Below are 72,089 nucleotides of genomic sequence, written 5' to 3' on the forward strand. Positions count from 1 at the left end.
GAAAATGATATCCCAATTTGGTTGGCGAAGGGGTGGCTTCCTACTAATCACATCTTTTAAGAACTGAAAATTCTGCTCACATTCTAGGGTTCAGATAAACTTATCTCCTTTTTGAGCCAATTCATACAAAGGAAGAGATTTTGCTGCAAACATATGAATAAATTGTCTGTAGAAGTTGATATACCCTAGAAAAGAGCTCAGTTCAAACACTATTGTTGTTGTCCTGGCTTGCTGAACACCTTAACCTTATCATTGACCATTTCAATACCATTTCTGAAGATAATATGTCCCAAAAGCTGTCATTTCCATACCATGAACACTTATTTGAAAGGGTTTAGGCATATTCTTTTCTCCTTGCACCTTTCAAAAACCATCTCCAAGAACAGTAGATGCATATCCTTCGTGGAGAAGATGGTGATTTTCTACAAATATGGCCAAAAATTTGTGTAAAAACTCACCGAATATCTCCATTATACATCTTTGAAAAATAGCTCGGTCTTTGCGTGCAATCTTAAGTTGATTGTAGCCAATGTATCCATCCATAAAGATGTACATTTCATGGCATGCCTGTAAAGTGTAGTGGAAAAAGGTCTTTGATGGTCTGAGCATTTTACTTCCTATAATCCACACATACCCTTAGCTTTCCATTCTTCTTGGGAACTACCACTATTGGAAATAACCAATCACTGCTTGCAACCTTTGTTATGAGCCCAGTCTTGAGAAGATTTGCGATCTTCTCTTTGACCTTCTTGGCATAGTTGGGGTTCATCCTGTATCTCTGTAGCCTCACTAGTAGTCTGGCATCTGGTTTTAATGATATTCTATGTTGTCAAACCTCTGGATCTACTCCTTTCATATCAGTATGTTCTCACGCAAATACATCCTTGTATTCTGGAATAGTGTCTTTGTTTTTTTTTTAACTTCAAATGTTTATTAATGTTGATCATTCGGGGGTTCACCTCTGAGACAAGATTCCATTCTTCCACTTCTTGATCATCTAGAAGCAACCAACTTGGGCCTCCTCCCTTTCGCTTGGCCATTGATTTTGCCTCTTTTTCAATCCTAATGCCAGCAACGTAATCATTAAAGAGATTTCTCAAGTACAGTAATTCATTCTCTATTTCCGTTTGATCAATTGCTAAGTTCCCTTGATCGAGTATTCTTGATTGGTTTCCTATGTTGGTATGAAGTCTCTTATCTTGTGATTGTTGTTCTGGTGGTAGTCCATCTAGCTAAATTGATCTTTCCACAGGATTTAGCTTAGTGAACTGATTTGGGTATTGTCTTCTTTGTCTCTCAACCTGGTCCTTGTCCATTAGAGAAACACTCAAATCTATCTCTATTAGTGGAAAAATGTTCATTGAAGCCAGCATTTTCTCAATCTTCTTAGTATTGTACTTTTGCATAGCTCCTTTGGTCTAAGGGATTTCTTCCAACTTATGATATTATCGCATGTTGGATACAGTTCCACTCATCTGATTCCCTTGTCTGGTCGTCACTGGCTAACCTTGTGATGGACCCTTTGGATGGTCCTTCATCAGCTCAGTGCATCTAGCTTCGATCAAGTTTGATCTGACTTGCCGTGATTCTTCAACCAGACTCTAAATTGCAGCTATCATGAATTCGTTCAATCCAAATATTGCATTGGCCCCTATTTGTTGTGTAAGAGCTCTTCATAAATTCTTGAAGGTTGAGGCTGTAAATTCTGAATTATCCTGGCATCCTAATACTCAGCCTGGTCGATCATTTTCTTTGTTAGATTCCCTATAACCTTGGTTGCCAGCTCTTAATGTTCATCAACTACCTTCCCTTTGCCTTTAGTCTTCCATACAGCTCATTGTTGTTCTCACTTCTTAATTTCAGCAGTTTGCTTCTTCTTAGGTTCATCTAGAATTTCTTCAATTATATCACCTTTACTTCTGGTCACAACTCTGACTAGCACTAATACTGGTGCCTTCTATTTAGGTCCCTCTAGTTTGGCAGCATCGGAGCACTAAGCTACAAAGTGACCATATTTTCCACAAGTGTAACCATTTAAGCTTCTTTTTTGAAAGTCACCTTTGTCTCTACCTATGCCAGTACCCCCTTGGTATTTGCCTCGGCCATCACCAATACTTGTGTTGGTTTCAGTGTCCCTGGAACCATTAGCTCCATCTACTTTTACTGCCTCAAGATTTGTCAGTGCAATCATTGATAAATATTTTCCCTTCTTGAAATGATAAATCGTAATGCCACTATTATTACATACATTCCCATGGGTCTTGTAATACGTGCATTGTGAGCATACATTAGACATGTGGTCTCTTGATCTATAAAGGCCTTGTCTTAGCTAATTAGCAATTTGCTTCGACATCTCTTTCAGTTTTTTGGTCCACGATCCCTTCTTGGCTTGCCTTTTTCATCTGAGGCACTCTAAGATGAACTGGAAGTAGTGCTTGACCTTGACCATTCAGTCACTGGATTGTCTTTTCTTGCGGCCCTTCTCTTTTTTGGCTTGCTGCTCCAATTTTAGTGCTCTTTGAACCAGATCATTAAATTTCTTTGTGGGTGTTAGAACCTCCTGTTCCGTTAACTTTTTGCTTCTAAACTCGTCCTCTTGTTTCATGGAGGCTCCTGCAATTGTCTTCTTAGCTCCTTAATTTTCTCTACATAACTTCTGATTCATAACTTGCCTTGCTTTATTTTATCCAACTTGCACAGTATGTCCTCATCATCCCTATTATCTAAATACTCCAAGTGGCAGGCTTTAATCATCTTGTTGTAGGATCTGAGGTAGCGATCTGGATAATGGTAGTACCATTTTCGAACTGCCTCTTTCAGTGTTCGAGAAAAATATTCCCCCATTCGTCCTCATCTATGTCCTTGAGTTCCAACATATTTTTCAAAGGATTGGATGTGTACATCGGGGTCATTTTTATTTCTTTCTTTGAAGATTGGAAATGAGATTTTCAAGTCAGTAGATCGTTCGTGGTTATAGGTTCTGGTTCTATGAGATGGTTTCCTGTCTTTGGATCTTCTTTTGTTGTAATGGTCTGTATCAACTTCCCAATCATTGTCTTCTTTAGTCTCACTCACTGTGTCTTCTGCCATCTTCTTTGTTGGTTTATGTCTTGTTCAATGATTTCGCTTGCTTCCCTCACTTTCCTTGTTTTTTGCTATGTTGAGATCCATGAGATCGAGTCCGTCTTTCTGCTCTCTCTACGCTTCTTCGCCTGGAATGGGTTGAATGTTGAAAATCCCTTGATTCATTAGTTGTTCTTGATCTTGGAGGAACATCTCTCGTTCCCAGGTTCTCTCTCACTGCCAGAGCCTCGCTCCGACTCTTCCTGGATTGGATTGACACAGTCCGCATCATCCATGAATCTTGTAGTTGGCCTTCTGCCAATTGCAACTCGTCTAGACAGCATGATTGAGGTCTGATAACTATAACACCAACTAGGAGATAGTTCATCTGTCAAGAGCAACTTAGCCGAAGCCACCATGGTCGCCAAAACGAAATGAGTTGAACACTTATGACAACTATTCCAGGTTGGTCAATTATAGTTAGTTCATACTAAGTTACTTCAAATCAGAACTGGAACTGAAATTTGAACTGAACTTGGAAACCGAAACTGGAGACTGAAACTCGATAATATTTAGATTAATGTATGCCAGTACAACAATGTGAGCAAAGTCTGCTATGGACTTAATTAGGGTTACAAGATACAAGAGCATAAAGAGCTCTAAGATACAAACATTAGTCCTAGAGAGATCAAAGATATCCCGTAAAATGATTAGTGAGCCCTATATATAGCCGCCGAACTGGACCTCTCACTGACTATCCATTGTACCGGTTGCCGTAGTAACTGCCTTCGGGAATTTCTAGCCTAGGCTTAACTTGGAACTATTCATGCCGTCTACAAGCCATGACCTAAATGTTGGTACCTCGTCAAGGATAAACCTGGGTGAACTTGGGCACATTAATACACCCCTAGTTCACTCTCAATCTACCCTTGGTTCCCCAACCCGATGCAACAGTTGAGATTGTCCTTGACCCCACTAACATACCTTGACCATAGATCCCACCTCATCACACAAATTATAGAAAAGGATGAGCTTGATGCGCGGTTTGATGTTGATGTCAATGCAAAGAGAGTTGCATCTAGGTAATAGTCAGGCGGCTTGAAGCCTGCCCAATTTTCTTACTAGAAAAACTTTCTTTTTTTTTCTATATTCAAATTTTGGAAAGGTTGTATTAAACGCCAAGGTGAATGTACACTCCTTTATCACTGTTCTCATTCGCTGTAGATAAATTTCTTGTTGCATAGCTTCAAGCCTTATTTTTCTTGGAGGTATAATTGAAATTCGAAAGATGCCCCAACATAACGAACCTGGGTCCTTATGCACCCACACATTCCTTTTAACCACTAGGCCATGATCCCATCGCCTCTATCTTCGAATTTTGCAACATATAGTGTAATGGAAAAGTGTCATTAACAAAAGTTCACAGCCTTATCTACCAATATTGACTTGCCACAATCATAAGTCCAAAAACATAGGGCCCTAGAATTACCAATGACTTGCCAGAAGCTAGACTCAAACTCCTTTAGGCTTCTTCTAGGCACTTGCAGTGAGGCAAGCATGCACAAGCTGTGCACTTGTGTATTTCAACAGAGGAACTGAGTTAATGTGACTATACATGCAATGTTTCCATGGTGGAATCACTTTTCTACGTTGTAAAAAATAGACATGTGCTAGTACATAGCGAAATTGGCTATGAAGAACTAAGTGGAAGGAGGGTAAAAAAGAGACATGTTACAATCTTAAGTAGTGGAAGGATGCTACCTGTGGCACAACCTAGACAGTGGTGGGGGATAGCCTTCCCAAGTACTTTGTCAACTTCTAAGTGCTTCAAACAATTTTTACAAAACTGAAATCATCTTGCTATCACTCAAGGCACCTTCTCCCTGCATGTGATGTGAAGCTTCCAAGGCTATTAAATTGTGCAGGTGTGTCCTTGAATGCTTTTGAGTGCACATGTATCCGATTGTCGCTGATATGAAGTGAGCCTATGTTTACGTAAAAATGGCAACACCGAGCATCTAGCCACCTTTCAGACCAGCTGATTAATTACGAATGCAAATCACTAAATCATCCTCTTTCCAATATCGGAAGAAATAAATGATGCCAAGCTCGAAATTAGTGCTTTGCAAGCTATATCCCAAACCCATATGGTCACACAAAACGGTAGTATTGAGTTCTCAGTGTATCGTGTAAATAGCTACGAGATAAGGAGGGTTCTAGGCTAAACAGCCACTCCCTACCTAGATCTATCAGCATATACAGCTCATTTAAAAGGATAGAATAGAACTGCTTGTCACTAACAGAGACCTGTCTCCTTCTTTGCGCTCTTTGCACAAACAATATTCCCTCCAATGCTGATAAAGGTTATTTTATCAAGGCCACAGCCACCGTAAGGAGAACATGAAAACAATTACATGACAAGAGGACAACCAGAATTGCAAACTACATACACAGCTTCAAATTACCTTTCTTTACTGCTGATGAAACTGTGCAATTGATGTCAAGGCCAGAAATTACAATTCATAAATTGTTCACCATGTCTTGTCAAGATGACAAGAAAGAATAGCACACAAATCAGCCTCCACATGAACCGGGACCTGCTTCTTGAAAACTGATATATTGCCATTATACACTTTGCAGGGCGCAAAACACACTTTGGATATACAGAAAATGGAGAGTGTTTCTCTCACCGAAGATCAACCACTTGAAACTTTAAATCTGTGCTCAATAATACATGTGCACAAGGCTCATATATCTGACTTCCATCCAAGGGAGGGTCATGGGCATGAAATCCCCGTAATTGACATTTCTGAATGGTTTTAACACCCCCTGGATCAGATAATCGGAAAATGCCATACTTTCTGCACAAGAGCTTAGGATCAGTTGATCATCGTGATCTCAAATAGCAAATAGCCCTAAACGAAAACGAAAGCTACCTTCTACAATCTGTTGGAGCCATGACAATAGCAATGGCTTCCGGCAACATCACCTATGATAAACAATCAAAATCAATATCAGCAGATGGGAGTATACTTTGGACTCAAAGCTGTACACTACCTAACCTGGTACGAATAATGAGTGTGGAGGTCTACTGAGGACATGAAACATGACTGTGTCGGATGTGTCTGCAAAAGAATCAGGATGCTAGTTTTAAGAAGCACCGACTATGCATTTCATTGTAATCAGCACATTATAAAAAGCTTACATGAATCCATCCTAGTTGGAAGAGTCCCTCCTTGTCCTGCCATTCAAAGATCTCCTCTTCATTTTCTGTGTGACACTGAAAACGAACAACATCTATTAAAAAAGCAACATTAAATTTCACAATCGGCTCACTCTGGGAAAATTGAATAGCAAACAGGAAGGGCTGAGTTGAAAGTACTTTTTTGAAAAACAACAAAAATTAAGATAGCCGAATATGGTGTTTTTCAACTGTTACTTACAGTATTTGCAGTTGCCTGTTGCTTTGGAATGATAAGAGCCGTTACATTAAAAGTTGCATTTTTCTGAAATTGGAGTTGTCAGGTAGTCATAATACCATCAGTTGCCAATCAGCATAAAAATTATTTAAACAGAAACTTACAAAAGATCCAGCAAGAACGGCACAGGTCTCAATATTGTTTCTGGTGTTCTGCCCAGCAAGCCTCATAAACTCATCCATCATCTTTATTGACTGCAAGGAAGGTATCAAAGCAGAATTGCTATCAGAAGACAAAAATAAAGTTTTTTTCCTTTTAAGTGTGTTTTGAGTGTAAAGTAACCGTTTCAACCTCTCCCCTCACAGCTCACACTCTGCATATGCAAACAATTAGCCTCCTTTCTTGTAATGTTTTGAGGTTCCACAAGGAATTCCATGTAAAGTAACAGTTTGAACCTCTCCCATCACGGCTCACACTTCGGATATGCAAACAATTAGTCTTCTCCTTTCTTGTAATGTTTCGAAAGAAGTGAGACTCACAATGTGTAATTGCTTGGGCCCATCACTTGTTTCCAAATCCTTTGTCAGTGCTGCTGATATAGGAAGGGGACATGGATCAACTGCATCTACTGAGGATGGCAAAGGGTCCTCTGGTTTGTAAAGCTGCATAAGCTCGGCCATAACTGATAGATCTTGTACAGGTGCTGCAACAGGTGGAGGGGGAGGTTGCTTTATTAAGTTAGGTTGTGAATGCTTCACCAAGGCAACAGCCTCCATTTCTTTCTGGCTAGTGGGTTCCGCTTCCAAGACTGTAACACTTGTAGCATCTGAAGCTGCTTCATTTGACAGCATCTTGCTCCAGTTCTGATCCAAACTGTACGTAATAAATGAGCATGAGCTTTAGTGTGTGTAAAAAGGTATTATTAAAGTGTCAGAAGCCATCACTGATAGAAAATACATCCTGAGATCACACCTTGCTGCATCTGAAGAGACATCAGAGTAGTTAGGGTATTCTACCTGCACCAACCAACGGCTTATTGCGATTATTGTGAGAAAGTTAAAGATCTGTTATATTAAGTAGAGCAAGAAATTACCCTGGCGTGTGCCACAAGAGGCTTCCAGTGGGCACGCAGCCCATCTGGGCCCAGAAACGAATGTCTTGACAGAGTATCCTTGTTGGGTGGAGGAAATTTAAGGGAGCTACACTTTACACGCCAAATTTATAGACTATATCAGTATCTATGTGGCATTCACACACACAGAAAGGTGGCTGAACTGCATGCACTGTGCATTGGTGCACACATTTGAGCCTTTTTAACACTTTCACTATGAATAGCATAAAGCAACTATGTTAAAGTACTTAAATAGCATTTAACGGCCTTTCATGAACCGCATTCTAAGGTAGCCATCCACATAAGGCACGTAAGACGGAAGAAACCAGCCACAAGTTTGTCAATATTCTTTTCTTCACCAGCATTCATCCATTTTGTTAGAGTCACATTAATTCTTTCGACCCCAACATAGACGTGTGAATCATGTCAACCGAATTGGCTTTCAAGCATTTCAATAGCTTCACGAGACCGCCATTTCAGGATACAGAAACGTACCAAATCATGCCTTTAAAAATATGTGGACCTTTATGAGCTACAAGAAATGTTCTAACAACCAAGACTAACACCTTGCAGTGTATTTCGGTTTGAAATAACAGATCAATGACTTTAACATGGGCTTTACAACTGCCAAATTTTAAGGTCTGAACGCAAGCCCTCCAGCTTATGCTCAAAGATGTCTAAAGATGCCACAAGCAAATGAGTGTGCTGCAGTTTATCCATGCAAACAATGGTTCACAAGAAAAGAACTCACATTTGGCAAATAGTTGAGCGTTGGGCCTTAGTGCACAGGTTTTTCATCTGATGGTCAACCCCAGAGCCCTTATTGGATTACAGTGAGCTCAATGTTAAATTGCAGCAATTCATCTCTAGAGGCAGAATTGTGGGACAATGGTATGCACATGTTTAAACAGGTCCTTTGGACCATAAAAGGTCTAGAAACCTCCCAAGGATTGCATTATTTAGCCTCATGTGAAAAATATATCCTGAATATCGATTGACCGGGCTTTTGTATTTGGAACTAATGTGCACAAAATACTATCTCCAACATCTTCATAAATATAGATCCATTGACTTTCAAAACCTCATATGCCCTCAGAAATTACAATCCCTAAACCATCATACAAATTGAAGACATCGATCGTGGAATGTGGGTTATCTTCCAAATAGGACATTTGTGTTCTCTTTGAATAGGGTCGTAAAAATATTTATGCAAGCTCTGAAAAGATACAAAATAACACCTCTTAGAGATAATAATACACACGCTGACTCGGAAAAGAAGTATCTATCGCCTCAAAATCACTCATGAAAGAAAAATGTTCCTCAATAGGAACAATGTCGTCAAAGTCATGACATTTATAGAGCACATAATTTCGCAAGTTCCGCATAAAATTTACTGTTCAAAGCCATGCACTTTAACAAGAATTCTATTAGATTTGTGCAACTTTGTGAGTGATGCATGCCTTATGTGTCTTGGTCCATTCTTATTTTTATGTGGCTACTAATGTTACTAGAGCACCGTAGACTTCGGCGTGAATCCTAAAAATGATCTTACAAGAGATGGGTCAGCTTGCCCCTTGGATAGTCACTCCAGTTACATGTGTACATCTCCAAAATGGACGCATTTATTTGGATTTCCGTCTTTTGAGAGAGCCTTACTTGTGGCTCTGCCTGGCCAGAAAAAGGGGCTCATTCTAGGGGATACTCCCTATTTCCTTTGCTGTGTGGACTTTGTATTTCACTCAACCCAGGGCCCATGAGCCCTCTTATAAGAACCCCACGTTCTTCATTTTTTCATTTATGTATGCTTCATGGGCTTGCATTCTTGCATAAAGACGTGATTCTTCATAGCCTTGCTCACTGGGTTGTCCACACTCGGGGCCATCAGAAGCATCATTGCTTCAATGATTATATCACGTCTTCGTTCTTGTGCCATTGTCTTCATGATATTCATTGTACTTCATCAACTCTAGAGACTAGAAACCTCTTAGCTAGATTTAGCTTGTCTGTCTCATCAAAAAGATTCAGCTTGTGACTCATCTCATCAACAAAAAATCATGATATGCAAATAAAGGTCACCAGAGAAAACATCTATATTGTTTCAAGCCTTGAAGCTTTGACGGAGTAGAGAAAGAGTAAGCCAAATTTCCTTATCAATTAATCCCTTCCGAGCAGGCACATCAATGTTCCTGAGAGCTTCAGTTTCTAGTGCAAAACTAATTATTCCAGCTATTCTTCAAGCTAACAACAAATTATTTAGCTGTTCTCATAGTCAATGGATTCCTTTGAAGAAAGAAATTCTTCAAGCCACTTACAAATTATTTAGCTGTTCTGCAATATTTGACGAGCTGTTTTGGAATTTGTGAGGCACCAACTCGTTCTACGTTAGCATAAACAAAAGGCAAAACCATCAGAGCTTCACCCCAAATCCGTGCTTCCCTTTTCTCGAATTTTTCTTTAGGTAAAAGAAACAGCAAAAAAATTACCCTTTCACGACCACCATTAGCATATGATGGGTCTCGAGAGATAGGCGGCCATTCGATGCCATGTTCCTGCTTGGTGGTGTCAGCATCAGCAATCTGCTTGTTCAATATGTCAACATGCCTTTGAACCTCTGGTTTCAGATTTTCAAGCTCCAACAAGACATGGGTGAACTTCTGCATTCAATAACCATACACATGAAGCAACTTATAACACATCCATGTGAAGTTTACGATGTGCAGCTTTGCAGACCTGAGTGTATACGGCTTTTCCAGGAAAGAGTTTGTAGTCCCGATGCTGCGGAATAGTTTCTCCAACAAGACTGGCAGAAGAATCTCTCTCTCTCTCTCTCTCTCTCTCTCTCTCTCTCTCTCTCTCTCTCTCTCTCTCTCTCTCTCTCTCTCTCTCTCTCTATATATATATATATATATATATATATATATATATATATATATATATATATATATATATATATATATATATCTATCTATCTATCTATCTCTATATCTATATATATCGAGGTGGTAAAGCCGTCATCCAGAAGTTAAGAAGTCCCAAACCACCCCCGGCCTCACCTGAGCCTTCTTAGGTTTCATCTTGCTTTTTCTTTTTCATTATCCTCTTGATGGACCCTCAGTCCTTAACTGATATGTATCTACACTTCACTTGAAAGCAAGCATTGTAATGTTTTGTTTTTCGGTCCCATAGGTCATATCTGACCTCTGTGGACGATAATTCTCTCTCTCTCTCTCTCTCTCTCTCTCTCTCTCTCTCTCTCTCTCTCTCTCTCTCTCTCTCTGCCTTCTGAAGTCTGCTGACGCGCTGAAGTCTACTGACGCGCTTCTGCCTGCTGATGCGCTGCTGCCTGCTTCACTGCTCGCGCTGCTGCTGCTGCCCCTCGCGCTGCTGCATCCTGCTGCCACTGCTCCCGCTGCTGCTGCCTGCATTGCCCACGCTGCCTTGTTCACCCCCAACATCCTCTCGCACAGCCAGCCCCACCACACCCAACCCCCCCAGCAGGTACAGTGTTTTGTCCGTCAGAAATTACCCCCCCCCCCCCCCCCCCCCCCAGGCAGAAAATCAGAATTACAGGGAAAACAAAAAACAAGAAATTCCCAAAAATTTCAGTTTGGAGATTTTTGAAAGAAATTGCAAGGACCTGCAGGTTTACAAAAGGCAGAAATTGCAAGGATGTTTTTGGGCAGAAATTGCTAAGACCTGCAGATTTACAAACACAGAACAGCTCTGACAAAAACTAGCAGAAAATCAGAAAAGCAAATATCAAGAATGTATGATTGATTTGGGCAAAACCTATGTATACATTATGCGGGACAGGGATGTATGTGTGATGTGGACATAGTGGGTTGGCTTGGCAGAAGTGCAGATTGTGTTTTTGATGGAGGTCATAAGTGCATCCCCAGTGTGTAAGCCCCATCCGAAGGCAACCTTTGTGCTTACAAACAAGCGGATTACACAAATGGAGAGGGAGATGAAAGACTGGAAAGCAGATATGGAGGATTGGTGGAAAGAGAAGGCCAACCTTCTTCAAATGTTTCTCAACGAAGGTGCGCAATGGAAGAAAGAGAAAGAGGACCTGCATGCAGAGCTACAAGCACTTAAGGCGGACTCCAAAGCACTTAAAGAAGAGGTCTCAGCTCTCAAGCGAGAACTTGCTGATAGAGCAAGCAGAGGACTAGAGGAAGGGGAATTCCAGCCTTCGGTAATAGAGGAAATCAAGGTCATCAAGGAGCAGGTACGGATGATCAAAGAGGAGGAGAAACAAAAGGTGGTAAAGACGTCTTCGTGGATGGATGTGATCACGAAGACGCAAAAGAAGGCGGATGAGGCCGAGAAATGGATAGAAGTCGCTAAGAAAGGGAAAGGGAAAGAAACCACATCTGTCCCCACTCCTATAATCATCAACATGACTCTAGAAGAAGAACAGCGAAGGAAAACTAGAGCTTTGCATATAAGAGCAACCGGTCTAAAAGACTGAGATGATGTGGAAGGGGAAGTTGAAGAACTTCTCCGCATGATGGGTAGTGAGGCTACTCATACAAAGGCATGGAGGGTATAACAGACTTGGACACTCCAAGTCAAGAATCAACCGCGACAGCACCAAATAACCACTTCAAAACAATTCACAGATCACAATAGATTTGCACTGGCCCGGCGGAGTTCCGTGCCTAGAGATATTGGCCCCAAAGACTGGCGCCCCTTTCGGTATTTCTTTTTATATTAATCAATCATCAAAGTACAAGAGAGCGGTTAGGGTTTCACTCTCAGACTCTGCGTCCAGATGCCCTGAGAAGTGAGGCCCTCACCACTAATTTAAAGGTTACAAGGGATGCCCAAAAGCAGAGCCCCAAAAGCTTTTAAAATCAAAAGCATCAGTTCTCTCTCTCTCTTAGAGTCTTTTCTCTTTTTTTTTTACAAAAAAAAGCAAAAGCAAAATTCGCGTCGCTCATTATTTTCCTTTTTTTTTTTTTTTTAATAATCCGCCTCCGCGATTTCCGGAAAGTAGGGTTTCTGGCAAAAATTTTTAAAAAAAATTGAAAAATGATGAGCGACGCGAATTTTGCTTTTGCTTTTTTTTTGTTAAAAAAAAAGAGAAAAGACTCTCTAAGAGAGAGAGAGAGAACTGATGCTTTTGATTTTAAAAGCTTTTGGGGCTCTGCTTTTGGGCATCCCTTATAACCTTTAAATTAGTGGTGAGAGCCTCACTTCTCATAGCATCTGGACGCAAAGTCTGAGAGTGAAACCCTAACCGCTCTCTTGTACTTTGATGATTGATTAATATAAAAAGAAATACCGAAAGGGGCACCAGTCTTTGGGGCCAATATCTCTAAGCACGGAACTCCGCCGGGCCAGTGCAAATCTATTGTGATCTGTGAATTGTTTTGAAGTGGTTATTTGGTGCTGTCACGGTTGATTCTTGACTTGGAGTGTCCAAGTCTGTTACAGTGGTATCAGAGCACGGCCGATTTCTCTTCTACGGGAAATCCGATCCCCGAATTTTTTTTCCGCGGCACTTATGGCTTCAAGCAATGATCAGTCGACTCCCTCTGCATCTGGAGATGCGGGCTGGGATCACAACGAAGATTCAGACAGAGAGTATGGCCCGCCTCGGCCTACTCAGGCGGAGCAAAGAGAGATGGAGCGTCGTCAATTGATTGGCGATGCAACAAAGATGATGCTCAATTTTGCCAAGGACCCGAAGGCAAAATATATGAACCAGACCTCTTTGGAAGAGGTACAGATGGAGTGGCAGAGAACCACAACACCACTCCCGAAACCCGCTCTCAAGAAACCTTCTGCCTCCAAGAAATATACGGAGAAGGAACTGGAGAACGTGGTTGATGCACGAATTGCTTAGCTTTTTGACACGCAAAAGAAAGCCAAAAAAGCACGGCAAAAAGTAGAAGAAAGGCACTGACTTCCCGGGATATTTGGGCCGTCGGTCGACATTTGACAAGGCAAAGAAATTGAAGAAGCGCGTCAAGTTTGAAGACCTACCCAGTTCTTTTTCTTCTTCTTCTGACTGTTCTTCTAGCAGCTCAGATTCGAGCGAAGAAGACAGAAAAGGTAAAAAGTGAAGCAAGAAGCAACGCTTTGGAAAGGGCAAGAGAAAGGCAAAGAAAGCTAAATCTCGCCCAGAGACTGACAGTTCTACTGAGGACTCGTCTACAGACAGCTCAGATTCCGATGACGGAAAGTTTTATGCGAACAAGAAGAATTTTTACAAAGCCAACCAGTATGACTTTCTCGAAGAAAAAAGCAAGAAAGTCCGAGAGTTTAAGGAAGGTGGCCACTCGATCAAGTTTGATACTTTTTCAAGATACTCGGATGCTTCGAAGGCTGTGTCTTTTTTTCAGCAGTTTGACATCACTTTCGCGAGAGCACGCTATTCAGAGCACTCCAAGATTCGGAGAGCTGCCTCTTACTTTAAGGGGAATGCTCGTACTTGGTGGTCCACGCTTCTATTAAGCAAGATTGTGCCAGTTACATGGCTGAAATTCAAGAGGCATTTTATTTCTTCTTGGTTGACTCGAGAGTTTGAGCGAGATATACGACCTGCTTGGAACCATCTCCGGATGACCAAGAGCGATACAGTGAATTCTTATTGTGAAAGATTCTGGAGCTCTTTTCTACCCGCCTCTTCATTCAAGAAGATCTCGTTCAGAGAACAGATTGAGCGGTTTACCTTGGGTCTACCTACAGAGATCCGAGATCACTGCTTGGAACAGAAGTCAGCTTCTATTTAGGAGTTGATGAGTCATGCGAAGCGGGGCTTTGCCATTCACTCTGGCAGTCTGACCTACCCCACAGATGAGGCCATGACACAACGAGCCGAACAGACTTCTGGGAATGAAAGAAGAATGAAAAAGAGCAACCCAGAGAAAAAAAAAGGGATGCACGACCCAAGCTTACTCCTGAGGAGAGAGCTCGCTTCATCAGAGAGGGGAAGTGCTTTGGATGCGGGGAACATGGACATATCTCCGCAAAGTGCCCTGATAAGGCACAGAAAGAACAGAATGATAAAGACGACGACAAGCCTAAGAGTTTGAGAGCAGCTGAGGAATGTGGCAAAAAAGGCAGATAGAAAAGTAGAACTGGTACCACATGGCGTGGGACTTGCACCGAATAAAATGAATGAAAGTACAAACTTTGCCGCTTTTTTTTGGGGCAAAGTGAAGGATCAGGAAGCTCTTTTGAAGGAGCCAAGGCCAACTTCTTTTCAATTGGAATTGGCGGCTCGATTTGGAACTACGCCCGACAGACTGACGCCACAGGCAGAGGTAGTTCGACTAGCACCCGGATGGGATGTTGCCATTACACCAAGCATTGGCAAACTTCGTTTGCAATGACAGGGGTGTTCAGGGCACGCGAGTGACGTTCTACTCGGGATCCCTTGGTACCACAAGAACTACGCCGTGGTTGACTACCGGGCCGAGAAAGCGACTTTGATAAATGAAGGGCTTAGAGATTGTACTTGATGAACTTCAGTTTTCTTACTCATTCTTTTGGGAGAACTGAATGATGGATAAAAGTTGAATATGTTTTGGCCTGAAGAAAAGAACGCCAAGATTTTTTTCTCCACGCTCATGTCGATTGCTTTTGAGAGGGCCTGAAGATCATACCATTGATCTGATATCTGGAAGCACGCCACCGAATCGGCCACCTTATCGTGTGAGACGAGTACAGAATGAAAAGATTATGAACCCAGTGAAAGACCTCTTGGAAAAGGGTCTTGTCCAACCTAGTACTTGACCGTATTGCTCTCCAGTGTTGTTGGTTTTGAAGAAAGACGGATCTTGGAGAATGTGCATCGATTATAGCACTCTCAACGAAATCACCATCAAGAACAGATTTCTGATTCCTAGGATCGATGATATACTCGACAAGTTACAGGGATCCTCGTGCTTCAGCAGGATTGACTTGAAGAGTGGATATCATCAGATCAGGATAGCGCCTTTTGGCTTAACCAATGCTCCTGCGACATTTAACCGGATGATGGATAGGATTTTTCGAGAGTACAGGCTATTTGTTGGCACTTTCTTTGACGACATCATTGTTTTCTCCAAGAATGAGGCAGAACACAGAGATCATCTGCTTCAAGTCTTTCAGGCATTACGAGATCACACATTAGTGATTAATGCTAAGAAAAGTGAATTTTTCCTACCAGAGATACACTTTTTGGGACACATTGTGTCAGCAGCACAGCAGGAGTGCAAATGGACCCAGCCAAGATAGAGACTATCCGTGATTGGCCCGATTTGAGGAATGTCCATGAAGTTAGAAGCTTCTTGGGACTGTGTTCGTACTACAGGCGGTTCATACGAAAGTTTGCAGAGGTTGCTTTCCCTTTGCATACCTTGACACAAAAAGGAGTACCTTTTTCGTGGGGACCCACAGAGGTGACTGCCTTTCGGACATTGAAAGAGAAATTCACTACAGGACCAGATTTGATGTGGGGGAGAAGGAGAGAGAGCCCACTTGCTATCCTATGCAATGAGAGTGAAGGAGAAGAGGAGAGTGGCGCAGAAGAAGCTCACGCAGAGAGAAACGTGAGAGAGAGAGAGAGAGAACGCTCGTAGAAGTTTTGGGAAAAAGCCACTATAAATTTTGGGCTTGACCTTTGAGTATATGAGTAAGTGACTAGGGGGCCATTCACACTTGGGCCCCCTCACTTATAAGTCTTTTAACTTATAAGTTAATAAGTACAAGGCACTTAGGCCTTTATTCCCTAACAACCTCCCACCTAAAGGCAATGTACCTTGGGAGATCAAAGAATCAGCTAACTATGATACATCAGCTGATCATGCACTTACTCATCCAACACCCATCATCTGACGGCAATATGCAAACCGCTCTGCTGGAAGACTCTTGGTCAAAAGATCTGCAGGATTGTCATCTGTGTGCACCTTGACAAGTGTAATGCTCTTGTCATCAAGCACACTCCTGATAAAATGATACTTCACCTCTATGTGCTTTGTCTTGGCATGAAAAACAGGATTCCTTGCAAGCATAATAGCACTCTGACTATCACAGTGTAGCACAGGAACCGGTGACTTAATGCCAAGCTCTTCTACCAAACGCATGAGCCACAAAGCTTCTTTGCATGCCTCAGTGGCAGCCACATACTCAGCCTCAGTGGTAGACAAAGCAACACATTTTTGCAGTCTAGAAATCCAAGAAACTGCACCTCCTGTGAATGTAAACACATATCCAGAGGTAGACTTCCTGCAATCTGGATGTCCAGCAAAATCTGCATCTGCAAAGCCATGCACAGATGTCTCACTCTTCCCAAAACAAATGCACAAGTCTTTAGTGCCTTTCAAGTATCTCAAGATACACTTCACTGCTTCCCAATGCTTTTTGCCAGGATTGCTCATGTACCTGCTTACCACTCCCACCGCAAATGCAATGTCCGGACGTGTAGCAACCATAGCATACATCAAACTACCAACGGCTGATGCATAAGGAATCTTGGCCATTTCAGCCCGCATATCATCTGTGTTTGGGCAGTCATGTGCAGTCAATTTTACATATGGAGGCAGCGGAGTACCAAGTGCCTTTCCCCCATCCATATGAAAACGATGTAGCACCTTATTAACATAATCTCGTTGAGATAGATACAGACGCCTGTTGGGTCTATCTCGAGAGATACGCATGCCCAAAATATAATTAGCATCACCAAGATCCTTCATGTCAAAGCGATTCTTTAAGCTTTGCTGTAATGCATCCAACTCCGTGACATTTTTACCCGCAATAAGCATGTCATCAACATACAAAATCAGCAATAGAAGAGATCCATCACTTGCCGTTTTGATATACAAACAGTGATCAGAATTACTTCTTTTGTATCCTTGAGACCTCATGAATGTATCAAACTTGTGATACCATGCACGGGGAGACTATTTCAAACCATACAAGCTCTTCAAGAGTCTACATACTTTCTTCTCTTGCCCCTTTGACACAAAACCTTCTGGCTGCATCATATAGATCATCTCAAGCAAATCGCCATGCAAAAACGCTGTTTTGACATCCATTTGCTTTAACTCCATATCTTCAGAAGCAACCATGCCTAAAACAAGACGTAATGTGGCAAGCTTTACAACAGGAGAAAAAATTTCATCAAAATCCACACCATGCTTTTGCTTGTACCCTTTAGCAACCAAACGTGCCTTGTACTTAGAAGAAGCATCAGATGTGACCTTGGTCTTGTAAACCCATTTACATGGCAGAGCCTTATGCCCTTTAGGCAAATCAACCAAGTCCCATGTATGGTTTTTCTCCAAAGACTGCATTTCCGAAACCATTGCTTTGAACCATTTCTTACTGTCTTCCCGTTGCATAGCCTCTTTATAGCAAGACGGCTCACCACAATCAGTAAGCATGACATAGTCCAAAGACGGTTCATATCTATCGGGGGGCCTTGTCACCCGAGTAGACCTACGCACCCAATGATCCATAACAGGTGGATTTTCAGCCTGTAAACCATCAAAAACAGCAGGCTGTTCAGCCGGTTGCATCACAACAACGGGCGGTCTAGGAGCATCAACCTGTTCCCCTACCTGTGGTGCATCAATGGCAACTTGTTGGGGCTGATTTTCAACAGCTAATGGCTGATTTTCAGCACCATTTTCAGCATGTAAAGGCTGCTGAACATTGGGCCTTCTTGGCTGTCCATATGTAACATCTTCACGAAAAACAACCCGGCGCACTTCCTCGACCTTTGTGGGCTGTTTGTGCATGCAATTCTCATTGAAGATGACATCATTGCTGCGTATGATTTTCCGTAATGCGGGATCCCATAATCTATACCCCATTTCACCATCCTCACCATATCCTAGGAAAATGCATTTATGAGACTTTGGTTCTAGTTTGGTGCGCAGTTCACTCCGGATATGAACATAGGCCTCACAACCAAACACTCTTAAATGTGCATATGAGGGTGGCTTGCCAGACCACACCTCCTCAGGCACCTTTCCACCCAAAGCCTTGCTAGGTGAGCGATTAATCAAGTGAATAGCTGTTTGCACAGCTTCTGCCCAAAAACCATGAGGTAATGCAGCATGTGACAGCATACTCCGAACTTTCTCTTGGATAGTCCGGTTCAACCTCTCTGCAACTCCATTCTGAGAGGGATTAAAAGGAGCCGTGAGCTCTCTTTTAATACCTTTAGTAGCACAAAAGTCAATAAATGCTTTTGATACATACTCCCCCCCATTGTCTGAGCGCAAAGACCTAAGCTTCTTGTCAGTTTGATTCTCAACAAACGCAAGAAACTTCTTGAAAGTATCCAAAACATCGCTTTTAGCACGTATTGGATACACCCACACCTTACGTGTAGCATCATCGATAAACGAGACAAAATATTTCTTTCCCCCTAAGGACAACTGTGGCATTTCACATACATCGGAATGCACTAAGTCTAACCTGTCAGACTTCAAAGAAAGAGACCTTTTGTGCGGTGTTTGACTGTGCTTACCATAAATACAGTGCTCACAATGAGAAAAATCAGCATACCTCAAACACGGCAAATAACCACAACGAGACAGAGTTTCCATTCCTCTTTTACTCGTGTCCCAACCGGCCATGCCACAAAGAAACACTTGGCTGCTCGGTTACGGCGACAACATGGTCACGCACACTAGATACATGCAAAGGATACAAAGTGTCCGATTTACAACCCTTGCTACAATCCGGGCCCCTTTACAAATTTTCCACTTGCTATCACCAAAAGTGGTGTGATAGCCTGCATCATCTAGCTGCCCTGTACTAATCAAACTCTTCTTGAGTTGTGGCACATGGCGCACTTTGTGCAAAACAAAAGTCATACCATCAGCAAAGGAAAACTGGACACTGCCAATACCTGCAATGTCACATGCATAGTTATCTCCCAAATAAACAGTGCCCTGCACCTCACCTGAGTACTGTGTAAACCAATCCCTATGAGGTGTTACATGAAAGGAGGCACCTGAATCAAGAATCCAAGTATGCATGTCCACATCAGAACCCATAGCAAGGGTATGTGCATCCACAGAAGAGGCATTGAGTACATCAGTGCTGCTGTCACTGTCACAACTACTAGCAACATTGATTTCCTCAATCAACACAGTGCTCTTCTTGGCATTTCCCTTGTCCTTTGCATCAGTTTCAGCACCCTTGTTCTTCTCTTTCTTCCACTCATAGCATTCCCGTTTATAATGCCCTTTCTTTCCACAATGATGACACACAACATCTTTCCTACGAGATTTGCTGCGTGCGCTGTCCTTACTGTCAGATTTCTCCCTCTGTTGAGACCTGCCTCTCAAGTGCAAAGCATTAGAAGACCCACCTGTGGTGTTCTTCCTGTTCATCTCTTCCATCAAGAGAGAACTCTCTACATCTGCATACTTAAGTGACGCACTTGAGTTACTAAGAGCTGTCCGGAATACATCCCAACTCTCGGGCAATGTGCATAGCAGAAAAGTAGCTTTGAACTCCTCATCAATCGTGAATTTCAGCTCTGTCAGTTGGCTGAAAATAGAATTGAATTCATTGAGGTGCACTGACATGTGCGTGCCCTCCTTCATGCGGAGATCCATAAGCTTCTTAAGCCAATACACTTTACTGGCAGCACTCTGCTGTGCATACAACTCGTCTAAACGCTTCCACATGCCTCATGCTGTCTGCTCATTCTCTACATTGAAGAGTAAATTGTCAGACACCGAAAGCATGATCGTGGAGCGAGCCAACTCGTCCACTTCTTCCCATTCTTCAACCTCCATATCAACCGGTTTCACACCCTGTAACTTAATAGGTTTCGCCTGTTTCTTCTGCAACATCACATTATAACATTGCTTCTTCCATATAGCAAAGTTATGGGCCCCTTCAAGCTTGCGAATGTGCAACAAATTGCCACTTTCACTGCTAGAAGCCATTCTGAGTGATTGCAAACACTGAAACCCTGTTTTGCCGACCTAAACACGCCCAAATGTGCGCAATCGGGCAAAAAACAGCTTGCTGTTACAGAAAAACAGCGAGCAAATTTCACGCGAAATCACCCCAAAACGGCGTACATTCATTGCCAAACCCTTACCAAAGGTTTCCACAAGGTGTATACATCATTTGCTTGCTGAAATTCCCTGTTTTAGGGCAAAAATCAGACCTGTAAACACCTGTTTTGCTGAATTTTCAGAACCTCGTTGGTGGAAACACCTGTAAGATTGACCTGTGAGACTTGCCCTAATGAAATTGCATCAAATTGACCCCGAAATTGGTCAATTTCAGCAGAAATAGGCTGCTGTTCGCCAGTTTTTGAAACCCTAATTTTGGGGAAACTGTCACCGGAGGTCGATTCTACACGGTGAGAGGATCCCTTCGCGACAGAGTTGATCGAAAACGGTTGAATATCCTTCCCGCAGCGAGCAAGAACAGAATTCTGATCTGTGTTGCGAAAAATGGCTCTCTTGGAAACCCTAAAGCTCTGATACCATGTGTGGGGGAGCAGGAGAGAGAGCCCACTTGCTATCCTATGCAATGAGAGTGAAGGAGAAGAGGAGAGTGGCGCAGAAGAAGCTCACGCAGAGAGAAACGAGAGAGAGAGAGAGAGAGAGAGAGAGAGAGAGAGAGAGAGAGAGAGAGAGAACACTCGTAGAAGTTTTGGGAAAAAGCCACTATAAATTTTGGGCTTGACCTTTGAGTATATGAGTAAGTGACTAGGGGGCCATTCACACTTGGGCCCCCTCACTTATAAGTCTTTTAACTTATAAGTTAATAAGTACAAGGCACTTAGGCCTTTATTCCCTAACATTTGACTTTGCCGGACTTGCAGAAGTCATTTGAAGTATTTTGTGATGCTTGTGGTCGTAGTCTGGGTGCGGTCTTGATGCAAGAAGGCCATGTCATAGCTTACGAGAGTCGTTTGTTCTCTAGGCCGGAGATGACAGCACAGATCTATGGGAAAGAGCTTTTGGCGGTTATCCACGATCTTACTCAGTGGCGGCATTACCTACTCGGAGCGGATTTTACTGTCTTTACAGACCATCAGAGTTTGCGCTACTTCTTGTCACAGAAGCAGCTTTCGGAAAAAGCAGATGCGGTGGGTGAACATCTTGTCACAGTTCCACTTCCAGATTGTCCATGTGCAGGGACAGAAGAATGTGGTGACAGATGCTTTGTCTCGAAAACCGTTGGTTCTGGCTATTTCCGCGATACATCATAGGAGCTTCGAGGATATGGTCGATCAGTGTTCCACAGATATAGATTTTGCAGATATTTTCACACGGATACGGGATGGGGAGACAGTAGCTGGATACTCCCTTCGGGAAGGCTACTTGATGAAAAAGACTATGTTGTGCGTTACACAGCCGTTGAGGGAAAAGGTTATGACTGATTGCCACTGTCCACCTTTTACGGGTCACCGCAGTATTGCTACCACCATGAAAGGGGTAGAGAGAGATTTCTTTTGGCAGAGACTGAAGAAGGATGTGGAAGAGTTTGTGCGCAGTTGCTTGGTATGCCAGAAGGTCAAGTTTGACAGGCATAAGGCACAGGGATTGTTACAGCCTTTACCCATACCCACCTGCCCCTGGGAAAGTATTGAAATGGATTTCATTTTTTTTTATCTCCCTAGAATACAGAATGATCACGATGATTTTCCGATTACATGGCACGCCTGAGACGATTGTCTCCGACAAAGACCCCAGATTTATGAGTTTGTTTTGGAAGGCAATTTGGGAGAACATTGGCACGCGGTTGCAGTTCTCGTCATCGTTCCACTTGCAGACTGACGGGCAATTTGAGATTGCCAATTCAATGATTTTAGATTTATTGAAGTCTTGTATCTCGGATCAGAAGACTCTATGGGAAAAGAACCTATCTTTGGTGGAATTTGCCTACAATAACACGATACACTCTTCGACGGGGAAGACGCCATGTGAGATTGTTGAAACTGCTGCGAAGGTTCCATCCTTCCTGAGCACGAAAGATTAGAAATTTGAAGCGGATGAATATTCGCGAGACTTAGATACGACTTTTGCCAAGGTTCGCGAGACTTTGCAGAAGTCTCAAGAACGACAGAAAAAGGCAGCGGATCGCCATCGTCGCGACTGGAAACTGAAGGAGGATGATTGGGTGCTCTTACTTTTGAGAAGGCACGCCTAAGAAAGAAAAAGGGAAAGGAGAGGCTTTTTCCAAAGCTTAGTATGTGATACTACGGACCTTTCCAGATTACTGACAAGATAAATGATGTCTCCTTCCGATTGGAACTGCCAGATACTTGGAGGATTCACAATGCATTGCATGTGAGTCTCTTGAAACCTGTTAAGGGTGATGTGCCTGATGATGGGGAGCCTGATAAGCAACCCAAAGTGGAAGAAAACGAGGAGATCCTTGTTCCTGAACAGATTTTGGCACATAATAATACGAAGAAAGGTAAAGTCCGAAGGCGGTTCTTGGTTAAGTTCAAGAACTTTCCTGCATTTGATGCGAAGTGGATGGAGGAGGAGGACCTAGCAGATACTCCTCGGATTGTGAAACTTTACCTCGATGTTTTGGTTTAGCATAGTCTACTCCAAACGGAACCCAGAAACTCAACTTGGCCGAAGATCTGGTGCAGTGGGATGCACAAGAGGGGAGTTACTCCGCTCCTTTGTCAATAGATGCCTCGATTTTAATACTAAAGTCACTGATGTCTCTTTGAGCTTCAGGGATACTGAGAGCTGACAGTATTCTGCTGGATGACTTTATGAAATGGAATTCTTAATTATGATACTGATTTGTTCTTGACTTCTTGTGAGTGCAGGAACTGATAGCCGAAATGACTGCAGCATTTTGGTCCGATTGATCTCGAATAGACATGGTTGCAATAGGGGTTAGTCAATCGGACATCGATAAGGTCCCGATTGGACCTAGATGTGATTGCTAGCTACATTGCCGATAAATCATGGTCTAAGATCCAAATGAATGTTGAATGTCATGTGATGTCTTGTGATGTCTGGTGATGTCCTGTGATGTCGTGTGATGCGAATGTCGATTTTGTACATGTGCTAGATGTGTGTTCCTAGTACGTAGGTAGTAACAGTCAGTGTCTGCTAAGACGGTTTATGGCTTTTGTCGGTTTTGCAGGCGTAATCGCGATCGATTACAATGCTTTCAAGAGGGGGGTATGTCACAAAGTGATGACGTGGCGAACAGCAGAAACCCTAATTTCTGCCAAAAACCCTAATTTTTGCCAGAAACCCTAATTTCCGAAAATCGCAGAGGAGGATTTTTTATTTTTTTTTTAAATGGAAAATGATGAGCGACGCGAATTTTGCTTTTGCTTTTTTTTGTAAAAAAATAAGAGAAAAGACTCTCTAAGAGAGAGAGAGAACTGATTCTTTTGATTTTAAAAGCTTTTGGGGCTCTGCTTTTGGGCATCCCTTGTAACCTTTAAATTAGTGGTGAGGGTCTCACTTCTCAGGGCATCTGGACGCAGAGTCTGAGAGTGAAACCCTAACCGCTCTCTTGTACTTTGATGATTGATTAATATAAAAAGAAATACCGAAAGGGGCGCCAGTCTTTGGGGCCAATATCTCTAGGCACGGAACTCCGCCGGGCCAGTGCAAATCTATTGTGATCTGTGAATTGTTTTAAAGTGGTTATTTGGTGCTGTCGCGGTTGATTCTTGACTTGGAGTGTCCAAGTCTGTTACAGAGGGTGGGGAAGAAGACACAAGGCAATGGGGAGACTTCAAAAGGGAGAGCTTTAATCATCCATTTCCCATCCATGGAGGCAAAGAAGGACTTCTTGAAGAAGCGTCCTATACTAAAGAAAATGGGCATATTCCTTGGAGACGACCTCACTTTCACACAGCTTGCGCATATGAGAGAGGCAATGCCAGAGATTCAAGCGGCAAGGGAGAAGGGAAAGACTGCCTTCTACAGAGATGGCCGGGTTGTCATTGTAGAGCGGCGCTCCACATGACGGCGCGAGACCCATGGGACCACCATGCCAGTTGGAATTGTAATGGATCTATGCGACTTGATGTGGGCGCCTTTGAGGATAGTTTCACGGGAAGAGACATCGTCTTCTACTCTGAGACACATCAAGCCCCTGGGCAGTCTATGCCTCACATTAGTGGATATAGATGGGAGACTGCCAATAGACAGTAGACACGATCAGAGCACAGAGGGCGGGGATCAAGAGGAGTGGCAGTGTTATTCAGGGAGGAGTTGCAGCCATTGATACATATAGCCCACAGAGATGAGCAAGCTAGGTACATGTGGGTGAGATTGAGAGCAGAGACAGAAAGATATCTTTACATTGCTATTTGCTACTTTCCCCCAAGCACGTCAGTGTATGCACCACCCAGAGGACACTCCCCCTTCTCTATTTTGGATGATGACATATGGGAGTTCTCTAGAGATGGTGACATCATCATTCTAGGGGATTTCAATGCTAGGACTGCCCATCATCAGACAGTATTTTATGATACTTCAGAGGAGATGCTGAGAGAGCTGGATGCTCCAGAGACAAGCCTATCCAGACTATCACAAGATGGAGAACACACTGAGTACGGACGACACTTGATAGACATGGGGACTGCACATGGATTGGCCATCTTGAATGGCCTCCAGAGATTTCCCGCTTCGGGGGGTTTTACATGCTTTCCACACAGACATGGAGCCAGCATAGTGGATTATGTCATGGCACAGCCGAGCCTCATCTCTAGTATCCAGGATCTCACAGTTGGACCCAGACCTGTTGGTGCGGCAGTGGATCATGCTCTTGTGTCGATGACCATCTCTTTTCAGTTTAGTGTAGCACACAGGCTATGGACAACAGCCCCTACTCGCTACACCTTCACACGAGAGACGGACTCTGTATACATAGATGGGATCTACAAACGCCTATGCACAGAGGAGCCAGGCCGACCTCTTGAGGAGCTTACTACTATATTAACACAGACACTACATGATACAGCAGCAGAGGCATACCCAGCCTGAGCAGAGACGCCGCTCGGGGAGCATGCCCTAGAACAGTTGGTATAATGAGAATGTCGGGACACTAGAGCTAGACTTCAGAGGGAGGTGCTTTTGGGGGACATCACTCACAGAAAGTCACAGATTGACTTCCGACGAGGGCATTTTTGGCTCGCCTAGAGCAGGATCTATATCAGCTATTCTTGAGTCGGGACTCACGTGAGGCATGGCGGCTCTTTCAGGAGCACTCCCCCCCCCCCATCACTTCTACAGAGGATTGGGGCCAGTACGCATCATCTCTGTACACAGTTCCTGAGCAGCCCCCCCTTCCTGACCCTCTCGATCCATGCCCACACACATGTGCTTTTTTCACCGCAGAGATGGTGAGGAAGGCCATTGACAGCGTGAGGATTGGGAGAGCATACGATCATGATGATTTAGTGGCTGAGCATTTCACACATGCAGAGATCTACTAGCAGAGCTTCTAGCAGTGATGTTTAATCGTGCCATGTGTGAGGGCTTGCCTAATACTTGAAGCCTATCTACTATTGTACCTATCTTCAAAGGAGACCCTATGGAGCCTTGGAATTATCGCACTATCATGATTGGACACACATTGGCACGGTTGTACGCATCTATTCTTGAGCAACAGCTAAGTAGATGGGCAGAGAGGGAGGGGATATGCGCAGCCGGGCAGGCAGGGTTCAGGAGGGGTTTTTCTACTCTTGCCCATATCTTGACACTCAGAGCCATCATTGAGGAGGGTAGATCGCGTGGGAGACGGACCTATTGTAGCTTTGTGGATTTCCGCAAAGCATTTGACACAGTGCCCAGAGCTAGATTGATGCGCAGATTACAGCAGATGGGAGTACCCACAGAGCTCATTTGGGGGGTCATGGCATTATACAGGTCAGTAGTGGGGCAGGTACGCACCCTCAGAGGGTCTATCCACATGGATTCACTCCACTATTGGGGTGAAGCAGGGCTGCCCGCTCTCTCCTACTCTATTTGGTATGTATGTGGATGAGGTTTTTGACTACGTTGAGAGAGATGGTGATAGAGGTGCACAGCTGGCAGGGACATGGATTCCACTATTGTTATATACTAATGATATTGTGTTGATCTCCGACTCTCCGGAGGGGATGCAACGTCACTTGGATGCTTTGAATAGGTTTGCTCAGGAAAGTGGTTTGTCCGTCAACCTTGGTAAAACCAAGGTCATGGTATTTAATACCACCCCACAGTGCATCAGGAGGTCAGCGCCAGCATTCACATACGGCAAGGAGACAGTGGAGTATACAAATGCATACACTTACCTCGGAGTGGTTTTTAGTGGGCCAGCATTTTCATTGAGGAGGGCAGCAGAGACTAGACTGACCAGAGCCCATGCAGCATTGGGTAGATTGGAAAGGATATGGTCACAGGTTTAGTTTCAGGAGCCTCGGACGAAGCTCTGGCTCTTTGACACTCTGGTGGCTTCTGCATTGCTTTATGCCAGTTTATGGAGCTGAGATTTGGGGACCTTCATTGGATCATCACGGGAGGACAGGCCGCAGTGATGGATGGGGGGGCATGGAGAAGCCTCTAGTCTCTATGATCTCGCGGCTCATTAGAGCCAAGGCTTCAGTACCACATGCTATTGTCCGAGAAGAGCTAGCTGCCTCCCCACTAGTGGTTGAGGCGCTCACCAGATCTGTCTCCTTCAACTTCCCAGAGACAGATATGCTCGCCTTGCACTTGAGTCCTCTCAACAGTGACCCATGCAGGGAGATACAGCATGCTGGTATGGTGAGATGACATCATGGTTTCAGGCACATCGGTTCAGCATAGACAGATTGCCTCCCTTCCAATACTCACTGGATGCACCCTCTCTAACTCTTTACACAGTCCGAGATCACCAGGCTCATCCGCCAGGACTCGACTCAGCTAGACACCAGGAGGACATGGATACAACCAGCATAGGAGCTGGGCACGAAGATGGCTTTCTACAGAGAGCATCTCCTCCAGCTTACGGTTGATGGTTTTGTGACGAGGCCCAGATACATGGACACCCACCTGTCTCATGGGATACGATGTGCTATCAGCCAGATACGCACATCTTCACACCAGCTGCGGATCGAGACTTGGAGATACAGCGGAGTACCAACAGAGGCCACGACATGCCCCCTGTGTGACATCGAGACTGAGACTGAGTTACACTACACATGCCACTGCCCCATCTACTACGAGATATGAGGCCGCTTCCATTGCTAGTTCAGAGAGGGCTTTGGACCATTCTCCAGAGTCATGCGGTACGAGGATCAGAGATGCTTGGGTTTGTTTTTGCTCGAGCTACGCAGACACAGAGAGAGCCTGATGAGAGTAGAGGCTAGCCAGTCTCAGAGACAGATCACAGATTTCTTTAGAGCTACCACCACTGGACACCCGGAGGAGTTACTACCACAGCAGAACTCATCGCCTCACACAAGAGGCACACTGATCGACCGAGCGACTGAGCTGGGCAGATCCAGACGCCCACGATTGCGGAGGACTTCACAGCATCGACGGAGGCTGCATCAGAGGATTCGGATCACTTTGGCTTGACATGCACGACGCCCGGTCAGACTACTGACCATGGAGGAGATTGATGAGATCCGCCAGCGACGGATGCTGGATCTCTTGTGATCTAGCTATCCCCGCTAGCTGCTGAGAGCGGATTTTTGAGATGGGGCTCAACTCAAGGCTCCCACCAGACAAACCACTCCGTGAGGCCCTATACGTGCGTATTTCTTAGGGGCACCACCCTCTTTTATGGAGAAAGAAGGAAACCAAAACAAACCATATGCAACACACACACACTCACACCTTCCTTATGTGCTTCAACACAAAATACCCTTCAACCATTCAACACACACTCCTTAAGCAATCCCTTTGAACACTGCACAAACTCACATGCAAAGAGTGACCTTCACCATATTAGTGCTCATATACTTCTAAGAAAAGCAAGCACACAATCTCTCAGCAAATCTCAAAACACCATAATGCACAAATACTTAACAACTCCTTTCCTCTCCCAAAAAAAAGAGACTACTTACACACATAAGGCGGCATGCATAGAGAGCTCTTCTCCATCTATGCAGCCCCAAGACTTACTTACACACAACATAAGAAGAGAAGCCAAGCAAATAGACACCATGGTGCACAAAAAACTTTCTCAACAAAACAAGCAACCCAATGAGCACAAAATATGAGAAGCTGTCAAGATATGCTTACCAATTTTACAATCGTTTAGAGCAATAGTGTGACGACGACACCCCAATTGCAGCAATTTGTTGATCAAACCATGAGATAGATCATAGACCTTGATATCCTTACTCTCATATAGAAGCTACAATCCTTATTTAGGGATGAGTATGGTAAGAGAAATGTTTGCAAGAGAATGGTAGCAATAGCATATTGATGCTCTCTCTATGGCAACACTTATGATAGCAAGCTTAGGAAATGGATAGGGAGACGAGAGGGGAGAGAGATTAGGGCTTCTCTAACCTTAGAGGAGCTTATTTGCAGCAATGGAGTAGGTGTGTGTGTGTTTTTGTGCTTGCCAAAGGGCCTTTTTATAGCTGTACAAGACCTTGGGTTAGGTTAAACTTGACTAGGGTAGGTGATTAACCATAGTTAGATTCCCTTTTGACCATTCCTTCAATTATGCAAATAAGGGACTTATTTTCTCATTAAAAATAGCCTTTTAAGTCGTGGAGGCTCCATAAGGGTTCATAATGTATGTGGGCCCCACCATGATGTCCCTCCAGTGGCTCCTGCAGAGTGTCCCCATCCTGTTTGTTGTGTCTCTGGAAGCATCTTGAGCCGACCCCTCCACATGCAAGTGGTTTTTAACTCCCCATTGGTATTTTAGAATATTGAAGAAGTCAAGAAAACTTTTCACCTTTGCGGTTTACCTGATTGTAACTTTGACCTGCAGTAACAGTGTCCGCAGCACCTTGTTTTCACCATAACTTTCAGTCTGTAACTCAGAATTGGGTGCTGTAAAAGGCAAAGTCGACCTTCTCAAAGTGTTTAAGCTGATTTTGGAGTGTTCCTCAAGTATATCCACGAGCTAAGGCGTTCAGGATGCATCCAAAACACCTTTTGCACCAAGTCTCCTTGTAGGGAACCCTTTAGCATGCATCCAAGGTGTAGCATGCTTTTTAAGAGAATCCACCTTAAACAAATGAGGTAGGCTCCAATAAAGTTTGATTTATTGGGGATATACATTATATTTAAGATTTGTTGACCAACACAAGTAAATGATCCAAGAGTTGGGTCACATAGTGGTGGGGAAGGGAAGGCCTACAAGGTTAACCCTACCCTTGAGAGAAGATGGGTAAGATAAGTGTCCATAAATTATTTATTTACAAATTATGGGATATAGATAGCTATTTAAATTAGTAAAGGTAATTAGTTAAAAGAATATGCAGTAAAAAATTAGGAGAGTAGAATTAAGTTTACTATTTACATTTAGCATGAAGAGAGAAATATGATATAAATGCATAAAGATCTAAGAAGGGTAAGGTGTTTGTATGGAAAAAAGGCTATTATGGAAAGAGAGAATGAACACTAGGTTAAAACTTTGATAAAAAATATATACATTTGAGTAGAAATGTAGTGCAAAATGCAAGGTTACCGTTTAACGCTACTCACTGCTTAGTTCACACCTAGCAATTTAGGATTCCATAGTATTTTATTTTGTCATTTGTCATTTCATTTTTGTCATCTTGTTTCTCTGACTTTGTATCAGATCCACCACATTGTAATTTTCTGGTCTCATAGGTCACTTTGGCCTTTTGACGACGTTAATATAACCTTTCAGTTCTCTCTGTCTCTCAGCTTCAGAGGGATCTTCTCCTAGGGGTCATCAATCATAGATAGTCTCAGATAGCCTTCCAGCGCCTTGTGCGACGAAAGAAGCCAGCGTTCCTAGCTCAGATGGAGAAAGATTTAAACCAGCTTTTCTTGAGTAGAGATTCAAAAGAGGCATGGCGTCTCTTCCATGAGCACTCTCCTCCTCCAATGATTACCTCCCCTGATGTGTGGGGTCAGTATGTGTGTATGGTCCCTGAACAAACACCCCTTCCAAATCCTCCTGAGCCATGCCCATCTACGAGTACCTTCTTTACCACTGAGATGATAAAGACGAACATTACACAGGATGAAGACCAGGAGGGCGTATGATCATGATGGTCTAGTAGCAAAGCACTTTATACATGCTAGAGATATTCGGGCAGAGGTTCTTGCAATTCTGTTCAATCATGTTATGTGTGAGGGTCTACCCAAGACTTGGAGATTGTGACTATCTTCAAGGCAGGGGATCCTACGGTGCCTGGAAACTACAGTACTATTATGATTGGAAACACACATTGGCACGGTTGTATGCAACGAGACAAGCCGGTTTCACGAGAGGCTTCTCCACTCTTGACCATATTCTGACACTCAAAGCCATCATTGAGGAGGGTAGGGCACATGGGAGATTGTCACAAGGCGGGCACCACGTGCCAATAGAAAAGAACAGACTGAATACACTTTTAGCACTTCAATAACAACTGAACTGAAAGAGGGAGACGACACGCTACACGGAGTGGCGGAATTCCACCCCAGAGAGTATTGGCCCCAAACCTTGGCGCCCCTTTCGGTATTTCTTTATATTGCATCATCAAAGTACAAGCCGGTACTCCAGACTCTGCACCTTCTCCAGGAAGCATGCCAAAGAATGAGCCCTAGCCTCATATTTACAGGCCCTTGGCCTAAAAAGCAGTAAATTCAAACTCAAAAGCTTCTGGTCCAAAAAGCAATGCCAAAAGCTGCCAGCGTAAATCACGAACAGCTGGCAGAAATTAGGGTTAGGGTTTTTTTGCTCTCGGGCAACCACGTCATCACTTCGTGACACTTCTTCTGTTACTTGTTCTTCTTAGGGTTTAGGCTCCTCAGCCACATCTGTAAGTTGGCTCCATTCTTTAGGCTTTGACACGTCAGCAGTTTGTTACATCTCCCCTTCTTGAAAGAGAGTAATCATCCTCGATTACAACATATCTGCAAAACAACTCAAGTTAGCTCAAAAATTTCCGAGGGTCATTCCGAGGGACAATCAGTTTGCTCTTTTTATTAAGGAGTTAGCTTCTCCTTTCTGCTCTTTTGATCAAGGAGTTAGCTTCTCCTCTCGGCTGTTTTGATCAAGGAGTTAGCTTCTCCTTTCGTCCAGATCGAAACTCTTGATATTCCGGCGTAGTAAAATTAGCCATCACACCTAGACCGTACTGATCTTCCACGGGTGTCTTGATGCACTAAAATTACACACCCAGGTAATCTCATCCAATTAGGAATATTCAGTAATTGACACATCACAATGCAACACAAATGCTCACATATGCATGTTACAAGACACAACAAGCAGCGCCGTTGAGCACTCCCCCGAGACAAACGGTCTGCGGTATGAAGCTACTCAATTACCTTGTCACTTCCACCGCAAATAACCTAACAAGGTTCGGGCCATGAGCTTAGAGGACTGTACAACCAAACGCTCCCCAGACCGCAATCTGCGTCGCTTGGAGGTTCAAGCATACAACCAAACGCTCCCTAGGCATCGGCCTGCGTCGTTCGGAGGTTTTCTAGCATACAACGAAACGCTCCCCAGGCATCGGCATGGATCGTTCCGAGGTTCAAACAATACCAAAACAATATTTCTCACTTCTCCACCCGGGAGTAAAAATCACCAATCAATGAAACCAGTATTGAAACCAGAGTCAAACATTTCAAATCGGCACCAAAACAGGTTCAAAACAGATACCATCCATTTCAAACAAATTCCAAACAAGATCAAACAAAACTCAAACTTAAAAAGCAATCTCGACATCGATCGAGCTCGAAAAGTCGATTGACTTTCTATCTTGAAACCTGCACCAAAAATTAGGGTTAGGTTCCTTTCATGAGGTCGTAGCCGAGCACAGCATGGTCCATCGGCTCTTGGACAAAGAGTGTTTCTTTAGCAGCGATGGTAGTCCCAAGAGATAGCAATCACATCGAACCTCCAAGGTCATCTGATCGTGAAGAGACATCTACTGGGAGATGTCGAGAAACTTCAAGTTATAATCTGCTAGGGTTTCCATGGCAAGCATTTCAAGATACCCCACTTTGCCAAAAGTTGCACTCCGAAGGAAGATGTCAGAAACCATATAACTTCGGGCAAAAGTTTTCTTGAAAGCTTGCCAAGTCCTTGGAATATATTGCTTGGTAGCTATCAACATCTGCATGGCCCTGACTCTAAGAAAAACAGTGACTCGAAACAAATCTTGGATCCTTCTTTTGCAAGTGATCTTAATGGCTTATGCCCTGTAAGACATGAGCGGTTTGCTCTATCTGCTCTTTCGTAGGACCGGTATGCTTTCAGAAAAGCACACGCCTGATGCTCTGATACCACTGTCACAAGGCGGGCACCACGTGCAAATAGAAAAGAACAAACTGAACAGACTTTTAGCACTTTAATAACAACTGAACTGAAAGAGGGAGACGACATGCTACACGGAGTGGCGGAATTCCACCCCAGAGAGTATTGGCCCCAAACCTTGGCGCCCCTTTCGGTATTTCTTTATATTGCATCATCAAAGTACAAGCCGGTACTCCAAACTCTGCACCTTCTCCAGGAAGCATGCCAGAGAATGAGCCCTAGCCTCATATTTAAAGGCCCTTGGCCTAAAAAGCAGTTTACATGAAAAGCTTTCAAACTCAAAAGCTTCTCGTCCAAAAAGCAATGCCAAAAGCTGCCAGCATAAATCACGGAAATCCGTACAACCTGCCACGTCATCATGCCAGTGCAATTTTCGGAAATCAGCCACGCTATTGCAGTTTTAGGGTTAGGGTTTTCAAAATTAGGGTTTGCAGGTTTTAAGGTTGGGGTTTTCAGAATTAGGGTTTGCAGGTTTTAGGGTTAGGGTTTTCAGAATTAGGGTTTGGAGGTTTTAGGGTTAGGTTTTCAGAATTAGGGTTTCAGCAATTAGGGTTTCTGGCATTAGGGTTTTCTGCTCTCGGGCAACCACGTCATCACTTCGTGACACTTCTTCTATTACTTGTTCTTCTTAGGGTTTAGGCTCCTCGGCCACATCTGTAAGTTGGCTCCATTCTTTAGGATTTGACACATCAGCAATTTGTTACAGAGATGGATCTATTGTAGCTTTGTGGATTTTCGCAAAGCATTTGACATGGTGCCCAGAGCCAGATTTATGCGCAAACTACAGGAGATGGGAGTGCCCAATGAGTTGATTTGGGGGATCATGGCTCTATAGAGATCAGTGATGGGGCATGTACGTACTCCAGAGGGGATATCTAGCTTAGTTCACTACACTATTGGAGTGAAACAAGGTTGTCCACTGTCTCCTACTCTATTTGGTATGTATATAGATGAGGTTTCGGATTACATGGACAGAGAGGGTGACAGAGGTGCCCAACTCAGTGTAACAGAGAACGGGCAGAACACAACCCAAACGTTCCGAAACGGCATTCCGGACAAGTCCCGTTCTCGAAACGGAGTTGGGAACGGAACGCCGTTCCGAAACGGGGTGTAACCGGAACGGGGGAACGAGGTGAAACATGAGGCGGAACGTCGAAACGTGGGGCGGAACGGGAAAAAGTAGGCATTTGGGGGCAAAAAAGTAGGCTTTTGGGGGCAGATTTGGGGCTACTTGGGGGACATATTTGGTGCGGTTTGAGGGCAGGTTCGGAGGCAGATTTGGGGGCAGTTTTGGGGTTGTTTAGGAGTTTATTTGGGACTAAGTTGAATGGAGGTAATTCAAACCTTACTTTAGTCGACTATTCCGGCCCCCTTCCCATTCTGGCCCCCCCTCCTCCCCGTTCCCGTCCCGTTCCCGTCCCATTTCGGACCCTCCCGTTCCCGTTCTTGTTCCCATTCCGGGTGACTATGGGGCCCCCAACTAGCAAGGACATGGATTCCATGCTGATGATCTTGTGTTGATCTCTGACTCACCCAAGGGTATGCAGCAACATTTGGATGCATTACATAGGTTTACGGAGGATAGCGGATTGTAGGTAAACCTTGGTAAAACCAAGGTTATGGTGTTTAACACCACACCGCAGTGGATTGGGAGATAAGCACCTACATTCACTTATGGTTAGGAGATCGTGGAGTACACAAATGCATACACCTATCTTGGCTTAGTCTTCACTGGGCCAAGGTTTTCTTTGAAGAGAGCAGCAAAGACTAGGCTGACTACAACGTGTGTGGCCTTGCGAGGATTGGAGAGAATGTGTTCGTAGGTTCAGTTCCACAAACCCCGAACAAAACTTTGGCTCTTTGATACCTCGGTGGCTTCAACTATGCTCTACGAGGTTCAGGTTTGGGGACCCTCTATCACAAACTGCTAACCAAGCCACTGAAGAACAGAGCCAATTTGCACATCCCGATCGAGGGGCCTAAACCCTAGAAGAAGAAGAAGAAGTAGAAGCAACAGAAGAAGTTTTACCAACTTGCAAAGTCTTGCCAAGTGGCCTAATTTAAAAACGAGTTCCCACCAACTTACGGAACCCCGTCTGATGGGGCCCAAAGGGCCTAAAGCCATTAAAATAAAGGGGATCAGCACACACTCAATCGCGTGGAGCATGATGACGTGGTAGCAGTACGGACGCTTCGGATTTCACGCTGACATGCTGCAGAGGCAATTGTACGGACGCCCACAATTCACGTTGATGATGTGGCAGTTGTACGGATTTCTGCAAAACGCACTAGCAGCTTTTGGACCAGAGTTTGATGCTTTTCATGTAACTGCTTTTGAGAGGCCAAGGGCCTTTAAATATGTGTCATGGGCTCATTCTCTCGCACGCTTCTGCATGAAGGTGCAGAGGATGGAGTACCGGCGTTGTACTGAGTTCAAGCAATATAAAGAAACACCGAAAGGGGCGCCAAGGTTTGGGGCCACTGCTCTCTTGGGTGGAGCTCTGCCATTCCCCGTCTCATGTCGTCCATCTCTTTCAGTTCAATTGTTATTTGAAGTGCTTAAAATTGTTCAGTCTATTCTTTTCTCTTGGCACGTGGTGCCCCTCCCCGTGACACCCTCTGTCGGTCAAGATGGGTGGAGAGTCATGGGAGAATCATGGAGAGGCCCTTGGTATCTATGATTTCCAGATTGATTAGAGCCAACGCATCCGTCCACACGAAATCATTAGAGCGGAGTTAGCAGTCCCCTCTATGGAGATAGAGGCACTTACCAAATCAGTCTCCTTCATGCATAGCTTATGGAATACTACCAGAGACAAATATGTCAGATTGGCCCTTGAGTCTTCCAAACACTTAACGTCACAGGGAGACAGATCATGCTGGAATGCACAGATGTCAGCATGGTTCCAGACACATGGCATTTGAAGCCGGCCCGTGGGGCGGTAGGCTTTGGCTTTCACCCGAAATTCTTTACTCTAGACACACACACACACAGAGCACTTTACAAAGGTAACCTGCGACGGGAATTAGCACTTAAGCACACACACGGCTCGGAAGCTAGAATGCCCCGAGTAGACGCTGACAACCTGTAGGCCCCAAAATTGGCGCCCCATTCGGTATTTCTTTATTCTTTAAGAGGGTATTTACAAAGAAGAGTCCTGGGAATTCTTTGCCTGTATCCAGCTAGATACCACCAGTTTGGCAAAATTTCGGTAGCATAACAACCCCAAAAATTGCTCAAAACCAATTCCCCTGCTGGAACTCACTTCCACTGGTATAAACCCTCTGATTTCTGCCCAAAAACAGTAAATTCAGCATGCTGTATTTACTGGTTTTTGCCCTGTTTTCAGCCCTAAACAGTCCCCGAACTGTCCTTTATCAGTGGGGCACTGTTCCCAATGGTTCTTGCGTCCATATGGTGAAAAACAGTCAAAATTCAGCGCATAACCATAGCAGCTAAAATACGCGTATTTTATTTAAAATAGATGACATCCCGTATTGAAACTTACAATACGTCTCATAACATTTTCTATTCTAACGTTTTTTTGCTCAAAACGTATGTCTTTTTCTAATTGATCATTGTGTTTTAGAACTATGATGCTTGTTTATGTATGCTATGTCTTTTTCTAATTGATCATTGTGTTTTAGAGCTTCATGATGCTTGTTTATGTATGCCATGGCTAAATATTGAAGAGTCATTGAGGAGGTCCATGAACCGCTTCATTTGTTCTTATTAAAGTATCATATCTAAAAAAGTTGACGTTTTTTTTTTTTCTCAAAAATACGTCTAGTACGCGTATTATTAAACGTCCCGTCCCGTACTGTAGCTGCTATGCCCGAGTCCGACGGACTGACTAAAAGGATGAATCAGACGTTAGAGGACATGTTGAGGGCTTACGTCTCTCACAGGTAGTCTGATTGGGAAAGGTATCTTTCGCAGTTGGAATTTGCTTAAAATAGTAGCAAGCATTCTGCTAATGGATTTAGCCTTTGAGCCTAAATCCCCGATTGCTATTGGCTTAGCGAAAGTCAAGGATCGCCAAGCTCGAAATTTCTTGTATGACATGCAAGAAATTCTTGAATTGGCTAAGGATAGTATAAGGACAGCTTGTGATCGAGTCATTACTTATGCTAATCAGAAGAGATCTCCAAGGACTAGAGGTGGGACAATGGGTCTATCTGAAGATACCCAGGGATTCCAAGACTATGCGAACTGGAAAGCATTATAAGCTTTCAGCTAGATATTGTCGTCCGTTCTTGATCACAATAAAAATTGACCAAGTTGCCTATAAATTAGCTCTTCCCTCGGATGTTAGTGTACATCCACTGTTTCATGTTAGCTGCCTTAAAGAAAAATTAGGCGAAGCCGACGTTGTTGTGCCTATCGAGGAAAATGTATGGCAAGATATTCAAATTGAATATATTCCTCGAGAACTAGAGGCTGTTCTAGATCATCGTCATTTGCGCCAAAAAGCTTATGATGAGTACTTAATTAAATGGAAGGGTCAACCTAAAAGGTTTGCTGCTTGGGAATCAGATAGAGCTTTGAAAGCTCAGTATCCCCACTTCATTGATGAGGACATCAATGGTTCTTAAGGGGGGAAGTATGTTATGTCCCGCTTACAGAAGAGGGGATCTAGGCTAGACGCCATCGGAATGGGCGTCCAGTGTCCGGGCGGACGTAGTGTGAATGCGGCCATTGTGGCCGGCCATTATTATAAAAGGGAGGCCAAGGTCTCATTTGTAGTTATCGACCCCCACTAGCAGAGTGCCAATGATTAGCCCATGAGGCTAGGAGTGCGCGGGGTCACCTCAAGGAGGTGAGGCTGGGTGGTATGGGACCGTCGGTCTTACAGGTGCACGCCTACGTCCTCGGACGCTGGCCCAGCACGGGGGGTGCTACCGGATGGTGGCTATGGTCGGATGGTTTGTCCGACATGTCTATAGGCGATTCGTGTAGCCGGGAGATCCTCTCCACGTGTTCGTTTCAATCTTGCCCTGCCTCAACCGGCGCAATTCGCGGAAATCTGTACAGCCTACCACGTGAACATGTCAACGCAAAATGCATGTATGCTATGGCTAAATATTGAAGAGTCATTGAGGAGGTCCATGAACCGCTTCATTTGTTCTTATTAAAGTATCATATCTAATAAAAATTGACGTATTTTATTTTTTATTCTCAAAAATATATCTAGTACGCGTATTAAACGTCCCGTCCCGTACCGTAGCTGCTATGTGCATAACCAACACTAAAAACGCACTTGTACGGTGAGGTTATCACCCTCACCGGTGCATGCTTTTGGAGTAGCAGTTAGCTACTCCTATTCTTGCTCAGATAGGCTCTTGCCTCAGCAAGACGAGTGTAACCACACAGCTGTACATGAGTCAAATGAAGAGCCCTCTTGTGGGGCATCACATTACTGCAAGTAGGGAAGAGAGAGAGCAGTGTGAGGTGTGCAAGACATGACTTCTTGCACCACATTGTACATGAGAGGGAAAGCTTGCAGTCAATAGCTCTTAATTTGTGGCAAGCTGCAAATAAACTCTCCCCATCTAGAAATGGAGCGCCCAAGTTTCTACATGAGGAAAGTGCACCAGGCAGTGCCACTTGGCACATGTACAAGCATTTTCCAATTTTGAGCTTCCTGGTTAAAAATCTCCCGGCTGGTTGCCCAGTTGACTTTGCAATAGAGTTCTAAAATTCCCCTTGTCATTCTGGAGGTAATGACATGAACAGATCTCATGGCCCAAAATAGCAGTTCCCTAATTTTTAGGAGATGCTTCCGTTGGGCTCCCAATGGTCTTCTGGCCATCTATCCTCATTGGGACCACATCCAAAAGTGCAATGTGGCCCAACTGTCGAGTACTTTCCTTTGGTGACCCACCTTGGCTTTATCCACCAACTTGCTAAGTGCGACTGGGGGACCTAGATGATCTTGAACTGAGCCTAGACATCCTCTTACTACACGAATTCCAGTGCCAACCAACTTCCCATCTGCAGGTGAAACTATCGTTCACATGGGCCATACAATGTCCGACCATTTGCAACTTCAAAAAGAGGGTCTCAAAAATAATCATTGGAAAGAAACCAATAACTAAGGTTAACAGTTGCCACGTCCTCGTGACATAGTTAACAGTTGCCACGTCCTCGTGACAGCTTCAGCATGGACAGCTTACCACCCTTTCACTACTCCCTTGATGCACCATCGCTACCTCTTACTCGGATGGAGATTACTAGACTCATTTGCCAAGATCTGACCGAATTGAACACCAGGAGGACATGGATAGAGGCGGCACAGGAATTGGGCACAAAGATGGCTTTCTGTAGAGAGCATCTTCTCTAGCTCACAAGGCATGGATTTGTTAGTTATATGGATACACATCTATCTCATGGGTTACGGTGTGCCATTGGTCAGATACGGACATCTTCGCACCAGCTCGAGATTGAGACTGGTAGCTTTAGAGGGAACCAGCAGCCAACAGGATATGCCGCCTATGCCATACACAGTCAGAGACGAAAACGTATTATATATGTCAGTGCACAGTGTATTACGAGATACGGGGTCGCTTCCACTGTCTATTCAGAGAAGGCTTTGGACCTTTCTCAAGAATCATGAGCTACCAGGACTAGAGATTTCTTGGATTGTATTTGCTAGAGTTACACAGACACGGAGACACCTTGCTGAAGAGATCTAGAGAAAGACAATCCCAAAGACAGATTACTGATTTCTTCACACCATACACTAGACAGATAGAGGAGCAGCCACCACCACTGCAAAGCTCAGCCCAGACTCACACCCGCAGCACTCTCATCGATCGAGCATTAAAATTAGGGAGATTGAGACGCCCACGACTGAGGAGAGGAGCTTCACAGCATCGATAGAGCACTTCAATGGAGGATTCCAACCATATTGTCTCGACATCCAGAGTGCAGACGAGGATGGATTCAGTGATCACTCATACCCCGCATAGTTCCAACTAAAAGTACTTCTAGTTTCATTTTATTTTTTGTGCCCAAACATGGTATCAGATTCACCAGTTTGTAACGGTTTGGTCTCATAGGTCATTTTGGCCTCTTGCAAACGTCAATATATCATTTCATCTCTCTCTCTCTCTCTCTCTCTCTCTCTCTCTCTCTCTCTCTCTCTCTCTCTCTCTCTCTCTCTCTCTAACCCCCCCACCTCCCTCTCTCTCTCTGTCTTGCTTCCTTGTCATGCTCTCCCTCAACCCCCTCATTGCCACGTACAGTAGACCTACGCTCCCAGCCCTCACGCTAGCACCCCACCCCTTGTCTGCAGATTATAGATTTGGGAAAAATTCTAGAATTACGGGAGGGATTGCAGTGAGTTTTTGGAGATTTTACGGAGGGAAATTTAGAATTGCAAGAGTAACTACAGCCTACAGTGGAAAATCTGTCGGAAATCTAGAATTGCAATCATCGCGGGAAGCATTTCGGAAACACTCGGAATTGTAGAGACTGTGTGTCTAGGTGTGAATAGACATGTATGCTTGATGTGGGGATACCTATGCGCAAGAAACATGTATGCATAATGTGAAAACACCCATATCCATAGTGCTCTCTCTCTCTCAAGAACTTCCTCCCTCTCCCTCTCCTTTTGCGGTTCTCCAACATGTATGCATGATGTGGAAATGTCACGTGACACATCCAACCCTATGTGTCCGTGCACAAGCTACAGCATGACCAGGGTTCAGTTCCATCAAGTCAATCTAGAACAGGAAGTGATCGCGCACTTTTATGAGTCTGTTCGCAGACCATGCATGACCAGCCACTTAGATTAGATGCATATCCTCCGGTTGCACACAGCATGATCATCAGAATCCATCAGGGAAATTTTCCAGTGCATTAAATCTATTTCCCCTATTTTTGACATTTTTCACTTATTTATTAAGTGACTTTTGTTGGGAACTAGGTGGGGCAATTTTGCTAAGATAATATATAAGCAAACCAAAGCTAGCATTTTCTGGTAGATGAGGCAGTAGGAGCAGTGCTCAACAGGCCAATTCTCAACAAGAACAAGAACCCCTCTCAGCAAGACAACCCCCCCTTCATGCTAGCGTTTTCAGCCCATGGCGAATTTCACTCTAGCGTTTGGATCAGCCCTTGCAATCTGCGATTTCAGCCTGCATGTGGTGCTTCCATTAGCAAGGATCTGCATCAGTGTTTCTGGTTTTCTGCCGCGTTTTTGGACAGCCCATGAACCTGCGTTTTGCACAACCATTTCAGCCAGCCAGTAGCGTTTTCTGTCAACAGCAGTAGGGTGATTTTTGGCAGGAGATTCCAGCCCTTAGGCAGCGTTTTTGCAAACCTTTGCATCAGCGTTTTTACCCCAGCCAGCCCAGCGTTTTTACCCCAGAAAGCCAGCATTTGTAGCAGCAAGGACCAGCACTTTACATCAGCAAATTCAGCCAAAAAACCATCGGACTTAGCGGATAAAGGACAGCCCGACAAGAACCAGTTTGAAGCATTCAGTTTTCAGCCATAGTCTAGTCCTCATCGTCCACACCGTCGACATCGACATAGCAAGCATTGTAGACTCATTGCATCAGCCATTGTAACAGATTGTGCAATCAATAGTAGACCACTCTCGCCATCGAGAGTGGGGCCCTTGGAGGAGGGTTTTACAACTCCTTGGTGTTGTATCCTCTTCTCTCTCTCTCTCTCTCTCTCTCTCTCTCTCTCTCTCTCTCTCTCTCTCTCTCTCAATCTCATGCACCTTCATTCACAGTGTCCATTCACTTTGTTTGTATCCACTGCATTTTCTCACTAAAGGCACGGAAGGCTCTCCCTTCCATAAGTAAAAGGAACCTTGAGCACAGTTCGGAGCACTCATCTTGAGCAAAGTTCAACATTCACTTCCGCTGCACCTTACATTGGTATCAGAACTTTGGCAGTGTTCTGTATCATTCAAGGAAAGAACCACAAGAACTACGGAATTTTTTTTGCTTGTTGCGGTCGCACGTAACCCAAGTCCACTTGGGCGTGTCAATTCCTAATCGTGTTTTTGAAGAGTGACAAAAAACCCAAGAAAGAAGGGCTTGTCCAGCCTCCTCTTGTTTCTCTTTTCACTCATTGAGAGCGGACCGTGCACTTAGCGGCCGGCCAATCGACGTGAGGTGGGAGAAAGCAACCTTGGTGTGAGCGCAAGGCCGCCAAGGGGTGCGCCCGCGGAAAAGAGAAGAGCTCAGGTGAAGAGAAGATCCTTCTCTAACACAGATTGCAAGCTAAAAAAGAACCTCCAGAACCTCAAGACCCTCAAGAACCTCATTACTCAAGACCCTCAAGAACCCAAGAACCACAAGCACCCAAGTCCAGCCTCCCCTTGTTTCTCTTTTCACTCATTGAGAGCTGACCGTGCACTTAGCCGCCGGCCAATCAACATGAGGTGGGAGAAAGCAACCTTGGTGTGAGCGCAAGGCCGCCAAGGGGTGCGCCCGCAAAAAAGAGAAGAGCTCGAGTGAAGAGAAGATCCTTCTCTAACACAAATTGCAAGCTAAAGAAGAACCTCCAGAACCTCAAGACCCTCAAGAACCTCAAGAACTCAAGACCCTCAAGAACCCAAGAACCACAAGCACCCACGTTCCTCGTGAACCTAAGAACCCAAGACTTCAGTGAATTGTCATCACCCAACGCAGAATGGATACTTCGCATGGAGGTGGTGAGCATGGGAGTGGCGAAGAAGAGTTTTCTCCACCAGGAGGTTTTTCCGACCCTCCCCCTTCCCCATCTACGCAAAGGATTGCACTAACTCCTATGGAAGCATTCGACAAGATGATGATGGACAGGAAGAGGGAACTCCAAGAAGATAGTCAAGGTGGCTCTAATTACAACAAGCTTTGGAAACTTGATGGAGAAACCTATAAGAGCAAGCAGAGAGAAGAGCAACACATACACCTGGATAAATCCCGTATAAGCCCAAATTTACCGTTCAAGGAAAGTGCAAGATATAGGCTCATGGGAGTCATCCACAAGACAAAAAAACCATCGGCTCCATCATGCCGAGTATTAACTAAATACTGCAATATCCCTACTAACATCGTCAATGCCCAATAGTGGGTGTACTAATATATGCACGCAAACACACACACACACACACACACACACACACACACGAGCATAGATCAATACAAAGATCTGCGATTGAGTTTCTGTCATAACTCTAGAGATGCAAGGCATACCCAACCATAACGAAGCCTAGTAACCAAAAGAGAATTAAGTAGAAAAAACTAGTACAAAAACAAGGTAGTTGATAGATCATAAGCACCACACAGGATAGAAAGAATTAACACAATATCAAATGGTCATAACTCAGACAAAAACTTCACGAGTGTAAAGTTTGTATGTTCGCTATACGACTAAAAAATATGCCTAGATGAATCCAGGATAAGCCCAAAGTCAGCTTTAAAGGAAAGTGCAAGGTATAGATCCATGGCAGTCATCCACAAGACAAAACAAGGAACACAATGAAAAACGAAAAAATAAAGAAAACAATCAAATCAGACAGAAAAAATTCTCAAAAAACAAACTTCCACCCACACCGATGCACCCACACACGCGTCAGTTTATAGAGCAACGAAAAAAAAAGCACGCAAAAACCAAACTCAACACACACGCAAATATAAACCAATGCAAGGGGATGCAAGCTGAAAGAAACCAAAAACAAAGCAATGCAAGAACAAACAAGCAAACAAAGAAAAGCAAACCCAACCTTCGGCCTATACCAGGATAATAGCCAAGTTGAGAAACTTTTGCACCTCCACGAAGACCAGCAAACACGACTTGATGTAGGGCTCTTTGCTTGCAAGGTTCACTCCATCCTAACTGAAGCAAGACTAGGGAACCCCTCTTAAGTGGTTTTCTCTACACTGCACAAAGGAGCCATCCACGCAACCTAATACTCTTGATGAGCATGAGGTAGGACCAAAAGCAGTTGGCGGCTGAAAATTGAGGCGGCAAAAAACTAAGGTGGGAAGCAAGGGCAAACCAAGCTTGTCACCCACTGCACAAATCTCATGAAGACTCCCAGCGGGAGGACAAGGCGAGAAGAGGATGCAGCACGATTGGGAAGGGAAAGGGGAGGATGTAATGGTAGCAGCAAGGGCTAGGGGAAGAGGCAACATGCAGAACACAACCAGCAGTGTATGCAGGTGTTGGCGGCAACAGCAGGTGACCACGCCGTGCAGGCAAATCTTCCACACACTTTTTGTAAGCCTTGAACTTATACAGCCCATGAAAAAAGTGCCAGATGCCACAATAGTATCAGCAACACTCAGATCATGCACAATACATCTGCCATCCAGAAACTTGACTACAAAACCAAGTTTTAAAAGTGCAAATTCAAGCAAAAGGTCCTTGATCCCAAGTACATATAAAGCATCCAAAAAGGTGAAAGAACTGCCATCTGCAGCAATAATCCACAAACTTTCCAACTCCCTTAATTGGATAAGAGCCATTGTTGGAACACGTGACCATATTCCCGTTAGGAACAGTCTATAGAGAAGTGAAAAAAAAATCAGGATGAGACTTTGATAGTACTCCATGCATCATGAACAGATGGGTCGTATTGACACAACACGTTAAAAACCCATTCTACATCCTGCACAATATTTTCCGAATCTACATTTGAAGAAGTGTCTGCAATGGCTGCATTTGCCCGTTTCTTACGAGCCTCTTTAGGCTTATGCTTAGGACATAGCTTGATGAGATATCATTTTCCCTACAATACGTAGACCTATTGATGTTTGAAGAAGTGCGAGGACAAGCCTGCTACGTGCAAAAGCATTGGAGGTGCTGTGCGACCACAAATGCCTATTCAACACCACGGTGCTAAGCCCTGTTTTTTCTCAACCGAGTCCTTGGAGCAATACAAAGACAAGACCATCAAACTTCACATCATCAAGTCTATTCTTTGTCACAAGCCTAAATGTGGAGGCAAAAGTCTGATAAGAATCTGGCAAAGCATCAAGAACTGTCTACAAAAGAAAACTGTCAGGAACGACCTCACCAATGGCAATTAACTACTCATTGAAATCTTTAATCTCCGCAAGAAATACATCCATATCATCCACCTCGTGCGTAACGTTGGACTATAGCTCCTTACACAAGCAAGCAAATTTTGCCAAGTTACGACCTGCATACAAAGAAGCCCATCTATCCCAAGTTTGTTTTGCTTGTTTAGAGGTAAACACAAAGGATTGTGATAATGTCATTGCTTGAACGGCCTCTTCTATGAAGTCGTCTACCTCTCCATAGAGTAGTACATCCAAAACATACTTTTTATACTTCTCCACCCCCAGTTCAGTTTATCAAAGGATTGTGATAGTGTCATTGCTCGAACGGCCTCTTCTATGAAGTCGTCTACCTCTCCATAGAGTAGTACATCCAAAACAAAAAAAAAATTACTTCTCCATCCCTTTATCCAAGCATGTTAGGTGCATTTGATTACCACAAAAAACTTGTCGTTGATCGAAGAACATATGAAAACAGTAATTAAATCCATGATGCTGAACTTAATTCGAAACCCCAAGCCACATAGAATTCTACACAGGCCTGCCATTCCATTCATATGAACAACTAGCATTCCAATAGAGCAACTTACCTGGAAAATCTAAGCAGTAGAACATAGAGTTCAATCAGATTTTTCTCCTCGCGATAGATGTGAGCCTATAAAAGTAAGGCGAATATGCATAAATGTTAGAGAGAGGGAAGACAGAAAAAAGGCACCAAAACAAAGATAGATAAATGAACCATGTGCAAATACACTCTGCATTTTGGCTTCTTGTATGTTGTATAATAACTTGCATCTAATATAAAAATGAACTTGCACTCTCCCTTGGAACTGACCTTTCTTTACTCAACAAAAGGTAACCTTTGCCAGGCAAAAGACAACATCATCCATGACGTGTGACTAAATGGTAGTATTAAAGCAACATTGCCTACAAGTAACTTGCAGCTTATTATTTACGATAATCAAAAAAGCATGCATTTCAACACATGATGCACACTAAACTGTCCAAGATGATAAATTACACATTCTTTGACATGGAACAAAAAAACTGACAATTACAAAAATATATGTAACTGATGTCATGGTGAGTTACATCTACATATAAGAAAGCGGGAGAATTACAGCATTGGATGAAGTGTAATCAAGACAAACTTATCAAATAAACTTAACATAGACCCACAGGCTACAGCACCTACTTCAAAAAGAAATATGCTTTTAGTTTGTTACGATACTGTATTTACAAGTAGATTCAAACACATGCAAGTTGCAACCAGATGATAATGTGGCATTCTGCTTATGTGGCAGATGATGACATGGTGCAACGATAATGTGGCAGCATGCTGCTGTGGTGGCAGATTGTGACAGGCATGCGAATGCCAAAGAACACCAAGGCTTCAAAAGAAAAGAGCAAACGCTGACTAAAAGGGAGTAAGTGTAAGAGTTGATTTGAGCTCAGTTCAAGGGACTTGCTTTTTGTATCCAGAAGTTGGAGTTCTGAGCCTACGTAGAGGGAGCAGGCAATAATCATCTCCGTTGTCTTCACTCCTATCATCACTAAGTGTGTGCGAGAGAGAGAGAGAGAGAGAGAGAGAGAGAGAGAGAGAGAGTTAGAGAGAGATACATAAGAGCTTGAGACACGAGATAGTAGATACATTACATTTAGAGGCTAGAGCTTGTGGCAAGCTTGTGCATTGTCACTTGTGAAGAGGGGGGGGGGGGGGGGGGGGGGGGGGGGGGGGGGGGGGGGGGGGGGGGGGGGGGAAAATTCTCTCCCAAATTTTGCCCGTTCATGATTGTTGCCCTACCAGCCGTTCCGGTTAGGCCAGGCTGTCCAGAACGACCAGCCGTTCCAAGCAATCAATGAAGTGGAACATAACAAACTTCCCCCCTTCAGAACATTAATGTCCTCATCAATGAAGTGGGGATACTAGGCTTTTAAAGCTCTAACTGATTCCCCAGTAGCAAATCTTTCAGATTGACCCTTCCATTTAATTAAGTACTCGTCATAAGCTTTTTGGCGCCAATGACGGGTACGATGATCTAAAACAGCCTCGAATGTACTCAGTTTGCATATCTCGCCATACATTTTCCTCGATATACACAACAATGTCGGCGGCTGATAGGAAACACTGGACACTAACATCCGAAGGAAGAGCAAGTTTATAGGCAGCTTGGCTAATTTTCTTTGTGATCAAGAACGGACCACAATATCTAGCTAAAAGCTTATAATGCTTTCTAGTTTGCGTAGTCTCGGAATCTTTGGGTGTCTTCAGATAGACCCATTGTCCCATCTCTTGAGTCCTTGGAGATCTCTTTTGATTAGCATAAGTAGTAACTCGATCACGAGCCGTCCTTATACTATCTTTACCTAATTCAAGCATTTCTTGATATCATACAAGAAATCACGAGCTATCAATCCTTGACTTTCTCTAAGCCAACAGCAATAGGGGATTTAGGCTCGAATCCATACATCAGCATGAACGGGCTAAATCCGGTAGCAGAATGCTTGCTACTATTATAGGCAAACTCTAATTGTGGAAGATACTTTTCCCAATAAGACTGCCAGTGAGAGACATAAGCTCTCAACATGTCCTCCAACGTCTGATTCATCTTTTCAATTTGTCTAGGAGCAGCAACTTTAGAGTAATCCTTGATACATTTGCAAAGAAATCCTGTAAAGCTTAAAAAGGACTTTGCTTGGCACACATTCTTCAGAATGGGCCAATTTCGCACTTGATCCAATTTTTCAGGGTCGACACAAATGCGAGTAATGATATGATCAAATACAAAAGCTCTTCTTTAAAGAATTCGCACTTAGAAGCCTTACCATAAAGCTTCTAAGTTCTCGATACCTCGAGAACAACATGTATATGCGCCAAATGCTTGGACAAACTCCGGCTGTAAATCAAGATGTCATCGAGAAATACAACAAAGTTGCCTAGAAACGGCCTCAACAGATCATTCATCATCTGCTGAAACGTAGCGGGATCGTTGGTCAAACTAAAAGGCAAGACCAAAAATTCATAGTGACATAACACGTATGGAAGCCTGTTCTGGAAGCATCTTCCAGTTTGATTCGTATATGATGATAGCCTCATCGTAGGTCTATCTTCGTAAAATACAACGCTCCATGGAATCGATCTATCAAATCGTCCATACGGGAGCAGATACTTATTCTTGAAAGTGAGCTTATTCAACCCCTTGTAATCCATGCAAAAGCGCATGGTGTTATCCTTCTCTCAAGAAAGTAACACGGGCGCTCCCCATGGGGATTTACTTGGCCGAACAAAACCCCTGTCGAGATAATCCTTCATCCGTCGCTGAATCTCGTCCTCCTCGATTTTACTAAACCGATATGGTTGCTTCAAAAAAGCCTGACTACCAGCCAGCAACTCAATGGCATGATCTACTCTTCTTTAAGGCGGCAAGCCATGAGGTAGATCATCAAGGAAAACATCCTTGGAATCGGTCATGATTTCTTGGATAAGGTTGGATTTGTCGGAATCCCGAAGTTCAAAAGAAGAACATGAAACATTTTTACGAAATTCAGTGACAGAAGTATAAAGCACTAATGAATCAAACAAAGCAAATGGTACACATGATAAAATCAACATCAGAAGACTTTGTATCTTTAAACATTTCCAAAGCAGTAACAATTGGTATTGCAAAACCATTATTTACAGAAATCTCATTACAAAGTGAAACGAATACATGAGGCATGTCCTATTTAACAAAAACAAGAGAGTGATGTAGACAGTCTATATACAACGTGTCTTGTATATCATAAAGTCATGGAATTCCTAAAATAACATCTCCTCTGTCCAGGTGCATGATGTGGAAATCCAGGTACTCTTTGTGGTCAGCTAGCTCCAGCATCTTGTCAGGAACCATTTGATTCCATCCATCTGTATCCTCGCCACGAGCCATCTTCACGCGATACTCATGGGCAATATTCCGAGTTTGCAGGCAGAGTTTTTGCACCAATTTTGCATCCACAAAATTGTGTGGCTTCCGAGTACGGTCACGTCGTGACCATTGATCTTCCCTAGAAAATGGAGAAGATTGTGCTTATCAAACCCTTTGGTGCTAAAAGTACAGTTAGTGCATGAACTATGCGCTAGGTGATGGATTTCAACCTGAATAACATCACACTTACCTGAGATCTCGTGAATTTAAACCAAAGGATGACCCTTCAATTTTTTGGACTTCTTCTTTGGGCAATTTTTGATTTGGTGGCCCATTTGGCCACAACCAAAGCAAGGCCCCTTCTCCACTACATCAGCAATAGCAACATTCTTGGCTTTCTTCTTCCTTGAGAAGGTCTCGACGACGATTTGGACCTTTGTTGGAATCGAGGTCGCTTCCTCGAAGTGCCCTCGCCGGATTGGTGGTTTGAATTTCTTTTCTTCTCATAATTCGTCCCATTTATCAAATGGAACGTCCTCGCCTTTGCCACTGCATCCTCGACGTCAGTCAGGGCTTTGTCTTTGATCAAGGCCCAACGATAGTCTTCATGCAAACCAAGCAGGTACATGTGCACAGCATACGAGGAATCCACCTTGCAGAAAGTGAGCGCTTGTTTGAAAGTTGTCGTATATTTATCAAAAGACAGAGTTTTCATCGAAAGACTTTGCAATTTTGCATAAGCTTTCAAAGGGTACATTTTGGCGAAGTCTTTCTTGAACTTCACACAGAAATCAGCCCACGTCATAGACTTTTATGTGATGTCGTGCCAATAGGTAAGCGCCTTACTACGCGGATAGAGAGAAATCGTATGAATCCTCCGTTCATCATGCTCCCCATGGAGATCAAAATATGTGGTCCACTTATGAAGCAAATTATTTACAACTAGTTCCATAGACTCGTTCTCTTCCACTAAAAAATTTAGTAGTTTTGTACGAAATCATGGCAGTAGGACCACTCTGTGAGCACCCAAAAGCAGCAATCTGCATCCGCAATTGCTAGAGATGGGTATCGTTCTTGGAAATACGCACAGTCATCGACTGAGCCGTATTTTCGAAAGCGGAAAGACGGGCGTTAAACCCTATGGCGGCTTTCTTGCGAAGACATTCATATCTTATTAGAGGAAGTGGGAGTGAGCGAGTGTACCAATCCTCATTGATTGTCGTTGGTTTTAGGAGTTGTAGATTAATTGAATGGAGGATTCTAATCTCCCATTCTAGTGCCTTTTTCCAATGCTCTTCCTCTGTACCTACAATCTGTCCTTTCATTTCTATGATGGCCTATTCTCTTAAGCGGTGCAGCTAGAGTTTCAAGCATCGCAAGCTCGTTTGTACCCTCTCCAATTGTCTTTAGAGTTGTACTTGTGATCAAGGCTCTCAATGTACATCCAAGTTGGAAGAATCCATAGCGAAATCCAGTGAAAACTGGAAATTTTGCGTAAAAACGGGCCTTCTCTACACTTTTCGATCGCAAAAAGTCGAACTCTCAGGAGCTCTACGAGTCGGCGCGAGCGTCCGGGAGTAAGCAGGTGATGGCAGGAGCGTGTGAGCGCGAGCAGATGGGAGAGAGGAGCAGGAGGCTTGAAAATGAATTCTCTGCAGACTTTTGAAGGTTTTGTAAGTAATTTTTTGATAACTTGCACATTTTAGACCTTGTTTTTGAAAAAGTCCTTGGCCACTTTGAAATAACGGGCCACCTCTTTTCAAAAAAATCAACGCAAGTTGAAGCCCATAGCGTAGGAAAAAAAATCGAATGCAAGTCTTTTATTTCTTCTTGGCTGACTTGAGAGTATGAACGCGATATACGAACTGCTTGGAACATCTTCGGATGACCAAGAAGGGTACAGTGGACGCTTATTGCGAGAGATTCTGGAGCTCTTTTCTACCCACCTCTTCATTTAAGAAGATCTCGTTCAAGGAACAGATTGAGCGGTTTACCTTGGGTCTTCCTACAGAGATCCGAGATCACTGCTTGGAACAAAAGTCAGCTTCCATTCAGGAGTTGATGAGTCATGCGAAACGGAGTTTTGCCATTCACTCAGGCAGTTTGACCTACCCCACCGATGAGATCACGACACAAAGAGCCGAACAGACTTCGACAAATGAAAGTAGAAAGAGGAAGAGCAACCCAGAAAAGAAGGATGCACGACCCAAGCTCACTCGTCAGGAGAGAGCTCGCTACATCGGGGAAGGGAACTAGGAAGTGCTTTGGATGCGGGGAAACTGGACATATCTCCGCAAAGTGCCCTAAAAAGGCACAGAGAGAACAGAACGACAAGGACGACGAAAGGCCTGAGAGTTCGAGAGCAGCTGAGGAACGTGGAAGAAAAGGCAAGATGAAAACAGGACTGGCTCCAGATTGCATGGGTACCGATCCCAGCACGATGGACGAGAGTACAGAACTTTGTCGAGCTTGGGACAAAGTGAAAGACCAAGAAGCCCTGATCTTCTTTGATGGAGGAGCCAAGGCCAACTTCATTTCACCGGAATTGGCGGCGCGGCTCGAGATCGCTCCCGAATCGAATGGGACCACTTGCGGAGGCAGTTCTAGCAGCACCTGGCAAGGACGTAGCCATTACACATGTCATTGGCAAACTTCGGTTGCATTGTCAGGGGTATTTGGGGCATGAGGACTTTTACATAATGCCTTTGGAAGGTTGTGATGTCCTCTTGGAAATTCCCTGGTACCACAAGAACAACGCCGTGGTCGACTATCGGGCGAGGAAAGCGACATTGACCACAGAGAAGGGCAGAACCATTGTACTTGATATTAAACTTAAGGGTGAGTCTGTCCCTATTGTATCGGCTTCGGCCATTTCAAAGTTAATGAAATCCAGTCTGTTTGCTTACTCAATCTTTTTGAAAGAGTTCAGTGATGAGGATAGGACAAACATGTCTGAACTTGATAAAGAAAGCCAAGATTTCCTCCACTCTCATGCCAATTGCTTCTCAGAGGGCATGCCAGGCGAGTTACCACCCGCTCGTCCTGAAGATCATACCATTGATCTGATACCTGGAAGCACACCACCGAACCGGCCACCTTACCGTGTGAGTCGAGCCCAGAACGAAGAGATTATGAACCGAGTGAAAGACCTCTTGGAAAAGGGTCTTGTCCAACCTAGTACTTCACTGTATTGCTCTCCAGTGTTGTTGGTTTTGAAGAAAGACGGATCTTGGAGAATGTGCATCGATTATAGAGCTCTCAACAAAATCACCATCAAGAACAGATTTCCGATTCCTAGGATCGATGATATACTTGACTGACTTCAGGGATCCTCGTGCTTTAGCAGGATTGACTTGAAAAGTGGATATCATCAGATCCGAATCGTGCTGGGAGACATCTACAAGACAGCCTTTCGGACGACTTTTGGGTTATTTGAGTTTTTGGTGATGCCTTTTGGCCTAACCAATGCTCCTGCGACATTTAACCGGATGATGGACAGGATTTTTCGAGAGTACAAGCTATTTGTTGGCACTTTCTTTGACGATATCATTGTTTTCTCCAAGGATGAGGTAGAACATAGAGATTATCTGCTTCAAGTCTTTCAAGCATTACGAGATCACAAGTTAGTGATTAACACGAAGAAAAATGAATTTTTCCTCCCAGAGATACACTTTTTGGGACACTGTCTCAGCAACGGGAGTGCAGATGGATCCGGCCAAGATAGAGACTATCCGTGATTGGCCCAATTTGAAGAATGTCCATGAAGTTAGAAGCTTCTTGGGACTGTATTCGTACTACAAGCGGTTCATTAGAAAGTTTGTAGAGGTTGCTTCCCCTTTGCATATCTTGACACAGAAAGGAGTCCCTTTCTCGTGGGGACCCACACAGATGATTGCCTTTCAGACTTTGAAAGAGAAATTGACTACAGAACTAGTTTTGACTTTGCCGGACTTGCAAAAGTCATTTGAAGTATATTGTGATGCTTGTGGTCGTAGTGTGGGTGCGGTCTTAATGCAAGAAGGCCATCTCATTGCTTACAAGAGCCGATTGTTCTCAAGGCCGGAATTGACAGCATAGATTTATGAGAAAGAGCTTTTGGTGATTATCCATGCTCTTACTCAGTGGCGGCATTACCTACTCGGAGCGGATTTTACTGTCTTTACGCTACTTATTGTCACAAAAGCAGCTACACCAGATGCGGTGGGCGAACATCTTGTCACAATTTCACTTCCACATTGTCCATGTACAAGGACAAAAGAATTTGGTGGTAGATGCTTTGTCTCGAAAGCCGTTGGTTCTAGCTATTTCCGCGATTCATCATAGGAGCTTCGAGGATATGGTCGACCAGTATGCCACAGATACAGACTTTGCAGACGTTTTCACACGGATACAGGATGCGGAGACAGTAGCGGGATTCGGGATGGCTACTTGATAAGGAAAACCATGTTGTGCGTTACACAGCCGTTGAGGGAAAAGGTTATGACCGAATGCCACTGTCTACCTTTTACGGGTCACCACGGCATTGCTACCACCTTGAAAGGGGTAGAGAGATATTTCTTTTGGCCGAGACTCAAGAGAGATGTGGACGAGTTTGCGCGCAGGTATTTGGTATGCCAGAAGGTCAAGTTTGACAGGCATAAAGCACAAGGACTGTTACAGCCTTTGCCCATACCCACCCGCCCCTGGGAAAGTATTGCAATGGAATTCATTTTTGATCTCCCGAGAACGCAGAGTGGTCACGATGGTATCTGGACTGTTATTGACAGATTTAGCAAGCAGGCTCATTTCATTCCAGTAAAGAAAACAGTCAAGCCGGATCACTTAGCGAGCCTGTTTGTGGCCCAGATTTTCAGATTACATGGCATGCCCAAGACGATTGTCTCCAACAGGGACCCCAGATTTACAAGTTTGTTTTGGAAGGCAATTTGAAAGAACATTGGCACGCGGTTGCAGTTCTCGTCATCTTTGCACCCGCAGACTAACGAGCAATCTGAGATTGCCAATTCAGTGGTTTTAGATTTATTGAAGTCTTACATCACAGATCAAAAGACTCAATGGGAAAGTATCTACCTTTGGTGGAATTTGCCTACAACACGATACACTCTTCTACGGGGAAAGCGCCATTTGAGATTGATGAAGGTGCTGCGAAGGTTCCACCCTTCCTAAGCACGAAAGATAAGATTTTTGAAGTTGATGAGTACACGCACGACTTAGACACGGCTTTGGCCAATTTCCGCGAGGCTTTGCAGAAATCTCAGGAAAGACAAAAAAAGGCAGCGGATCGCCATCGTCGCGATTTAAAATTGAAGGAGGATGATTGGGTGCTCTTACGTTTTGAGAAGGCACGCTTGAGAAAGAAGAAGGGAAAGGAGAGGCTTTTTCCAAAGCTTAGTATGCAGTACTACGGACCTTTCTAGATCTCCGAAAAGATCAATGATGTCTCCTTCTGACTGAAACTGCCTGACACTTGGAGGATTCACGATGCATTTCATGCGAGTCTCTTGAAACCTTTTAAAGGTGATGTGCCTATAGATGGGGAGCCTGATGAGCAACCCGAAGTGGAAGAAAACGAGGAGATCCTTGTTCCTGAACAGATTTTGGTACATAAGGACACAGAGAATAAGAGTAAAGTAAGAAGGCGGTTCTTGGTTAAATTCAAGAACTATCCTGCATTGGATGCGAAGTGGATGGAGGAGGAGGACCTAGCAGATACTCCTCAGATTGTGAAACTTTACCTTGAAGCTTTTGGTTTAGCATAGTCTACTCCAAATGGAACCCCGAATTCAGCTTGGCCGAAGATCTGGTATAGTGGGTTGCACAAGAGGGAGTTACTCCGCTCCTTTGTCAACAGATGCCTTGATTTTAGAATACTAGAGTCATTGATGTCTCTTTGAGCTTCAGGGATACTGAGAGCTGACAGTATTCTGCTGTATGACTTTATGAAATGAATTCCGGAAAAATATGAAACTGATTTGTTCTGGACTTGTTTTTAAGTGCGGGGACTGATAGACGAAATGACTGCAACATTTTGATCTAAATGATCTCGAAAAGACATGGTTGCAATAGGGGTTAGTCAATCGGGCATCTATGAGATCCTGAGTGGATCTAGATGCGATTGCTAACTGCATTGCCGATAAATCATGGTCTAAGATCCGAATGAATGTTGAATGTGGTTTGTCATGTGATGTCCTATGATGTCTAGTGATCCGAATGAATGTTGAATGTGGTTTGTCATGTGATGTCCTGTGATGTCTAGTGATGTCCTGTGATGTCTAGTTTCTGCTCAATGACTTTATGAAATGGAATTCCGGAAAAATATGAAACTGATTTGTTCTTGACTTGTTTTTAAGTGCGGGAACTGATAGACGAAATGACTGCAACATTTTAATCTAAATGATCTCGAAAAGACATGGTTGCAATAGGGCTTAGTCAATCGGGCATCTATGAGATCCTAAGTGGATCTAGATGCGATTGCTAACTGCATTGCCGATAAATCATGGTCTAAGATCCGAATGAATGTTGAATGTGGTTTGTCATGTGATGTCCTGTGATCGTGTGATGTGATTGTCGATTGGTACATGTGCTAGATGTGTGTTCCTAGTGCATCGGTACTAACAGTCAGTGTCTGCTAAGACAGTTTATGGCCTCTGTCTGTTTTGCAGGCGTAATCGAGGGCGATTACAATGATTTCAAGAGGGGGGTATGTCACAAATTGGTGACATGGCGTGCCACAACACACACAAATACACTCTCTGCTAATGATGACGTGGCTGCCCATTACACACAAATGGTGACGTGGCTGGCTGCAGTACAGCAGTCCCCGCAATTCACGGAAAAACTGTCGTGTGGCTAGGCTGTACGGATTCCGCGATTTCAGGCGCATTTGGCGGGCAAAACCGGCGGTAGCTTTTGGGCATAGCTTTTTGCGTTGCTTTTGCTACGCAAGTTGATAAGAGAAAAGCTTTGCTTTATTTGTGGCAAAGCCTCTGAGAGAGAGAGAGCTTTATTTTTGAGAGGTTTTTAAAAACTTACAAGCTTTTGAGTTTTCCAGCTTTTGGGGATTTGCTCTTGGCATCCCTTGTAATCTCTTTAAATATGTGGGTAGGCCACTCACAACTCAGAGCATCTGGATGCAGAGTGAGTGTGAGCGCCTGCCCATACTCTTTGTATTTTGAACACAGATTAATACAAAAAGAAATACCGAAAGGGGCGCCAGTCTTTCGGGCCAATATCTCTAGGCACGGAACTCCGACGGGCCAGTGTCGAATCAATTGTGAACTGTGAACTGTTTAAAGTGATTATTTGTGGTGTCGTGACAAATTCTCGACTTGGAGTGTCCAAGTCGGTTACAATAGTGGCCAGCCACACAGACCAAGTTCACACTACGTCCGCCCCAACACAGTGCGTCCATCCCGACGGTGTCTTAGACCGGATCACCTCTCCTGTGAGTGAGACATAACACCTAGGCCAAGATCGACTTTCAAGGTGGATGGTGGATCCACGAAGCGTGTTCACTTCGAGGACAACCCACCCCAATTCTTCTTCGTCTTCATCTTTAGAGAGTTCAGACAATTCCTCTTCCTCTAATTCCAACTAGGATGAGGAGAGGCGATAGAAACGAAGAAAGACCAAGAAAAGCAATAAAAGCAGATCCAAGATGAAATCTAGAAAGTAAAAAAAGCAATCAAGCAATTCAAAGGAGGACATCTCGTCCTCTTCAGACAATTCGGACAGTGATTCCCATACTTTCGCTGCCATCTATGGTTTAAGCAAAACCACCTTATGATTTGGCAAAGAAGAAAAAGAAGACCAAAGAGTTCAAGGATGGGGTCAAGCCATACAGTTCTACGCTTATTCAAGCTTCAAGGATGCCCATCAAGCTCTTGCTATATGCAACAGTTTGGCACCGCTTTCTGTAGGTAACTTCTCACAAGCCTTCAAGGCGGTATCTTTTCTTAAAAGCAACGCTCAAACATGGTGGTCGACCCTGCTCTTGTACAAGAAAGCTCCAAAAACGTGGATAAAGTTCAAGAAACCGTTAACTTCAGCATGGTTAACCGAGCAGTATGAACTGGACATGATCACAGCTTGGAACCATCTGAGGATGCGGAAAGATGATACCTTGGCTACATATTGTCAACGAGTTTGGGATACCTTTTTGCCAGATGCTTCTTTCCGGAAGGTCCCTTTCCTGGAGCAGATAGAGTGGTTCTATTGCGATTTACCAAAAGAGATATGGCGATATTGTTTGAAGTGGCAAATTAATGTTAGAATAGGCCTTGTACAAGCATACCTTTTTGAGCTAATTGGGCTCATGGCCGACTCGACTGAGAATAGACCTTTTCTTTTACAACTTAGGCAATAACAGGTTGCCTCAGAAGATCTTATACCTCAATAGTCCAATAGTAATTCAACCTCTTGGCTCTTGAGCAACAAAGTATCTCCCCCAAAAAAAACTTAGGAAACACATCCACGTTCTTAAACACATGCACAGCAAACAATACAATGAAAGCCCACACCTAATTGAGACACATTATAATGCTTTCTTATACCTTCAATGATGGATTTACTATAAAAAATGTCTACCAGTGAAGAAATCGAGTAGAGGTCCATACTCCAAATGATGACACACTATTGTAGTCATTTCTTCCTTCAATGATCCACTGCCCCTTACAAAGTTTTGTCTTGCAACCCTCTCTTAATTCAAGGTCATGGTCAGTCGTTCACCTCAAGCAATCAGACATTTCCATGTAAGACCTTGTATGAGCTAAAGTTCATGAATCATAATAATGGATAAAAAGTAAGAAGCACCCTCTCATATCAAGCATTCCTGGTTTATTATGTTGCCTCCACTCATGCTAATGTCCTTGTTAATAGTCTATTTTCCATGATACTCTTCATATCATAGCCAAGTTAACTATCATAGGGACACTCTTCCATCTTGAAAGGTGTTTAAATTATTTTCAATCAAAGTAGTCCCTTTTCAAACCTTACATCACCAATTTTGTTCCGAACCCAATGATCATGATCTGAGCTTGCAATGTCAAGCACACAAGATAAACCTCCCACATTACAGAATCAAGCTACCACCAAGTCCTTGTCACAAACCATTCTCTAATTCTGATGATTCATGCACCTTAAAATAACAACACCCCACAACGAAACACCATGCCTTTTATGTATCAAAAACTGTCGATAAGTTGCATTCAGGTGAATGCTGTCAGACCAGGCGTTGGGAAGAATGCAAGCACTATGTCAGGGACTGTACTGAAAAATGAAGAGCACATCCAGTATAACAAACAAGGAGGCAAGGTGTACATCTGTCAGATTCATGTACGTGCGATGTCTCCAAGATGGAATAAGCTTGAGGGGAAGGAAAAAAGAATGTGAATTTTTCAAAATTGAAGTGTTATAGACAGATCCAAGAAATGATTCCGTGCAATACTGTAATTAAACTACAAAATTATAGTGAGATCTTTACTTGCGAACCAGGAAGAGCCAAAAAGATGGTTTCGAGCCTTCAATGTGTCCATCAACGTGACACCCGAGAGAGAGAGAGAGAGAGAGAGAGAGAGAGAGAGAGAGAGAGAGACCTGCTTGAGAAGGTTGTCTGCAGCTCTGTAGTATTTTTTGAGGGGGAAGCGATTGTCGACGTCGAGCTTACGGGTGTTGGCGGCGATGCTGAAGCGACGAGTCGAAGGGCCTTTCATGGCGCATTCCGACACTCTTGCATCAACAGATCAAGGGAGAAGCTAAGTCCAAACGCCTGCTCTCTCAAAAGTGAATTTTTTCTTGAATTTCCTCAAATGGAAGTCAATCGCAGCACTTAATCTAATAATCACCTTTCAAATAAGACTGGGCGGAAATGCACACGGGCGTTTCAAAATGTTGTGGCTAAACTTAGTTCGTTGCAAGCATGCTTTCTCTTCCGTCGGGCCCGCCATAGCTCTTCCGACCCCCCCCCCCCCCCCCCCCCCGCCCCCCCCCCCCCCCTGCTCCCCCTCGAAAGATTGCACGTCTCTCTTAACATCTCTCTCTTTTTCACTCTGCCTCCTCCAAGGTTGTTCAAACGAGGCGGCGGCAGGGATCCCACCCTCTCCGAGCTATGGTGTGTGAACAAGCATTGGATTTACACACCATCACAAAGAATTTCGAGGGGAAAAGGTGAAAGTAATGTCTTTGCAGTCTAAACCCAGCCTTAGGCTAGATTCAGACTGCCCGACTACGCATGGCTTTTGCTGAGTTGGACCAATGGAAAGAGATGCCTTTGGAGAGGCCATTCACACTGCGCACAGAGTTGCTGCCCATGTTCTGAGGTGGCGTGTCCAAGTGATGGTGAGGGTGTTCTGGGCTGGAAGGCCGCCCATGGCTGAGAGACTTCCTTCTCAACCAATCGGGTGGAGAGAGAATCTGACACACCTCACCTTGGGTTCCAGCATGGCGGAAATGTTACACACACGGGCGTCAAAATGTTGTGGCTAAACTTGGTTCGTTGCAAGCATGCTTTCTCTTCCGTCGGGCCCGCCATAGCTCTTCTGACACCCCCCCCCCGGAAGATTGCACGCCTCTCTCAACATCTCCCTCTTTTTCACTCTGCCTCCTCCAAGGTCGCTCAGACGAGGGGGCGACAGGGTTGCAGCTCACGTTTCTTTTGTTGGGTTCGTTTGAACCCAGCCTAAGGTTGGGTTCAAACGGGCCGGCGGAAGAGAGAGGACATCCTTTGTGGCACGCGTGGATTGGGCAAAAAAAATCATGTTTCCTTTAGGACCCACCTTTGTTTGGGCCAGCATTGGATTTGCGCACCGTCTCAGAGAATTCCGAGTAAAAAAGGTGAAAGTACTGATGCAGTCTGTGTCATAAAATCTATTATCTAATATCCAACCAACCCAAATGATTCTCTCATATTAAACTGATCGCTTAATGTGGGAGAATAAACGGGAACAAGGGTTAAGATATAGACATGTGCTTATAGATCTATCTCAACACGGGGCCAATGGTAAAGGGGCCCAAATGAGAGATGGTCTATCAAAGAGCAAGGCTAACTAATGGAGCATAAGACCTTAGGGTTAGCTTCATTGAAGACCTCCAATAATGTGTGTAAAAGGCCTTTGACCTTAGGTAAGCTAGGGCTGAGCTTGAGGCGCGCAAACCCGACCCAGCTCGAGGTGCTTGTCCTGCTTGTCATGCTTGATGACTAAGGTGTTTGAGGTGCTTGATGATTGAGGTGCTTAATTATTGAGATGCTTGAGGTGCTTGACATGCTTGAGATGCTAGGGTTGCACTTAAGGTGAGAACCTAGCCCAAGCTTAAAGTGCTTAATGGCCAAGCTTGTGGTGGGAACTAGGCCTATGTATGAGGGGCTTGAGCTGTCAAAAAGTCAAATATTCAATCCCTACAAGGAGGGCGCAAGCCCTACATGAGGGGGGATGAGAGAGAACACCCACACACTTACACAAGGCATGCATGGTACAAAGAAAGCAAAAGGGACACTTGTCAAGTTCCTCCTCATGTTGCCCTCATGGTGTGCTTGAAGCCTATTGGTTGGCCACCCAAGGGGTCCAATAATAATTTAGGAGATTTAATTAAATGATTTAGCATTTATCTAACCCTCTCTCTCAAAGGGGAAAGGGGGACACTTGTCTCAAGGCTACCCTTGCTGCTTGTAATGCCTCCTGCTTGTGATTGGCTAGGCCTGGAGGGGTCCAATGAGCTTCAAGCATGAGCTACAAGGGGGGGTCGACCCAAGCAAGCTAGGGGGTATACTCACCCACACACACTCACAAACACTCTCATTGTGTGCTATGTAAGTGCAAGAGCTCCCTCTCCTTCTCCAAGCAAGTAGAGGTTGAGAGCCTACACCAACACTCTTGGATATGGAGTGCAAATCCAACCAAGAGCCATGCTTCAATGCTTAAGCTTGCCATCTCCTTCTTCTTCATTACTATGCTATTATGTATGCTAGCAACAAGAGTTATGATAAGTGAGGAACTAATTCTTTCTCCTACGAAATGTTTCTTCTTCCTCTTCCCTACCCTTTGTTACCATATACATGTGGTAGTGATGTGTGTGAACACACTAGGACCGTTGCGGCATTTACTCCCTCTTTAGGAGGTTTTTTTCCCCCGTGCATTGTATATACACCCATCACTCTAGGGCTATCTATCTTTCCATTGCACACTAAGTAACACACTCTCTATTGTGTGCCTTGAGCTTCCTTCGTCTTCTCCAAGCTGTCTTTGTTTCTCTGCAACCCTAATTCCAACAATTGGTATCAGAGCAGGTCACGTCCTCCCGGGCTTAGTCGCCAGCTGCTCCAGCACATGCCTGCTCACTTTCTCCGATTTCAATGAGCTTTGGCGAGCGTTCACAGGTCGACAAAAATTTTGCATAAACTCGAAGAGCTTGGTCTGCTCAAAATTTTGATTTGGGCTCATTTCGGCCTCTGTTTCCACTACAGGCAGTACTGCACAGGCTATTTCGTCATTTTGTGCATAATTTTTGTCAGTGCTGTTTTTTGCATAACAGGTGCCTTATAGTCTTCTACGGTTTGTGCTATATAGCACAGGTTGTTCCCGCTCCGTTTCTCCTATTTTCGGGCAGTTTTCACATCAGGTGCACCATTTATCGTGGCTGACAACAACAACACAGATGTGTTCAAGATGTTTGTTGCTGAGGACAGGTTGGATGGGGACAACTACCCCATGTGGGCTTATATGATGCAACATTATCTTGTGTCAAAGGGTGTCTGGAACATTGTGCAGGGCATTGATGTACGTCCTGGTTCTGAGGATGTAGGCGATGTTGAGGATGTTGCAGGTCTTGCTGCAAGGATTGCACCTGTTAGAGTTGTTTTGCCTACGACAAAACAAGTTCGTTGGGATGTTAAGGATGCACATGCTCATGCATTGATTGCGTTGTCTGTGAAGCGCACCATTGTTCCTCACATCCGTTCAGCAAAATCTGCAAAACAGGCTTGGGATATTCTAGCAGGTCTTTATGCAAGCCGCAATGAGGCTAAAATTGCTTTGCTGCATAAAGAGCTGGAGTCGAAGATTATGCATGAGGAAGATGATATGGACACTTTCCTTGCTAGTGTCAAGGATATCAATAAGTAGCTTATTTTTGGCTGTTTGGCATATGCTTTGGTGCCACAAGTGCAGCGCAGAAAATTGGATGATAAGGCTGTCAAATGTATTTTTGTTGCTTATAGTGCTGAAAGCAAAGGTTACAGGTTGTATCATCCGCAAAAAAAACGTATTCTGGTTTCTCGGGATGTAGTGTTTGTGGAAGATTCTGTTCAGCCCTTGCTGTCATGTACTAGAGACGGTAATGTAAGCTCACAGGACATTTATGACACTTTGTTGCCTCTTTTCAGTGGTGGAAATACAAATGTAAGTTCCAATGAGGCAAATGTACAGCCTATGGGGGTTTCTGAAAATGTTTTAGATCAACCTATTACTGATGCAGATGTACATGATGTACTTGATGAGGAAAGGGCTGAAAATGAGCATGCTAGAGGTATGCCAAAATGGCTGGTGCATACTTTGCGTGACAGTAAATTGGATGCACCTTTCTCTAGTCGTACTCGTTCAGGATCTCTCCATGCATCTTATGCATCAGATTGTTATGCTTTGGCTGTGTCTAGTTTACATGATGTTGAGGAGCCTCTGACTTTTGATGAAGCACAAAATTCAAAAAATTGGATGGCTGCCATGCAATCAGAATATGATGCACTTATAGAGAATGACACATGGACTTTATGTGATTTGCCTCCTGGCAAAAATGCCATTGGTACGAAGTGGGTTTACAAGTTGAAACGCAAGCCGGATGGTGAGATCGATCGCCATAAGGCTCGACTTGTTGCAAAGGGTTATGCACAGCAAAAAGGCATAGATTATGAAGAGACTTTTGCTCCCACTTGTCGTATGACTACTGTACGTTTTCCATGTGCATTGGCAGCTCATTTTGGTTGGGATGTACATCAATCAGACATTGTTACTGCTTTCTTGAATGGTGACATATTTGAGGAAGTTTATGTAACGCAGCCTCGCGGTTTTGTCATAAAAGGACAAGAGGACAAAGTGTGCAGATGTAAGAAGGGCTTTGTATGGGTTGAAGCAATCTCCTCGTGCTTGGTATGAGAAAGCTGACACTCATTTGGTTAAACGAGGCTTTCGTAATAGTCCAACAGAAAGCACATCGTATGTAAATCGTGAGGGTGATGTACTTCTCATTGTGGTTCTTTATGTTGATGACTTGCTGATCACTGGACCAAATGAGAGACATATTGCTGAATTTAAGGCTGATTTGAATGCTACTTTCAAGATGAAAGATTTTGGGTTGTTGCATCATTACTTGGGCATACAGTTTAAGGAGTGTGATGGTGGTATTTCCTTGTGTAAGAAAAGTTACATAGAGACATTGCTATGTAAGTTTGGACTTGAGGATTGCAAACCTATTGCCACTCCCATGGAAACAGGTTTGAAGTTGAGTCTACATGATGCTGGTGATCCTGCTGATGTCACTCTTTACCAAACTGCTGTTGGCTGCCTCATTTATGTATGCAACACGAGGCCGGATATTCAGTTTGCAATCTCACAGGTCAACAGATTTATGCATAGCCCAGGGTCTAAGCATTGGCAGGCTGTTAAGAGGATTTTTCGCTACCTTAGTGGCACTTTACATCTTGGCTTGTTTTATCCCAAGGGGGGATCATTGATGCCAGACTTACATGCTTTTTTGGACTCAGATTGGGCTGGTTGTTTTGACACGCGAGTGTCCTCAAGTGGTTTTTGTTTCATGCTTGGCAGTTCATGTATATCATGGTTGAGCAAGAAGCAACCTACTGTGGCCACTTCGAGTTGTGAGGCTGAGTACAGGGCAGTCTTCACAGCTACGGTTGAGTGTGTATGGCTCAGACGCCTTATGGCTGATTTGGGTGTTGGACAGGACACTGCCAACACTATCTACACTGACAGTCAGAGCGCATTGGCAGTTGCGAGGAACCCAATTTTTCATGCTCGCACAAAGCACATTGAGGTGCATTACCACTATGTCAGGGAGAGGCTCTCAGCACGAGAGATCAGCTTGGCTTATGTGCCAACACAGGACAACCTTGCAGATCTTTTCACAAAGGCATTGTCTCATGAGAAGCTTGAAGCTTTCTGCAAAGCTTTGGGGTTACTCCCCTTTGTGGACTGATCCTGTCCTCAGGGCATGGCACTTCCCTTTACTCATGTGCCAGCTCTTGTTCACCGCATCACTCCAGGGGGGATTTGTTACCATATACATGTGGTAGTGATGTGTGTGAACACACTAGGACCGCCGGGGCATTTTTTCCCTCTTTAGGAGGTTTTTTCCCCCATGCATTGTATATACGCCCATCACTCTAGGGATATCTATCTTTCCATTGCACACTAAGTAACACACTCTCTATTGTGTGCCTTGAGCTTCCTTCGTCTTCTCCAAGCTGTGTGTGTTTCTCTGCAACCCTAATTCCAACACCCTCACTTATCATTACTTTTCTTGCTAGCATACATAATAGCATAGTAATGGAGGTGGAGAAGATGGCAAGCTTAAGCATTGAAGCACGACTCTTGGTTGGATTTGCATTCCATAGCCAAGAGTGTTGGTGTAGGCTTTCACTCTCACCAGCTTGGAGAAGGAGGTGGTGTTCCTCAACTTTCACCAAGTGAGAATGGTGTCTCCAATGAGTGTGTGTGATGGTGTATATCCCCCTAGCACCCCCCTTTCTTGCTTTGGGCAAAAATTCTACTTGCTACAAGCTCATTGGACCCCTCTCCCCTTAGCCAATCACATCCAACATGCAGTCAAGCATATGGGTAGTCTTTTGACAAGTGTCCTCCTTACCCCTTAGAGAGAGAGAGAGCTTGAAAATATCTAGATATTTGTTAGGTGGAAGTAAAAGCTCATTGGACCCCTCTTTAGCCCAACCAATAGCATTCAAGCACCCATGTGGTTAAGCTTAGTGAGAGTCTGACATGTGTCCCATGTGCTCTTTTATAATTCCCCTAACTTTGAGATTTTTATGCATAGGAAGTTTCTCAAGCAACTTCCTCATTAAGTGAGTAGGTTCTCTTTTTGACTCAAGCATCTTACCCCCCATGCATAGGAAGCTTCTCAAGCAACTTCCTCATTAAATGTGACAAGTACCTCAAGTACCTTAGTCATCAAGCATGACAAGCACCTAAGGTGGAGTTCCCACCTCAAGCACAGCTCTAGCTTGCCTAAGTTTAGGTCGGGTTCCCACCTCAAGCACAACCCTAGCTTGCCTAAGTTTACATCGGGTTTCCACCTCAAGCACAGCCCTAGCTTGCCTAAGGTTCTCACCTCAAGCACAACCCTAGCTTGCTTAAGGTCAAAAGGACTTTTAACACTAACCATTGGAGGTCTTTTATGAAGCTAACCCTAAGGTCTTTTAAGCTTCATTAGTTAACCTTGCTCTTTGACAGACCATCTCTCATTTGGGCCCCTTTACCATTGGCCCCATGTTGAGATAGATCCGTAAGCACATGTCTATATTCTAACCCTTGTTCCCATTTATTATCCCATATTAAGTGATCAGTTTAATATGAGAAAATCATTTGGGTTGGTTAGATATTAGATATTTGATGACATTACCTCTCTCTTGAAATCATAGTCGGCCTCGACTATGAGGTAAAAGAGATAAAGTCATAGCCATTAGTCAATTTGTCTTAGCGGGAAGAGGATCCCTTTTTACCCTACGACATCATTCCAAGATGGATGACTAATTCATTTGGTGCTTGGAAGACATAACTGCCGCAAGCATGTCTGCTCTTTAGTCCATTTCATCCTCCCAAGTAGAGTGACAAATTCTACATGGTGTTTGAGAGACGTCGTCATCCCAAACATGATTCTTAGTATGCATACTACTTAAATTTGTGCACAACAAAGAGAGAATTAGTCTTATAAGACAAAAACATTAATCATTTGAAAGAAACATGTACATTTGGTTACTCTAATGTAGCATTGTAAACGTTGACAAGGTTCATACTATCCTTAGCTCGATTCCTTGCATCCATCTAGCATCTTCAAAAGGATAATTTTTGAACTTAATAAGATACCGTTGGATAATCTTACCATGTCGTAGTACCTTGTCTTCATGCCGAAGAATAGCTTCGGGTTGTAGTACCTCTTCTTGATCTTCGATTTCGGGAGGGTCTTCAATAATTGGTTCATTTGGAGGTTCTCCTTTGTAGGGCTTGAGTAGGCTCACATGAAAAGCATTGTGTATGAGCCAATGGTTAGGTAACTTGAGTTGATAAGCTACCTCATTGATTGGCTTCAAAATTTGAAAAGGACCATAGTATCTTTTTGCTAGTTTAGCATAATACTTTTGATGGTTCGTAGGGTTTTTACCCGTCGTTTGCCTCAATCGAGCCTTAGGAAACTTAAGTAAGACCCAATCATTTTCTTTGAACGTTAAGGCCCTTTTGTGCTTGTCAGCAACAATTTTTAGCCTTAGTTGGGAGATGGATATAGCCTCCTTAATCTTTTGAAAAGATGTTTGTAGGTCACGGCTATACTCATCGGCAACGAAGATCTTCCCATGTACTTTGAGTAGCAAGGGACTTTTAGGTCTTCCTTCTGATTTCAAAAGGTGCTTTTCCCGTAGAAGTATGGATAGTATTATTATACGCATACTCTACAAGAGGTATGTACTTTTCCCATTGTGAGCGTTGATCTACTTCTGTGACATAGGTCTTTAGTAGATCGAGAATCGTAAGATTGGCTATCTCACTTTGGCCATGCGTTTATGGATGATAGGCCTAAGAGAAATTCAATCTAGTACCTAGATTTTCAAAGAGACCTTTCCAAAAATTACTGGTCATTCTAGGATCTCTATCTGACACGATGGACGTTGGCAATCCATGGTGTTTGAAAAACTGTGATATGAAGAGAGTTGCCATTTGGTGTGCCTTAATAGTCTTCTTGACAGGGATAAAGTGTGCTTGCTTGCTAAACATGTCGACTATTGTCCATATTCTCGTTTTCCCATGGATAGATTTTGGTAATCCAAAGATAAAATCCATGGATATAATCTCCCATGGTGAATTAGGAATTGGCAATGGCTGGAGTAATCGAGGTTGCTTCCCTCTATCATACTTGGTCTTTTGGCATACTACACATTTTGAAACATACTCTTGTATGTCCACTTTCATGGTAGGCCAATAAAAGTATGTCTCTACTCCTCGAAGAGTAGGTTGCATGCCTCTATGCCCCGCATACGGAGGAGAGTAGAATTCATACATAACTTTCTCACGAAGGGAGTGGGTAACACATAGCCTATTGCCATGGAGAAGATAACCATCTTGCAATGTGAATGGTTCCTCTTTCTTCCCCAAAGTAAGGGTTGGCATTATGTCTTTAAAATTAGGGTCAATAGCATACTCATCTATCATAGAAGATAGATCATTGTGAGTTGCTATTGACACATCATTAACTTTTGGTTGTCGCGAAAGTGCATCAGTCACTTGATTGTGCTTACCAACAATGTGAGCAATGTGAAAATTAAATTGTGAAAGAAAATTTTCCCACCTCATTTGTTTGTCGGAAAGCTTTGTTTGCGTCATGAAGTACTTGAGACTTTGATGGTCTGTTCGTAAGATGAATGAAGTCCCCAATAGATAGTGCTTCCATGTGTCTAGGGCATGTAGAACATCTAACATCTCTTTCTCATAAATGCCTTAGACCCGTTCATCCATGTTGAGCCTTCGGCTCTCATAGGCTATGGCATGCCCTTCTTGAAGCAAGACTGCTCCAAGGCAATCACCACAAGCATCACATTGGAGCTCAAATGGCTTTGAGAGATTCGAAAGCATAAGGACTGGTTGGGAGATAAGCTTCTCTTTGAGCTTGTGTTGGCGGATACACAGCAACGGACGTCAGCACAACGAGAACTCACCTAATAAGGTTTGTTAGCTAAGGACGAAGCTCGACCCGCAGGTGCGTGGAAGCAAGCATAGGATATCAACCTACACTCGATCGACTCTCAACTACTTCCTACAGAGGTCTCTACCCAATGTCTAAGCCAGAGCCTTCAGGAGTGCTTAAGAGGAGATTTCCTACAACACTTTCAAGAGCCAAATACCCATCAAACATTCTCGAAATGCCATAGAACTTGAAGGAGACCCTACTAACACCAATAGGTCACTCTCCCTAAGGTCCATGAACCAAAATCCCAACCCTAACACCTGGTGCAAAATCACGTAGGATGTCTGGTCGAAATTTGCAGGTTGTCGTTTCCGAAAACTAAAGTGCCTAATGTGTAGCTCTACTCAATGCGAACGCGTGGATATGTTGAAATGCAAAAACAGACAAAGTATGCTCACCGAATCACCAGATGTAGCTCGTGGGTCGAGTTCGCAAAACTAGACCGTACACCCGCAATGTAGGTGTTGACGCGTAGCTCTCGTCGGGGGCAACACGCTACACTTCGCCGCACTTAATTCCGACCACCGGTGCACGCATAGCGTCAAGATGAAACTCTCACTCTCTCTCGTACACAGTACTCTCACTCACACAGACAGAACATTTTTAAAATGACAAAGGTTTTTCTCTCATTAAGGTCAAAAGTGGTATAAATACCTTACAACCTCAAACCCTAATGTTCCAATTTAACCATCTACTCAATCTAAATGTCAAAAATGGGATACAATCTGGAAGCTTTTGTAAGCCCCACTATTTACAAAGGTGAAATGACGGGTTTTCTCAATTAAAGAATAATTACAAAAAATAATATTCCGTCGAGCAGTCATTCTCCGTTGGGTGTGTCCCGCTGCTAACACTCCCCCCCTCCTAGTTCATGTCGTCCCCGACATGACAGTTGAGCTGCTTCTTCAATGGAGGCTTTCTCGCATCTTTAGAAGGGACTCATATCGCGCATGCTGAGCCAGTAGCGTCGGGCCGAATATATCTGTGCAGATGGTGAAGAAGCCGGTGTAGAAGGCTTCTTCAAAGGCCTGGAGGTGATAAGAAGGCAAAAACATAATCCTCTAATATAGTGCATGTATCACCTCGTGAGAAGGCTGAGCAGACAGATCGTATGCACATTTGTATTGACGAAGGAAATTTTGAATGGCGGCCTCTACACCAAAACAAACTCCATTGCGCCACAAGCTGGGAAATGAGATGAGGGCACCACCTAGTTTTGGAAGCGTGGACTAGGACCGCTACGCACACACACACACACACACACACACACACACACACACACACACACACAGAGAGAGAGAGAGAGAGAGAGAGAGAGAGAGAGAGAGAGAGAGAGAGAGAGAGAGAGAGAGAGAGAGAGCCGTCACTATGAATGAAGCATTAACCTCAATGTGTGTATAAGTGGATAACTTCAAGCACTCCCAACAAAAATAGCATGTAGATTACTAAACAACAACTCAAGATTTAGCCAAAATCACATCAAGCACTCTCACACACACATAAAGATCTCTCTTAATTAACATAAGTAAGAGGAGGGGAGGTTACTAGCATAAACAATTTGCACTCTAGAATGTGCAAAGAATAGAGTGAATGAATGAGCTTTATGGGCTCATGATGAGTGATACAAAGACTCAATGAGGCTGAGGGAGACTTGAAATTACAAAGGGAGGGGGGCCTCTTTATATAGGCAAGAGAGTGATTAGGAGTGAGGTTAAGATCCAAGTGCGATTTGTACAAATGAAGCTTGATTAGGGACATTCCACCAATGAAGAAGCTCCTTCCAAGTGATTTGTTGACCTATTTGCAACTAATTGGCTCTATCATCACTTGTGTTGTCTTCTCTCCTTCATCCATAGCTTGAGTCCAAGAGCTTCCTTATTTTAAAATGTAAAGAATCTACATAAAATCAAAGCATATCTAGTAATAATAGAAAGGGGTTGAATGAAAACTTATGAATTACAACAAGATTAAGCATGATTTGAGAGGTGATTAGAAGAGGAATTTGTGATGGTTTTATGAGCTTGAAGGAGGGGAGGGTGAGAAGACTAATGGCTGTTTTTAGAGAAGGACTCAATGTGGAAAAGGAAGGGTGTGTGTGTAAAGGTAGAGGGGGTGGTCTCCACCACATTTGAAAAAATTGGCGTCCGCCATTTTGGCCATATCTCCTAGACCGTAGATGCAAAAATTATAAAAAAAATATGGTCAGAATCTCCAGCTCATCAGCTACAACTTTGATGGAGACAACTTTTCTTGGATCGGAGTGGAAGTATTTTTAAAAAATCAAGCAAAATCATGTGTCTGTTTCCTTCCTTTACCAAGTCTTCCACCTGGGTCCCATCTGTTTGAATCATCATATGGCTCCAAATCCATGATGATATGAGCCCCTCATGACCCTTGAATCATGGGTGCATGGCTCCACAAACACATCATATCTTTTCTTTTCACATTTACATATTTTCCCTTCCCTTTACCATTAGGTTCTACCTTTCACCTCCTGTGAACTAGTCAAGGAAAAATTCCCATCAAATCATTTTTTTGAATTTTTCCAAGAGGTTGTTCTCACTCTTTCTTTTATTGTAAACCTCTAGAAGCAAGGAAAACCAACAAAATATAGTAAACAAAAATTTGTGATAGGCTCGGATCATAGCCCCCCCAAACCTTGCTAGAGGTATTTATGCCTCTAGCCTACTTTCTTTGATCTTGGGCTAACCTTATTCGGATGTGATAAGGCTTTAGACGCCATCCATTTGTCCGGGTCTTGTGCACTTTACCATCAATGTCTTGAAGTCTGTAATAAGAGCCATTTTTGAACTTTTTGGTGACCAAGAACGGGCCTTCCCATCGAAAAAGAAACTTTCCATCCTTACGAGTGTCGAAGCGATTGTCATATCGAAGCACTAGAGATCCCTTTTTGATGTCTTTAGATGCTAGCTTTTTGTTGAACTTTTCTTTGCGCTTCTCTGCTTATTGAGAGTAGTGGTTGATGGCTTCTTCACGATCCAATTGTAGCCTCTCTAGATCCATGATCCTTTGATGTACTTTCTCCTTTTGAGAGCCTACCTGGCTACCCAATATTCGAAGACTTGTTAACTTCACTTCAATGGGCAAAAGCGCCTCCTTTCCATAAACCAAATGAACGGGTGTGTACCCTAATGTGGTTTTGAAGGAGGTTCTATAGGCCCATAGAGCTCCATTCAAGTGTTTGTCCCAATCTTGGCGCCTGGCATGTACCTGTTTGGTGAGAATTTTGCAAATGATTCCATTTACCTTTTCCACCAAGCCATTGCATGAGGGTAGTAAGGAGTAGAGTGTTGATGCTGAATATTTAGCTTCTGCATGAGTTCTCCTACCAAGTCTGCTCTAAACCCTGGTCCTCTATCAGATAGTATTTCAAGAGGGGTGCCAAACCGGCAACATATGTGGTCAAAGATGAACTGACTCACATCCTTAGCAGTAATTCTATTGGTCGGCATAGCCTCAGCCCATCTAGTCAACATTCATCACATGTTTGACACCAGTTTTTGACGTCACGATGAAGACTTGGCCAAGTAAACCCAACTTGTAGAACCTTTCTACTAGTGATGTCGTGTGCAAAGTGTCCTCCGTACACATCATCGTGACAAGCTTTTAAAATCTCTTCAATTTCACTCTTCAAAGGCACTCTCCTAAGCACACCATCCTTACCAAGACAATACAAATTATAATTTACTATGCGATACCTGGTAGCCTTCCTAGCTAACCATCGCCTTTCCCCTGCATTCAAGTGTTTAGGAGCCTCTCCTTGCTCCAAAATGTGCATAATATCTTCTAAGTCCTCCTTGCCTTGCTGAAGTGGAAGTTTGATGGCCACTGCTCCCACTATTGACTCATTTAACTTCGATGATGCTAGGTGTTCTGCATCCTTGTTCTGGTCTCTTGGCACATGATGTACTTGTGCCTCCCTAAATCTCCTCATAAGAGCTTTGGCTTCTCTCATTTTAGTAGAGAGACTGGAATTTTTGCAAGCCCATGTACCTTGAATTTGCCTTACCAAAATCATGGAGTCAAAAGCATTTAATCTCTCAATTGAATTATCCAGGCACCAACAAAGGCCATGAATTAGAGCTTGATATTCTGCTTCATTGTTGGAGTGGACATCTTCTAGAGTGATCCCTTCACCATGGATCCTCTCTCCCAATGGAG

At 43.8% G+C, this 72,089-nt stretch overlaps 1 protein-coding gene across 1 annotated transcript; it reads right to left on the bottom strand.

Annotated features, from left to right (window-relative positions):
• Positions 1 to 5,510: 5,510 nt before the first annotated feature.
• On the bottom strand, positions 5,511 to 58,740 carry LOC147451649 (AMSH-like ubiquitin thioesterase 1). Its single transcript, XM_086517564.1, has 14 exons — positions 58,526 to 58,740; positions 45,618 to 45,682; positions 10,324 to 10,393; positions 10,077 to 10,247; positions 9,906 to 9,970; positions 7,576 to 7,681; positions 7,455 to 7,498; positions 7,022 to 7,355; positions 6,647 to 6,736; positions 6,507 to 6,569; positions 6,269 to 6,343; positions 6,126 to 6,188; positions 6,000 to 6,052; positions 5,511 to 5,924 (listed from the first exon to the last, which is right to left on the bottom strand). The coding sequence occupies exons 1-14, from the start codon at positions 58,640 to 58,642 to the stop codon at positions 5,750 to 5,752; spliced, it is 1,491 nt and encodes a 496-aa protein (XP_086373690.1). The 5' UTR covers positions 58,643 to 58,740; the 3' UTR covers positions 5,511 to 5,749.
• Between the last annotated feature and the right edge of the window lie 13,349 nt (positions 58,741 to 72,089).

Source organism: Adiantum capillus-veneris, chromosome 8 (assembly GCF_014529385.1).
Source record: "Adiantum capillus-veneris isolate H3 chromosome 8, ASM1452938v2, whole genome shotgun sequence".
NCBI classification, from domain to species: domain Eukaryota; kingdom Viridiplantae; phylum Streptophyta; class Polypodiopsida; order Polypodiales; family Pteridaceae; genus Adiantum; species Adiantum capillus-veneris.

What these genes read in the sequence shown, in the direction of transcription:
- LOC147451649 (XM_086517564.1), bottom strand. Translation starts at nt 58,642, where the DNA reads ATGAAAGGCCCTTCGACTCGTCGCTTCAGCATCGCCGCCAACACCCGT. An exon ending in CTAATGGTGGTCGTGAAAGG is followed by an intron (nt 9,971 to 10,076) that starts GTAATTTTTTTG and finishes ATGCTAACGTAG; the next exon opens with AACGAGTTGGTGCCTCACAA. An exon ending in GCAGAACAGCTAAATAATTT is followed by an intron (nt 7,682 to 9,905) that starts GTAAGTGGCTTG and finishes TGTAAAGTGTAG; the next exon opens with CTCCCTTAAATTTCCTCCAC.